The 72,089-nt window shown below is 39.2% G+C and overlaps 4 protein-coding genes and 2 non-coding genes across 7 annotated transcripts; 4 read left to right on the top strand and 2 right to left on the bottom strand.

The window, feature by feature from the left end:
- Positions 1 to 14,050: 14,050 nt before the first annotated feature.
- LOC141593821 (small nucleolar RNA R71) lies at positions 14,051 to 14,157 on the bottom strand. Its single transcript, XR_012521882.1, has one exon. It is a non-coding gene; the product is annotated as a small nucleolar RNA R71 (small nucleolar RNA).
- A 10,911-nt stretch (positions 14,158 to 25,068) lies between these two features.
- Positions 25,069 to 34,254, top strand: LOC141591786 (uncharacterized). Of its 2 annotated transcripts, XR_012520982.1 has the most exons (16): positions 25,069 to 25,524; positions 27,220 to 27,292; positions 27,400 to 27,421; positions 27,520 to 27,598; positions 27,722 to 27,754; positions 28,224 to 28,372; positions 28,504 to 28,660; positions 29,050 to 29,290; positions 29,451 to 29,692; positions 30,304 to 30,567; positions 31,043 to 31,153; positions 31,713 to 31,937; positions 32,432 to 32,635; positions 33,214 to 33,390; positions 33,488 to 33,927; positions 34,029 to 34,254. XR_012520982.1 is itself a non-coding variant. In XM_074412246.1 (15 exons), the coding sequence occupies exons 1-15, from the start codon at positions 25,189 to 25,191 to the stop codon at positions 33,692 to 33,694; spliced, it is 2,520 nt and encodes an 839-aa protein (XP_074268347.1). In that variant the 5' UTR covers positions 25,069 to 25,188; the 3' UTR covers positions 33,695 to 34,020. The 2 variants fall into 2 exon arrangements, 1 of the variants encoding a protein (XP_074268347.1); XM_074412246.1 differs by lacking the exon at positions 34,029 to 34,254 and having other exon boundaries at positions 33,488 to 34,020.
- A 2,029-nt stretch (positions 34,255 to 36,283) lies between these two features.
- On the top strand, positions 36,284 to 39,387 carry LOC141590901 (F-box/LRR-repeat protein At4g14103-like). The gene is made up of 4 exons (XM_074411414.1): positions 36,284 to 36,371; positions 37,629 to 38,704; positions 38,920 to 39,079; positions 39,323 to 39,387. Exons 1-3 carry the CDS (start codon positions 36,353 to 36,355, stop codon positions 39,004 to 39,006), a joined length of 1,182 nt encoding a protein of 393 aa, XP_074267515.1. The 5' UTR covers positions 36,284 to 36,352; the 3' UTR covers positions 39,007 to 39,079; positions 39,323 to 39,387.
- Positions 39,388 to 41,908: 2,521 nt separating this feature from the next.
- On the top strand, positions 41,909 to 47,731 carry LOC141591785 (zinc finger CCCH domain-containing protein 58-like). The gene is made up of 8 exons (XM_074412245.1): positions 41,909 to 41,984; positions 42,051 to 42,132; positions 42,605 to 42,747; positions 43,492 to 43,557; positions 43,649 to 43,768; positions 44,066 to 44,356; positions 44,620 to 44,910; positions 47,051 to 47,731. Exons 2-8 carry the CDS (start codon positions 42,057 to 42,059, stop codon positions 47,372 to 47,374), a joined length of 1,311 nt encoding a protein of 436 aa, XP_074268346.1. The 5' UTR covers positions 41,909 to 41,984; positions 42,051 to 42,056; the 3' UTR covers positions 47,375 to 47,731.
- Positions 47,732 to 55,627: 7,896 nt separating this feature from the next.
- LOC141593897 (small nucleolar RNA R71) lies at positions 55,628 to 55,734 on the top strand. Its single transcript, XR_012521952.1, has one exon. It is a non-coding gene; the product is annotated as a small nucleolar RNA R71 (small nucleolar RNA).
- Positions 55,735 to 66,547: 10,813 nt separating this feature from the next.
- On the bottom strand, positions 66,548 to 66,934 carry LOC141589743 (uncharacterized). The gene has a single exon (XM_074410369.1). It carries the CDS (start codon positions 66,932 to 66,934, stop codon positions 66,548 to 66,550), a length of 387 nt encoding a protein of 128 aa, XP_074266470.1.
- Between the last annotated feature and the right edge of the window lie 5,155 nt (positions 66,935 to 72,089).

Here is a 72,089-nt window from a genome sequence, read left to right as displayed (position 1 = left end):
TCGCTTTCTCCTCCACATACTTCTTCAATTGTTCATCCCATTTTGCCTGCATTAATTCAAAAACTAATCAATACCCAATTGAAAATCAACAAAACCTATTTCAAAATCAAATTACCCACAAAAAAAAATCGATCAAAATTGAACCTTGTAGCTAGTTTCAAGGCGGTGCATGACATAAAACCCTAACATTCCGCCTGCAATTGTACCGACGATTATACGGGTGTATCCCCATCTTTGTGATCGAACTGTTTTTAATTCCATGTTACTGTTGAGCAATTACAGAAATATAATTAGGGTTTGTGATTGTCGATCGCCGGGATATTTTCCGACGAGATAAAACGAAGGGGTTTGGGGGGTCTTGTTGAAGGTCTCTGAGACTAATTTTTGTGGGTTGTAAATGTCAAACCCAAGCTTAGGCGGTTACCCACTTGGCCACTTATTTCAACTATTCCAATTTTATTTTATTTTTTTCAAAATTACTTTTCCAACTAAGGATTTTACTCTTTCACTTCAACTTACCTTTTTGAGAAAATTGTTGATTACAACCTTTTAAAAATTATTTTTTGAAAATTACAGCCTTATATAATTTTTTTTGTAAATTACATCCAAAATATTACTTTTCTTCTAAAATTGCACCAACTTGAGGATTCCGGTGAATTTTGATGATGTTTTATCGATATACCCTTTATTATTTGAGAGCCTACTTACCCAAATTTCTTACCTCTCCTTAACACAAACCAATTAATCACCCCAAACAACATCAAAACATCATCAAAATTCACCGGAATCCTCAAGTTGGTGCAATTTTAGAAGAAAAGTAATATTTTGGATGTAATTTACAAAAAAATTATATAAGGCTGTAATTTTCAAAAAGTGATTTTTAAAGGGCTGTAATCAACAATTTTCTCTACCTTTTTTTTTTTTTTTTTACAAAAGAGGGACTAGGCTCTCAAAGAAAATTAGTTATTTGCTATTTTACGGGGAATAGCAACCCCAAATATGTCATCGCGAAGGATGGGACGCAACTCATTTAACAGTATATCTAAATGTGTAGGAACTAGTATTGGTGCCCGGCTTCGCCCGGGCTACCTCTACTTACCATTAATTTTTTTTTTTCATTAAATAAAATTACTTAAAGTTGCATAACCCATAAATTTATCATTAATATATTTTTTATAACATATCCTAAAATTACGATGAAATAAATTTTGAGACAAATTCACTACTCCCGCTATTAACATTTTACTCTTATTAATGAAACAATAGTAATAACATTTCACTACTTGCCCGTAATCATTGTTACTTTCACTACTCCCGCCGTAATTATTGTTACTGTCACTACTGCCGCATTAATATTGATAATTTCACTACTCCCGCCGTAATTATTGTTACTTTCACTATTGTCGCATTAATATTGATTATTTCACTACTCCCATTGTTGTTTCTACCACTCTCACTAATCTCGTTGATAATATTGTTACTTTTACTATTCAAATGAGTGATTACTATCATATAACTATATCCAATGTTACTACAGTTATTTTCTTTACGACGAAATTACTTTTACTACTTAGGCATGCAATTTTAAGGGGATTATATATATTTATATAAATATATTACATATATGCATTAAATCAAATCAAAAGAATTATATATGCAATATTATATATTATGGAATCTAACTTGAATTATTTATAACCTACTTATTATATTTTTGTATGTTAAATAATTAACATCTGTATACATCTAATAAACTATAAAGTTTAATTCATAGATTTTAAATTTAATACTCCCTCCAATTCGTTATATTGTTCCCATTTGCTTTTGGCACGATACTTAAGAAATACTATTAAAAATGAATAAAGGACATTGGTGGGGTTGATGTTAGGAGAGAGAGATGAATTAATAGGAGTTAAATAATGAGTTGTGGGGCCAAAACATTAAGAAAAGTAATAAAATAGGAGTAAAAAAGTTATGTGGGGTTTGATTATAGGAGAGAGAAATGAATAAAATAGAGAAAAAAGTTACCAAAAAAGGAAAGGGGAACATTACTTGAATAATCCGTTTTGGGAAATAGGGAACATTATAGCGAATTGGAGGGAGTATATAATTTTATGATGATAATAATTAATATCATAAGTGTGCATGTTTATACTAATTAATTATTTTATTTTAAGAAAATTGACCATCTTAATTAATTGTTTTATTTTAAGGAAATTGACCATGTTTAGGAAAATTACCAAGCTTCTATATAATTTAATTTTAGGAAAAATTACAAATAACCACCCCGTATTTGCGTATTTTTACAAATAACCACCATGTATTTGCACTTTTACAAATAACCCCCAAACTTTCATCTAAACTCCCCAATTACCACCGTATATTTGCCCCGACTCTTATTTTTCTTATTTCCCGACTCGTTAAGTAACATTTTACATAAAATGCCCATAATACCCTTCCCTCCATTTCTCCCAAACATACCATTGTCTTTCTAAAAATCATCAGCATACTCTCAAACTTATGAACCATAAATTTCCAAATTGTTAATCCCTAATTAATTCATAGAATCCATCAATCAATCAATCAGGCGACAAAGACGATAATTTGCGGATTATCAACGGAAAACTCCTTGGAATTGGACATATGAAGTATAAACAAAGGGTAGAGTAAACTTTTATGTAGACACTTGGTAAGAACAACAGTAGTCTCCTGCACTTTGTTAATAGATACAAAGTGTTTACCTTTTCATGAATTAAACACAAAATCGCGAAATTATCAACGAAAAATCCTTGGATTTGGGCATATTAGCCGAATCAGCATCAACAATAGATGATGTTTCGAGTGCATTTGCGAATACATCTGTTTTTACAACGGAAGAGCTAAGTTTAGAATCAAATGGAGAGGGAGAAATTGATGATGAGCAGCTTAGATTATTAGGTTTTATCGTTGAATTGTTGGTTAAATCAATTGGATTTTAGCTAATGATTGATGGATCTTTGTGAATTAATTAGGGATTATCAATTTGGGGATTTAGGGTTTATAAGTTTGGGAGTATGCTGATGATTTTTACAAAATACATTGGTATGTTTGGGAGTAATAGAGGGAAGGGTATTATGGGCATTTTACGTAAAATGTTATTTAACGAGTCGGGAAATAAGAAAAACAAGTGTCGGGGCAAATATACGGTGGTGATTGGGGAGTTTAGATGAAAGTTTGGGGGTTATTTGTAAAAATGCAAATACATGGTGGTTATTTGTAAAAATGCGCAAATACGGGGTGGTTATTTGTAATTTTTCCTTAATTTTAACCCAAACTATATAATATTTGCATTAAGATTCCTTAATCGGGTCCATCACACGGTGCTATTGATTTAAAACTATATAGTATAATTAATTTGTATAACTTTCTTTAATTACATTGAAGTCCCTTGGTTTCTGGATTTAATATATAGTATTGATAGTACTAGCATCTACTCCCCGATTTGCTAACAAATCCGTCACTCTATTTGCCTCTCTATAAGTATGCTCCCGCTTGACCGTCCGGTGCTCCTCCCTAATCAAATCTTGACATCTTTTGACGATAAATTTCAGACTATTGTTCATCAACTGATCCTCTTTAACCATGTTGACACACGGAGAAGTATCCATATGAATAATCAGCCTCCGTATCCTAAGCGATTTTGCTCATTCCAACCCAGTAGGGAGAGCTAGTAGCTCAGCTTTCATTGACGAACATATCCCACAAGACAAATAGAAAGCATTAACGAAATTACCCGTTTCATCTCTGAAAATTCCGCCACCACCTGCTAAACCTGGATTTCCTTTAGAAGCTCCGTCTATATTTAGTAAAATCCAACCATGAGGTGGAGGAAGCCATCTAATAAATATCTCCACATTCGAAGGTCAAATAAAGTTGCGGAATAAAAATATCAAATCGATCAAAAGCTTTCTTACTTGTTTCAAACTGGCGGTATAAAAACGCCCTTGGCTTAGTCGGATTCTCGAACTTTATTATTAACTTTACATCGATCAAAAGCTTTCTTACTTGAACTTTATTATTAACTTTACATCTAATACCCTTTCAATATTTACAACAAAAAAAAAAAAAAAAAAATTGCACCACCCTCCCGCCGCGGTTCCCTACGCACTATTAATTCAAACATTTGTCAGAAGTCAACTTTATAATGCTATTTATGTTGGTCATTGAAATTTTTATGAACGAACATAAATGTTAAAACAATAACTCTCTTATAGGACCGTCCTATACTATAGGACGAGCCCAATAGGATAAATTAGCCCAGCAAGATAAACTATGACTCTGTTTGGTAAAACTAACTGAAAAGGCAGCTGAAAATGGAAAATTAAAGCTAACTGAAGCCTGGAAAGCTAACTGATAAGGTAACTGAAAATTAGAAACTAATAAGATAGATGATTATATATAAAAAAATGTTTGACAAACTAAGAGGGTGTTTGGTAAACATCGGATTGCCAAAAATTTACCATATTTGGGACTTTTAGCATATTTGACCAATAAATATGCTATTTGGGGGTGTTTGGTAAACAACGCATTGGGATAATAGATTGTGGCTGAATCTACTATTTTTCAATATGCTGCTTCCCTCAACATATTTTATGAGTAGATTGGAAAAAAAAAATTCCCCCTTTTACCCTTAGAAAAATATAACTTTACATTTATTCCAGAGTTTATTCATAGTTCTTGTTTGTCATTTAACAAAGGATTGAGATAATCTACTAATTACCAAACACCTTTAATGAAATATGCTAATCGAATTTGCTAGTCAAATCTGCCAACAAAATCTGCTAATTATAATCTGTCCCGGGTGTAATTACAGAGCAGATTTGTTACCACGTAAGCTTGTAGAATGATGACTTTGCTTGACTCTTCCTTTCGGCCTCTCCTGAAACAATGAACAAACTGAGGGCTCGGCTTGACACCGAGCGAACTCACTCCAACGCTCAAGTCAGTAAACTTAAAGGGATTAAGTTGTGTGTTACTTGGCACAAGGAATATTGTAGAGAGATAAGGGAGTTTATACCAGATTAGCGTGTTTAACTGATTATTTTCGGATCCTTTCCTCAATGAGGGTTGAGGAGTATTTATAGACTTTCACCTTTTGTCACGTAGTGGCCAAGTGGCCAAGTGACAGAGCAGGTGGAAAGACTGTTCTACCCTCGGCCGAGGGACCCATGGCAGGCCGGCGGGCCTGGCTGACTCCATGCCGAGGGGTCTTGGATGTGAGTACGTGGATGTGTATCCCGGCTGGCTAGTTGCCTAGCCGAGACCCAAGTGACAGCCGATGACGCGCTTGTTAGGCTGTCCAAGGTGTTGACTTGATTTGTGGATATCTTTGACCTTGCTCAATATGTTGACTCGGTCGTGGTGCGAATATGCCCCATCAATTTGCCCCAGCGTAGTCTATGCCGTGGTATGGACCTTCGATGAGTGTTGAGCGTATTCTCGCGTAAGTAAAAATTTCTTCCCGGCTTCTTCTTCCTCGGCTTGGTTCTCCGCTCGGGCCGTATCAGTATCCCCCTCCACATGGATGTGTAAAGGGCATCAAATGTGGAAAAGAAAATGGCGCCGGCCGAGACCGAGGTTGTGAGTGCCGTGTGCTTTTGATTGCCCCAGTAGGTCTTTGCTAAGCTCGGTTGAACGGCGGGCCGTTTGGCAAGTAGATACCAAGGATCGTGTTGAAGAAGATACGTCGATTGGCATTCTGTCAAGGAGCGTGTTGAAGAAGTTTTGTAACTGTTTGTCGATTGACATTCCATGGCTGCATGCTTGACACGTGGCTCGGCGTTGATTGGTTGACGCTTCCTGGGCTTTGCTCTGATTGGTCGGATTGAGTGGGCTTTGCTCTATAAATAGGGCAGTTAGCCCCTCATTTTGGCCTTCCAAATTTTATTTTCTCAAAAAAATTCCTCTCGTTTAGTTTTTCTTTCGTAGAGTTCCTTTCTCTTTCTAATTTCTCGAAGCGTTACACGGTGTAACATTTCCTTCCAAGGTAATCAAACAAATTCTTCAATCTTTTTTCTTGTTAAATATTCGTTGTCATGTCTTATGCTGATGCCGGACCTAGTAATCCTGCGCCGGGGGGTTCCCCGTCGCGCCCTGATGAAGAGGAGGCACTGGCCGCCATCCCGATAAGGTCCGGGGGCCCTAGGTCTCCTTCTCCTGAGGTTGATCCCAAATTTCTGGAGGGTTTCGAGGATGATGATGATGGTGATGATGACGGTGATGATGTTGATGATGATGGTGATGATGAGGAAAGGACTCATTCCGATGAGGAGAGGCCGCATCTCTTGGATCACGGCGACGCCTGTAAGATCGGTCCTGATCGTGCTTGGACGAACAAGTTCGCCAGTTGTTCTGGTTCTAAACTTTTCGAACATCATTTCTCCTTCGGCAGGGAGTATAGGATTGTTACTCCTAAAGAGGGTCAGGCCGTCTGTTGCCCTCCCCCGGGTTGTATCGGCGTATATATCAGACACCTGGAGTATGGGCTCCGGTTTCCTCTGAATGACTACGTCGTTGCCATTATTAAAGCGATGAACGTTGCCGTGACCCAAGTGCATCCGTTGGCCATCAGGACGATTATTGGTTTTGTATGGTTGTGTCTTTTCAAAGGGGAGGCCCCAACGGTGAACCTCTTCCGCCGGCTCCACCATCTCAAACCAACTACCCTAGGCGGCCATGGATGGTATAGCATACAAACCGAGCCGGGCTTCGTCACCGTGACCAAGCTGGCGTCTTGCAAGGACTCGAGGGGGCAGTGGGTGTACGTTGAGGTTCCTGGAGGATTATCCGCTTGCCTCGGTCCTTCCCAAAGACAGCGTCAATTTGCGGTGCGAGAGCAAAGGGGAGCATGATAAATACGTCTCCCGGAGTAAGCTTAAGATGGATGCCAAAAGGGTCCCTCTTAATGAGGACGAAAAACGGGCAATGAGGCTGTTTGAGGCCGAGAGGGATGGGACGCCGAAGGGATGGATGCTCCCGACGCAGATCGTTCTTCAGGATGAGCTGCTCTGCCACGTCGGCCTCATACCGGCCCTCGAACGGGGTGAGTGGGGTCGGTGTGAGGCCCATCTTTGCTTTTTATGCTTCTGTTTTTTAACTTGTGTCATTTCTTTTGCTTAACTCCTGCTTTGTCTCTTTTGCAGACCGATTTGGCCCAGAACTGCCTGCCGAGACCCGCAAGAGGTTAGGACTTGACAAGGACGGGAAAGTCGTTGATTTGCATCCTAAGGCCGCGATACGTGATCGCAGACCGGCCCAAAACGACCTTATGGATCAGCAGATGAAGGTTTTGGATGCGGGGGCGGCTCAGAGGAAGATCGCCGGTAACATGCCGCGCCGAAAGCCAAGAGCAACGTCTACGGCGGCGACGGCGTCAACTTCAGTTCAACCTTCAATCCCTGCAGTCCAAAAGGAGAAGGTGGTGGTCGTTGTTGATGTCGATGAGGAGGTCACCGTTGCAGAGGAATCTCCTCTCTTACGTAAGAGAAAAGAGACAGCGTCTGCTGTCGCCACGTATCGCTACCGAGGCCGGCAAAGAAATGGGTCCTCCAACCAAGAAGGCCAAGCCTGGTACAGATCTAACCTGTAGCTCATATTTAGCTGGTTCATTAGGCGTTCCTGATGACAGACTCTCTGGCATGTCAATGAATGTTGACATGGATGCTTTGTCCGGATTTTTTGTAGATCAACCGCCGCCGTCTACCGGTCCCTCTGAATGGCGATTAGAGAAGCGGCCTGTGCAGACGGGTGATAAGAATGCCGCCGTCGTCTCCTCCTCCCCAAAGCCTTCCCCTGCCCAGATTAGGAAGATGCTGGCGAAGTGGGCTGACGTGGCCGGTGCTCACATTATGGAGCAAGAAAAGCTCATGGCTGAGGCGGCTCCTGCGCTTGAACGGCTTAGGTCTGAGCTTGATGCTTCTAAGCAAGAGGCCGAGAAGGCGAAGAATGACTTACAGGCCGCCGAAAATGATTTCCTCGCTGAGCGAAAGCTCAGGGAGGAGGCTGAGAAGGCGGTCCTAGCCGAGAGGGCCAAGGTTGAGGCTGCGGAGGCTGACGCCGCTAAGCTGCGGGAGGAGCGGGACAAGCTTCAGCCTGCTTTCGACTTTGCTGTTGAGAAGAGGGAAGAATGGAAGTCTCTATATCTGGCTCAGTCGAAGGCGCATCGGAACACGAGGGCCATCCTCGACCAGAGGGAGAAGGACATTGAGACGCTCCAAACTGACGTCATCCCTAACATGTGCGCCCAATACCGGGACCGAGGCCGAGGAAGCTACCAGGGAGGTAATCGAGAGCTCTTTCCCCGACGGCTCCTTCCCGTGGCGAAAATTCGACCAGTGCTTGATGATAAGGTGGTCGCTGCGGATGAAAAGGTCATGAGGAGGCAGAGGCGAAGAAAGCCGCCGAGGAGGGCTGCGAAGAAGGCGGCCCATGCTTTGAGGTGAAGGCGGCCAGGGAGGAAGCTGAGAGGGCAAAGGCAGCTGAAGCTGCCAAGTCGGCTTCTGGGTCGCCCACTGATGGTGATGTCGTTCACTGGCGATGGCGAGCAGAAACAGGCATAGGGAGACGGGCGGTCGTCACCAGATTCACCCGGCATCTCGGATAGCTTCAGCTGTTCGGGGGCCAACTATTGAGCCTTTCCTCCCTGCCATCTTTTGGCACTTAATGTCTTATGTCTGTAACCTTTTGCTGTACCATCCTCTTTTTTGAACTTTGGTAGGTAGTGTTTAGGCTATCCCTATGGGGACGGTCGTCGACTTCTTTCTTTGTATTACCTGTGAACATTTTTAATAAGAGTTGGTTTATTTTGCCTCCGGCTTGGCCGAGGTCTTTATCTCATTTTCATCTGAGTTGTCTTCTTACGTTATTAATTGAGCGCTTCTTTTCTGTTTCTACCATCGGCCTAGCCGGGGCAGTTTAGAATGCGTAACTCAACTGTACTTAACGTTTTTAAACATGTTGGCGTGTCGGTCGCTTCCTCCTTCACTCTCGGTCTGGCCGAGGTGTCAGATTTGCGCTTCCCAACCGTCGTTGTGAACATGTTAGCGTATCGGTCGTTGTGTCCCCGTCACTCTCGGTCTGGCCGAGGCAATCGGGGTTACGGCGCGGCGACAAATAAGTCAGATATCAGTAGACGTGTTGATCGCTTCCTCTTTCACTCTCGGCCTGGCCGAGGCGTCCGATTTGCGTTTCTCAACCATACTTATACGTTCCTAAGCATGTTGGATCAACTGCTGTGGGGCAAGTCGCGTTTCCCTCGTCACTCCTGGCTTTGGCCGAGGCGATCGAGGTACGTTTTGACTGCTGTTGAAAATATCTTGGTATGACTATGGGAGGGACACTTCATTTTGATAGAAAACTTGGAACATTCTTTATTAGATATAATCAAGCGTTGGGGTGCCCACAATGGTCTCGGACACCTCCGCCGCTATACGAAGTATTTTCTAAGATTTTCGGTGTTCCAGTGGCTCATTAGAGGCACTCCCTCCATGTCTGTCAGCCGGTAAGTACCCGGCCTCATTTCTTCAACCACTTTGTAGGGTCCTTCCCAGTTGGCCGTCATTTTGCCATGGATGTTTCCTTTGTTGGTGGCGGCCGACTTTTTTATGACTAGGTCTCCTACTCTTAAGTCCCTTTTGTGGACCCTTCGGTTGTAGGCTCTTCTCATTCTGTTTTGGTAAATGGCTAAGTTGAGCCGTGCCGTGTCTCGACTTTCTTCGACCAGGTCTAGGGAGGCTTTCAGGCCTTCCTCATTTTCGACTGGGTTAAAGGTTTGTGTTCGAATGTCGTCACCGCCGCTTCATTGGTAGGACGGCTTGGACCCATAGACAAGGTGGAATGATCGTATCCTTTGCTTCTTTCTCCGTGGTTCTAAGAGACCACAGGACGCGGTAGTTCATCGCCCGCCTTCCCTTTAGATCTTCAACCTTCTTTTTTAGCCCGTTTAGGATTGTTTTATTAGTCCGCCTCCGCCGCCCGTTGCTCTCGAGGGTGGCGGAGACGGAGGAGTATGCAAACTTGATACCGAGCTCTTCTAGCCGCTCATCACCGTGTCACCCAAAACTCTCGGCCGTGGTCAAATACCATGACTTGGGGTAACCCAAAACGAGTTATGACGTTCTCCCAAATCACCTTTCTTACGGCCGCCGTGGTCTTGGCAGGTACTGCGACGGCTTCGACCCATTTGGTGAAGTAGTCAACGGCGACGATCAGGTACTTCCTTCCTCCGGAGGCCGTCGAAAATGGCCCTAGTAAATCCATCCCCCACTGTGCAAATGGTAGGGGGCTAAGTACTGGCTGCAAGTCTCGGGAAGGTGCATGTATCACCGGAGCATGCATCTGATAATTCTTGCACTTCTTGGTCTTAGTTCTGGAATTTTCAAGCATGGTAGGCCAGAAGTAGCCGGCTCGGAGAGCTTTGTGGGCTAGCGTTCTTGCCCCCATGTGATGTCCACAGACGCCTTCGTGAATCTCTGTCAGTATGAGATCCGCGTCGGCTAGGCCGACACATTTCAAAAGTGGCCTTATCACAGACCTTCTGTATAGTTCTCCTTCGAACACCAAGTATCTTGCGGCGATCCTCTTCATCTTCTGAGAGAGACTGCGGTCCTCCGGTAACTCTTTTGTTAGCTTGTATTTCATTATCGGAGTCATCCACGTCGTCTCGGCTTCTATGTCGCCCACCATGCCGACGGTCTCAGTAATGCTTTTAGCATTCCCGATATCTACCAAAGACGGTTGGTGACATTCTTGATGGTTGAATCGGCGGTTTGAGAGAGCGTCGGCTCGGTTGTTCTCGGACACAGGGACGCATTGGATTTGAAAAGATTTCAATTTTGCAGTGTTAGCTTTTACTCTTTCCAGGTATCTTACCATCCCATCGTCTCGAGCCTCATACTCTCCTCTGATTTGGTTAGTCACCAATAGTGAGTCCGTCTTCAACACAATGTGTTCCGCCCCGACTCTAGCTAGCTCGACTCCGGCTATCACCGCCTCGTATTCGGATTCGTTGTTTGAGGCCGAGAAGGTAAATTTCAAGGCATACTCAAACTCGTCCCCGTTTGGGCTGATGATAAGGATGGCGGCTCTGAGTACATTTCTTAGTAGAGGACCCGTCGGTATATACTTCCCATACGCCGGGCCGCGATTCTTCTTGATATGTGCACTCGGCCGAAGTCCGCAAGTGCCTCGCCCCTTTATCGAGGGCCTCGGCTTTGTATTGAATGCCGAAGTCGATAGCTCTACGCCCATTTGATGAGCCTGCTGGATTGTTCAAATTTTTCCAATGTTTTCTCCAATGGTTGGTCGGTTAAGACCGTCACGGGATGCGCGTCGAAGTAAGGTTTCGGTTTCCTTGCGGAAACGACGACAAAGAAAGGCCGCTTTTTCAATCGCCGGGTAATTTCTCTCGGCGGGTAGCAGTGTATGGTGACAAAGTAGATTGGGTGTTGCTTTGCTTGTCTTCTTCTCTCGATGATTACTGACCGACCGTGGCCGAGGTAATCGCTATGTATAGATATAGCGTCTCCCCCAAAGATTGGCCCGGACGGGGTCGGGAGAGTTTGAAGATGAGCTTTCGCCGCCTCGAAAGTCGTGCTCTGTTCCTCCCCCCAGCTGAAGTCTTTATTCCCCTTCAACACTTTGAAGAATGGGGTGCTCTTGTCGGCTGACCGAGAGATGAAACGGGCGAGAGCCGCCATCCTCCCGGTCAACATCATAACCTCTTTTCGATTCCTCGGCTCCGGTAGGTCCAGTATTGCTTGAACTTTCTCTGGATTGGCATCAATTCCCCTGGCGCTGACAAGCACGCCGAGGAACTTAATTACCTGCCCGGACACCGAAGTTGCATTTCATTGGGTTAAGCTTCATCTTGTATTTCCTTAGTGAACAAAATGTTTCGCTCAAGTCGGCCAAGTGCTCGCTGTCAGACTTGCTTTTTACAATAGCATCGTCGACGTAAGCCTCGATGTTTCGCCCTTTTTAATCTTGAAACACTTTGTCCACCAGCCTAGTGTAAGTTGCGCCAGCGTTTTTCAAACCGAACGGCATCATTTTATACATGTATGTGCCGTGTATGGTGATGAATGCGCACTTAGGCATGTCTTCTTCGGCCATGAATACCGATGGTACCACGAAAAGGCGTCGAAAGCGTGCTCAACATAGTGTAGCCTGCCGTTGCGTCTATTAAACTATCTATTCGAGGCAAGGGATAGCAATCTTTAGGGCATGCTTTATTAAGATTTGTAAAATCAACACACATCCTCCACCCCCCCTGATGACTTCTTAACCATTACAACATTTGCTAGCCACTCAGGATAAGTACAAGGCATGATAAAGCCCGCCTCTAATAGTTTGTCTACCTCGGCCTTGATGGCCTCATCTTTCTCGGCCGAGGAGTTCCTCATCTTCTGCTTGACAGGGCGAGCGTTGGAGAGTACGTTCAGCTTGTGAACGATCACCTCTCGGCTCACGCCTGGCATCTCTGCGGCTGAGTACGCGAAGACGTCTTTGCTCTTTCTCAGCAGGTCCAAGAGGTCGGCTCTGAATTTTGGCTCCCAGTGCCGACACCGACGCGATTACGGTGCGTCCTGGGTCAATTTCTATTTGTTCGGTCTCGACCCCCTCGACCATGCTGACGTTGTTGGTGCTCATCGGATCACCCTCCTGTCGTAAGGATGGGCTCTTCCCCTTCTCTGACTTCTTCGCCACTTTGAGGGATTGCATGTTACACCCTCTGGCAGATATTTGGACATTGACAATTTCGTCCCTCTCGTCCTTTGAGACGAGCTTTTGCGCCTCCCCCCGGTCCGAGACATACATCAATGTCAGGGCCCGGATGGACATTACAGCATCGGCCTCGCTCAAAGTGACCCGGCCTATTAGAACATTGTAGGCAGACGTACCATCAATGACCACGAACTCGGACCAAACGTTCTTGGCCGCATCGGCTTGGCCAAACATCACCGGCAGTTTGATTGACCCCAGGGGGACTAGGCCGACCCCAGAGAAGCTGTGTAGTGGGTTAGTGCAGGGGCTTAGGTCCTCAATTTTCAGACCGAGATTGAGGAAGCATTCCCTGAACATGATGTTCGTGTAGGCGCCTGTATCAATTAGGCACCTCTTAACCAAGTGGTTGGATATGTCCAGGTGGACCACTAGCGGGTCGCTGTGCGGGGCTACGACTCCTTCGTAGTCTTTCTTTCCGATGGTTAAATCGGGGACGGTGGAAGCGGGGATTGTTGTGGTGAGCTGATAAGTATAATTTTAGTGTCATTCTACCCCATATTTAATCCTTTTATTCGACTCGATTTTGTGTGCTTATATGATTAATTAGCTCATTATTTACTAATTTATAATAAGTAGTCGTACTAGTTAAATATAATTAATAACTATTAGTTTTATTATAATAATTGTGAATAAATGTTATTTTGTTGGAATTTTGATATTGCTATTTGCCGTGTAACTTTATAGGTACAAATCACGAGGAACGAGACGGAAAAGCAAGACAAATTGAAGAGTATGTGACGGGTCTAAGTAGCAAAAGAACAAATTGGAGTTTGTTGATCAAAGTCAAGGTGTATCATTGACCCCTTGACCTTTGACTCAACCCTGTCATCACTCATCACCAAACACCTTCACCAACACCAAATTCATTCACCTGTTCATCACCTTCATTCGTTCCATTATCATTCACCATTACCACCACAAACCCGACAACCCGACTCATTCACTACAGTCAGTCCAGCTGCTCCCTCTGCCTCACCTCTGACCCGCGACAACCACCGAGCTCAGCCAATGGCTCCCTCATGCTCACCTCCGGAAGTTTAACTGGAAGGTTTCAATGATGAAAAAGAATGGGGTGTCCGAGGACACCTTGAGAATGATGTTGTTTCCGTTTTCATTGACGGGCAAGGCGGACCGATGGTTGAACATTCACCCACCGGATACTTTCACTACTTGGGATGCCTTGGCTAAATCATTCATGGCCAAATATTACCCTTCCTCAAAGACCGCGATGCTCCGTAATGAGATTCATACATTTCAACAAGAGGATGGGGAGTCTTTGGGTGAAGCTTGGGACCGTTATCAAGACTTGATAGCAAGTTGCCCCCACCATGGAATACCGGAATGGTACATCACTCAAACATTCTTCCAAACTTTGTTACCGAGGACTAAGGAGATGGTAAATGCCTCCGCGGGGGGAGGATTTGATCACTTGAGTGATAAAGAGGGCACGGCATTGATCAAGAAAATGGTAGATTCGGAAGCAAACTATGGTTCTAGAGGAAACATGCTAAGAAGGAATGAGAAATTTCCTAAGGAAAACTCCTCCAACTCCGAGACAAATGCCAAGCTCGACTTACTCACAAAACAATTTGAGAAGTTTCAAAGAAATCAAGTGCACCAAGCCGCAACCTCACATGGGGCACCCATGGAGGAAGTGGCTCAAGTCTCAAGTTGTGAACTTTGTGGAGGAAGTGGTCACACATATGACTTGTGTGCCAACAATTACAACAACTTTGATGGGAACAATGTGCAAGAGGTAAATGCTTTCCAAGCATTTAACAATTTTTCCAACCGTCCACCTAGACCCTCATTCAACAACAACCAAGGATCCAACCAAAACTTTGCCAACCAATCTCAAGCATACCAAGATTATAGGGGTAACCAAGGGAACCAAGGTAATCAAAACTTTTACCAAGGAAACCAAGGAAACCAAGCTAACCAAGGGTTTGGCCAAGGATTCAATCAATGGAATAACAACAATGGGTTCAATCAAGGATACAACAATAATCAAAGGTACAACCAAGGGCAAAATCAAGGGTCCAATCAAGGGTACCAAGGGAACAACCAAAATTCCAACTTTAAAGATCAAGGATATGGCTTTTCTCTTCCAATTTCCAACCAACCTTTCAACCAAGAGCCACCACCCCAAGCAAGCAATACCATGGGAGATGATAAATATGAAAACTTGGTGAAGTTGATAGGGGATTTGGCAAGTAATACCCAACAACAAATCAAGAGTCTTGAAGCTAAGGTGGCTTCCCAAGCTCTCATGAGTTCTCAAAAACCACCGGGTGTGTTTCTAAGACAAGGGCAAAATCCAAGGGACCCTATGAAGTCAAAGGAAGTTAATGCTATCATGGTTGGAGTTGAAGAGGAAAAAGAAGAATCATTTGATTTGCCAAGTCAAGAGAAGTTATCTTACACTACTCCATTTTCCATGGCTATGGAAACATTCCAAGAAGTTGACCATGAGCCCGAAAAAGAGAGCATAGAAGACTATGTGCTTGAGCAAATAATGACAATTCATGGTACAAGCTTGGATGTTGAAGTTGACCCGGGTAAGGGAAAGATGATTATGACTTCACCAACCACTATGAGTGAAGAATTTGTGCTTGAAGAAATTGTGAAATCACCAAATGTGATGGTAGAAGTTGAGAAGAGCCCGGAAGAAGAAGAGGTGGTCATGATGGAAGAACACTCTTTGGCCAAGCAAGAAGAAGTCATTTCTAGAAGAGTGGACATTAGTAGCCATGAGGTTGATGCCTCAAGTGAGAAGTGCAATGTGGTCAAATCTAAAGAAATCCCCATCAAACTTGATGACCCCGGGAGTTTCTCAATTCCATGTACCATTGGTGACCAAAAGGTGGATAGTGCTTTGTGTGACTTAGGGGCAAGTGTGAGTGTCATACCACTTGCCCTTGTGAAGAGGTTGAATATTTCAAGCCTAACCCACACTTCCATTACAATAAAACTTGCCGATGGAACAATCAAATCTCCAAATGGGATTCTCAAGGATATCATAGTTCAAGTTGGTAAGCTTTCAATTCCTACCGATTTTGTTGTATTGGACATCCCTATGGGAAGACGCTCTCGTGTCATTCTTGGTAGGCCATTCTTGGCCACGGGAGGAGCCGTCATAAATGTCAAAGAGGGACAATTGTCATTCAAAATTGGGAAGGAAAAAGTTGAATTCAAGCTACCACGTGCTTCAAAGAAAACTGTGGTTCAAAACATGTTTGCCGTGGAAACATTAGAACTCCATGAGAATGAAGATGAGAACATGGAGCTCTTAATTTCTTGTGAGCCAAAAGTTGATGATGAGCCACCGGATAAGTTCCTTGAAAAAGAAGTGAATGTTAAAGATAAGTGTGGGGAAATGGGCAAGACTTGGGAAACCGAGTTCAATTCTAGCACCAATGCCACTCCAAAATCAAAACCGGGAATTGAAAAGAAGAAGCCAAAAAGATGGAGGAAGAGATCGAAAGGAAAAAGGGTATGTGACCCTAATGTTGACAAAGAGACTAAGGAAAAGCTTGAAGAAGAAATGAACCGAAAGTGGCAAGAAGTTCAAGATGCCATGAGTAAGTTGCATACTTTGATGATGAAGAACAAGGGTTCATGTGTTGTTGATCCTTGTATTGAAAGTGGAAGGTTGGTGGGATCTCGGGATATTGATCCCGGTTGAATGAAGTCTTTGAATGAAGAGGTTTGGTGGAGTCACTTAAGAACCACCGCAATGTACATATTCTCTTTCTCTTTAATTAAGTTTTTACCGCATTTTGCATTTAGTGACATGATCCGATAAGGAGCTAATCTAAATTAGCTCTCTTTGCATTCATATAGTATAGCTTGCATCGTATTTCAATATTGCATATAGGTTAGATCATGCATTGCATGCTTATTTGAAAACCACTAAAAATTTGAAAAATCAAAAATCACCAAAAACATGTATTTCATTTCCGAATTTCCTCCACACATTTATTTCCATTGAGAATATGTAAATAAATAAGTGTGGGGAGGAAATTCCATCATTTTAAAAATCCAAAAACATGTTATTTATTTTCAAATATTCAAAAAAATCCAAAAACATGTTCTTTAATTTCGAAAAAATCAAAAACCACCAAAAATATGTTGTTTATTTTTCCTATTCTCTCCCTATACTTTGTTCCATTGAGGACAATGTAAATTTCAAGTGTGGGGAGGGAAATATCCACTTTGTGAATATTGTCTATATTTGTTCATATCATTATATACTTGTAAATTTAAAAAAAATTAAGAAAATGCCTAAAAATCGAAAAAAAATCAAAAATTCCAAAAATATTGCATTGTATATATATGTTTGTCTAACCTTTGGCATGGCGCATTGACCACTTAAGGCAAAAGGAGCTAGAAGAACGCTTGGTATAATCCTTCCTATCCCTTACTCCTTTTACTATTCTTTCTTTTTGGTATCTTGGATATTTTGAAGGAGAATGGGAATTTTGTTGCCTTGGGTGTCTCCTTGGGAGACCGTTTGGATTGTTGGTGTTGATGTGCTGCTAGGATTAGCCAACTTGTTGCACGTTTCATTTCATGTTTGTTTAATTTCCGCGTGCATTATGTCTTGTATATATTTGTTTGTGCTTAATTTGCGTTTGCATTGAGTTTGTGAATACATGTTTTTGAAAAATGTGGTCTAGGGAGGGATTATGATACCCCAATGATGATTTATGTCTTGACCGTGCCTTCCCCCTCCCCATGGCTCACACCCGTGTCACATGGTTAGCATATGGAAAAAGGGCATGTCCACCAAGTTTTGGCCGCCTTGTGAGACCGAGAGGACCGTAGGCTAGATCTAGACCTCGACCTAACTACTCAAATGTGAGGATTAGAGCCTCCTAGGGTCGGTGCATTCATACCCGACCCCCATTTAGGATTGTGAGTAGGTCTCCTCGCAGGACGTGTTATGTCTAGACGCATAAGTGTGTCATTCCGTCCTTAGGCCATGATTTGCATTTCATTTTTTGTGCACGAGTTATGAAATAAACTTATTTTCACATGCATATGAACCTCACATAGCCAAATTGCCTTACTTTGTCCCTTCCATTATTTCCCTTTTTGATTCACCCCCTTTGAGCCTCAACCTATTCATTTGGCAAACTCACTAAAATAGCTACATCCCATAACCACCCTTCCTTGATCAAGAATTGGTCGGTTTTGTAGTAGTGTTGTAGGAGGTGATTTGGGTCATAGTGGTGGATAGTATACATATCCACTTGGGTCGGAACTTGGTATGCATTTGGCATTGTATATAATTAAGAGGTTTTGAAAAAGAAATGAAAAACAAAATAGAAAAGTGAAAAAGTTGTGAAAAATTCAAAAAAAAAAGAGTTGGTTGTTTTGTATATATTTGTGTTAAAAGAAGAAAAAGGCAAGCAACACCCCTCCTCATCATTAAACGGGGTAGAAAGAGTCGTTGCTAATAAAGGGGCAAATTGATGTTTTTCCAAAATGAGTCGGGTTTACACAATTTTTGCATGACTTGGGAAACCGGGTTTTTGTTAGGGTGTAGACGTTACCATTTGTTGAAATAAGAGGAGTATTTTCAAATTTTTTCCAATTTGAGTTGGGTTTATGCAATTTTTGCATAGTTTTGGTGATCCATTCTATGTTAGGGCATAGACGTGTCTCAAGTGTTGCAATAAGGAAAGGGATGTGATGTGTCGATAATTCTTGATTTGAACTCCACATATCCAAACGGTGCTTGCACCAATCCCGTTCCGTCCTACTCCTTAGCCCCATTACAACCCTTATTTCATGGCTTGCGCATTGTTACATTTTGCATCTCATTTGGACGTAGGACGGTCTTACACATTAGATTGCGGGCACGTTCTCACGAGTCGCAGTAGGAGAGTGTTTGGGCTACTTTTTGTACAAAAAAAACACCCGGTCTTTAAATGAGTGACGAGTGAAATCCGTGAGGTTGTCGATGGTCTAAGTCCCCTTAGCCATGGGTCTCTTTTGGTTGAATCTTGCGCGTGTCGTGTCATTCTTGGAGGACTAGCCTTGCTTCCCCTTTTCCCGCCTTAGAATGTGTTTCTTTGGCTTTTGTGAACATATTTGGGTTGCTTGTGCCACGTTTAGGGAGTTGGCACCTCGTTGAGGTTTTGAGACGGTTTCACCTAACCTAGACCTTTCAATTTTGAAGCAAAACGGCCGCTTAGATGAGGAAAGCGGTTTGACTTTTTGATTGATGCATCTTATGATTGATTACGTGCTTAAATGTTGGATGTGTCAAAAGTTTTCCGCAAGCCCCCACTTGCCTTGCATCGGAATGCATACCTCATTGTGTTTCGGTGTGAGTTGAAGGGACGGAGAAGGCCCGTTAATTGTCTTTCATCGGATATTATTAGCTTATCTAGTCTTCTATATTAAGGGTCTTAGTCTATTTAATGAGTTTACTCGAGGACGAGTAAGATTTAAGTGTGGGGAGATTTGATAAGTATAATTTTAGTGTCATTCTACCCCATATTTAATCCTTTTATTCGACTCGATTTTGTGTGCTTATATGATTAATTAGCTCATTATTTACTAATTTATAATAAGTAGTCGTACTAGTTAAATGTAATTAATAGCTATTAGTTTTATTATAATAATTGTGAATAAATGTTATTTTGTTGGAATTTTGATATTGCTATTTGCCGTGTAACTTTATAGGTACAAATCACGAGGAACGAGACGGAAAAGCAAGACAAATTGAAGAGTATGTGACGGGTCTAAGTAGCAAAAGAACAAATTGGAGTTTGTTGATCAAAGTCAAGGTGTATCATTGACCCCTTGACCTTTGACTCAACCCTGTCATCACTCATCACCAAACACCTTCACCAACACCAAATTCATTCACCTGTTCATCACCTTCATTCGTTCCATTATCATTCACCATTACCACCACAAACCCGACAACCCGACTCATTCACTACAGTCAGTCCAGCTGCTCCCTCTGCCTCACCTCTGACCCGCGACAACCACTGAGCTCAGCCAATGGCTCGTTTCAAGCTTCAATCAAGTGATAAGAATGGAGAAGGGAAGAAGAGAAGTCGGGTCAATGCTAGCTCAGGCCAAACCCGAGTCCAATTCGTCATCAATTCTAATTACCTGCTCCGTCCTCCAAATACCAACAACAGCAGCTTCCCCTGTCTTCACAACCACGGCAGCAGCAAACCCAACACCATTCATTCACCAAACACGACAAACCACTACCACTTCACCATCTTCATTCATCTTCACCACCATCAATGTCGACATCACCACGACAACAAACAATTTTTCACCATTATCAACCCAGCATAACACCACCATTCACGCACCAATTCCGGAACCGAGTCCGCCACTTTCACAACCACCACGCATCTCCATCATCATAATTCATCTCCGTCCACCATTAACCTTCATTATCAACCTCACATCACCATTAACAACCCCCATTACCACCATCAAATTCACGCATCTCTGGACTCGGATCGAAATTGAGCTAATATGAGCTTTTGTTACCCCTGCCGGTACCCCGGCAGTCGACCCCCCCACCGGTAGCCACACACACTACAAATTTGCTCCTTTTTGTGAAGGTCTCGCTACCGGTCAGAGCCACCGGCAGCCGGCCTACCGGCACGCAACACCACAATCAACATTCTCGCATCAAATTGTGCTCTATGCCGGTTGCCCGGCAGCCGACAGGCCGGCATAGACTACACCCCATTTAATTCAACCCCTTTCTTCAAGCTACGCGCTGCCGGCACCTCGCACCGACCGTCGGCGCCCCGGCAGGACACCCCCTTGCTGCGATTTCCGTTTATCGTCGTTTGCCCCTTTTCCCTTTTCTTTCTTTTGATTGTTTTGTTTTTTCTCTTTTGGAGTTAAGGAGTCGTGTGTCTTTAGGCTTATGAAGAGGATTATTATTATTATTATTATTATTAGATTATTAGTGTCATTATTAGTAGTAGTAATTAGTATATTAGTAGAAGTAGTATAAAAATAACACTACCATTAGTTTTACAACACAAGACACTACCCTTAGAATTAGATAGAAAATTAGATTAGTCCATTATTCTCTCTCAATATTGTAGAACCCTAATATTTACTTTCTCATTTTCATTCAATAAAATTTGCAAACTTTCTTTAATTATTAGTTTAATTCTTCCTCTGTTTATGCAAGTTCTTCATCTCTCATTAGTATACAATTAGTATTTTGGGTTGTATTTGAAGATTAGAAGAAATTCATTCTTCCATTATTATCCAAGATTGTTACTTTCCTCTTTGTTGGTACAATTCTCATCTTTTGTTTACATTATTTTCATTTGTTTACATTTCTTATGTTGTTTAATTGTTATTCATCAAAAGTATTAGTCTTTATCATGTTTACAATGTTTACTTGTATATTGTTGGAAATTGTTGGTAATTTCTCACCCATGAACATGAGTGAGTAGTCTTATCTAAGGTCATAGGGGGAATTTGGGTAATTAAGGGGATGAATTTGGGTTGTTAACCTTTTGAATTGGGTGATTATGTGGTTTCTACTCTTAATGCATTTGAAGTGTTTGTGGAAATGCCTCAATGAAAATTGGACATTTCATTTACATGTTTGGCTTACCTTGGTGCATTGTGCTATTAGATAGTTTTAGAAGTGCTTATAGATGAGTTTTAATGAAAGTTAGAACATCTCTTTGATGCATTCGATCCGTCTTGGTGCTCATGCTATTGGGTAGTCTCTATGCTTAATTTGTAGCTAGTTCATCTCGATCAAGTGACAACTTATTGAGGAGCTTAAGGTGACTAAGAAATTAGTCTTAAACCCTTAACCACCATTATTACCCTTTTCTTGTTAGACCTTGTTTCTCCCCCTAATTGCCCTTTGTGAACCCAAAGACCTTAGCCTTCCATCAATTGAATACAATCTCATTTAGTTTAAATTTTATACCTTGTTGCATCTTAGTTTTAGATAAATCAACTTTACTTTTGTTTGACTAGACTAAAGACTTAAACAAACCAAGTATCTAACCCCCGCCATCTTCGTGTTCGACACCCGAATAAATACTACTTTTATTTGGTTTTATAAATTGTTTTTGGTACCGGAAGTGACGGCAAAACCCGGTCATCATGAGCACAAAGTTGATGGCTTGGTAAAGCTCATTTAGGTGTCGTTTGTGCCCATTAGCCGATCCTCCGTTCTCGTTTCCTCCGATAACCACCTGGATCACTCCCATCCTCCTCGGAATACGATTTCTGTTCGCCCCGTCGGAGCTCGTTTCGGGGCCCCGCCTACGTACTTGCCGAGGGTCCCCTTCCTGGATCGCTCCTCGATGGCGTTCTTCGAGATCCGACGATCGCCGGTCTTATGGCCGGGCTGGCCGTGGTAATCGCAAAATTGCCTTGCGTCGCCCTCCGCCCTCGTCTTAGGGGGTCTTGCCCACTTCTGCCCTTCATTCTTGCTCAGGGCATAGACCTCGGCCGGTGATTTGACCAGGGGGTGAGACCGTGATACCTCTTCCGGGTGTATGGTCCCGAACTCTCCCGGCGCCCGCCGAACTCATTTCTGTTAGATCTTTCGGCCGTGACCGACATCGTCACGGCGACCTTCGTCGATATTCTCCCGGCGGCTCCTCCTTTCCCGGTGCCCGGCTTCACCGTGGCCTACCCGGTCTTGTGGTAATCCTCCACCTTTACGGCTTGTCCGCCATCTTTCTCGGCGGAGTCCGGGTTGAGGACCTCGCACTTGATCGGCTCATTTTGAGCTCGCCTTTCGGGAGGCCTTTTATCGGTCGCGAAGGCGCCGATTCGGTGTTCGGCTCGCGGATCTGCTGAGCTTTTGCATCGAACCTCTTCACATAGCTTCGTAGAGACTCGTCCTCCCCCGTCGGATAGTGAGCGGTCCGATGTCTCCACGGCCCTTCTCCCCGTTGCGGCGTCTTGGGCTATGAAGTTATCCCTTAGGTCGGCATAGCAAAGATACTCGAACCGTTAGCGACCCCTTGTACCAACTCTGGGCCATCCCATGCAGGGTTGTTGGGAAGACTCGGCACCATACCTCATCAGGTTGTTCCCATACCGACATGTAAGACTCGAAAGCCTCGGCGTGGTCGGTAGGGTCACCGTCCCCTTTGTATGATAGGGACGGCGGCTTCGCTTTGGTTTGGTCGGACGGAGACTCCGAGGGACATAGGCACGAGGGGGATCGGCCGACCGTGTGTCGAATGACACGCGGCGATCGGCTCCTCGCAACCCTTGTCCGCTTCTCTCCCCGTGGCGGGAAGGGCTTCTTGTTGTCCGACTTTGGAGAGTCGGACTTCTTTCTTCATTTTTTCGGGGGTGGCCTCGTTGTTGCCGCGGCGACGCCGTCCTCCCGCGAGGTGGGAAGGACTTTGTCCGCCACCGACACCACGGGCACCGCCGGCGTCCTTGCATGCTCAGCTCCTTGTATTGCTCCGGTCAAGTTGATCGGAGTCACTTTATGGGCCCGATCACTGCGGGTGTCTTTGCCGCCACCGTCGTTGCGGCGGGGTGATCGACGTATTACCCATCGTGTCCAGGAATAGCTTCGGTTTGGCTCGCATCGACCACGTGTCCCATGACAAAGGATGGCGTGGCGTGACGGCGATGTTTGCGGTAGTATAGGCATCCGTCGCCGGTTGAATTACTCGGCGGCGGTGGGGGATCGCCCGATCTCGAAATATGGGACATGTCATCCTGGTAGAATTCAGTTTCTACACTTATAAGCTCTGGCTGTTTTGACATTTTCTTAGCTTGTGAGGTGGGGCTTTTTTTTTTTTTTTTTTTTTTTTAAGGGATTTGACTAGCTTCTAGTACTTCCCCACAGACGGCGCCAATTGTTCCGGGTGTAATTCCAGAGCAGATTTGTTACCACGTAAGCTTGTAGAATGATGGCTTTGCTTGACTCTTCCTTTCGGCCTCTCCTGAAACAATGAACAAACTGAGGGCTCGGCTTGACACCGAGCGAACTCACTCCAACGCTCAAGTCAGTAAACTTAAAGGGATTAAGTTGTGTGTTACTTGGCACAAGGAATATTGTAGAGAGATAAGGGAGTTTATACCAGATTAGCGTGTTTAACTGATTATTTTCGGATCCTTTCCCCAATGAGGGTTGAGGAGTATTTATAGACTTTCACCTTTTGTCACGTAGTGGCCAAGTGGCCAAGTGACAGAGCGGTGGAAAGATCGCTCTACCTACCCTCCGAGGGACCCATGGCGGGCGGCGGGCCTAGCCGACTCCATGCCGAGGGGTCTTGGATGTGAGTACGCGGATGTGTATCCCTACTGGCTAATTGCCTAGCCGAGACCCAGTAATGACAGCCGACCGGGTCGTCGGTTAAGGTCATCCCAAGTGTTGACTTCTTTGTGGATATCTTTGACCTTGCTCAATATGTTGACTCGGTCAGCGGGTGCAGAATATGCCCCATCATAATCTTCTTTCACAATTTGCTTCTGGCAATATTAATCCGTTGTTTACCAAACAAGGCCTAACTGAAAAGGTAATTGATTTTGATGAAATGACGTAAAAAGATATGATAATTATTTAATAGTATAGATTTAAGAGAGAGAAAAGAAAAATCAAATCAGGTACCTGAAATCTCAAATGCTACTGCAGGTAGCATTTCATTTCAGGTAGTTTATTTGGTTAAATAAGCTACTTGGCAAACGCTTACAAAAAAATAAAATACCTTAAATTTTGGTCAAATAAGTTACTTTCACAAAATCAGATACATGAAATGTATTGCCAAACAGACCTTAAAGCTATACAATAAAGCGAAAGTCACATCTCTTGAACTCTTTTTCAACCTCCATGGACCACTGCTCCACCACTTGCAGAATCGTCGCTCCCATTAGCCACCACCTATACAACGACCAACCCAACCACTGGCGTCGATCTCCAAAACCAGGTTGAGGTGGAATCTAGTGGTTAAAATTTTCGAATTAGTATGTACCAAAAAAAAAAAATCCGAATTTGTAAAATTCGAGAAATATGTCCGTAAGGGTGGAGTTTAATGGTTAAAATTTGGGTGAAATTTCATAAGACCCAAGTTCAAGCCTTTCTAAAACCAATATGATGGAGTATTTATGACCCGAGTCAATGCCTTTTAGGCTACGAGCTTGTCACTCTTGGGTGGCTTACCTAGTATACATATATCCGATGATTTACCCAGTGCACACCAAAAATACCTGCGATTACTTGATGCGAGTTCCCTTGTCACCCAAAAAAAATGAGAGATTTTTTCAACTTTTTTTTTCTCCCACATATTCAAGGAGTATCCAAGAGTCGAACTACAAACCTTCCACATGTCAACCAACAATGGCTAACTTTTAACAATCTTCCACATGTCTTCTTCCTTCATCTCCTTTCTCCAACCTTCTTCATCTTCATCATCATCCATGCGCACTCGATTCTCTTCCTCTCTCCACCGTTTTTTCTCCTCTCATCACTCCCACAACTTTCTTCTTCCCAAACTACCCTCCATTAGAAAACCACCACCCTTGTATTTTTCTCAATTACCAACCTTTTCTTTACCCTTTAGTGTAATTTCTCCTCGACCCATTTCGTCAAACAAGGTTTTTTCAATGGCGGCTCATTCTTCTTCTTCCTCAAGTAGTTCTCATACTAATCGGTTGGCTTCTGAGCATAGTCCTTACCTTCTTCAGCATGCTCATAATCCAGTATGTCTTACACTTTCGTTTGTTAGTAGATTAATTTTATTGGGTTTGCCCTTTTGTTTACTCTTTCCGTCTCAATTATTTATTTACCTTTGATTAAAATACCCGTCTCAAAGAATAAGAAACGTAAACAAATGATTGGGACAATTGGACAATACAGTATTGTCTTAGTAACTTTGCAAGTGTATTGGATAATGTGGTATATCTGCTGAGTTTGTGCTTAGATGTAAGCTGGAATTAGGGTTTACGATTGTGACTTGTACTCCCTCCGTCCCATTCATTTGTTTACCTTTTATATTCTTCGTGAGGAGTATTTTAATCAAAGGTAAACAAATGATTGGGGTTCAGGAGTAATTGATTAGTCCTATTTGCTAACCATGGTCGAAATGAGGTAAAATTGGGCTTAGTTCAAGCTAATGTTCTAACTAGTAGCTCGAATCGGCTCTTTGTTGGGAGAAGCTTCCCAAGGGTGTGAAGAGACATTTGATATCCAAATATAATATGAATGAACTAGTCTTGAATCTTGTTAGTGGGCGGTGGATGTTTTGGATCAGTACATTTATGCTGCTGATGACGACATATTACTAAAGGACAAGTGGACCAAATTGAGTGTGAATGATCAAATTGCTCATCAAGTCCTTTCTTAAACTAGAAAGGATAACAATTGACTAAGACACCAAAAAATGGAATAGGACAACAAATGACCGGGACAGAGGAGTAGTATTTATTTTAGAAGGTAGGGTTTGGAAGGTAGACTGCTTGACATTCCATTCCCACTTAGAGCTTGTGCAGGATGGGAGTAATTGTCGTACTAGGTGACTAGGGTAATAGTGATCAAATGACTTAGAAAATGGAGGAAAGTAATTGTAGTGGAAGGTGGAAATGGTGAAGGGTTCAGTTATGTTTAGCGTTGATTGTTTGTTGGTGATCATTATTGTCCTTCTCTAACGGGAGAAGTAATACGGAGTATTCTACTTTGTGTTGTAATGACATAGGTTATTGAGCTTTTATTGGTTCAATGTTGTCATACTTTTAGGAATAGTTGGTCTAAATACCCTTTCAGTTCTTTTAGTTGATCGCTAATCTAAGGCAGGAACAACATATACGCGACTGTTACTAGCTTTTGCAACATGTTAGCTATTATTATAATCTGTAACATGTTAACTTTTTTGGAATATTACCTTATTACTGTAGAGTTTAGACATTAACATGTGCGTTTGTTGGATTCAAGTGTTCATCATTATTGTTTGAGTGATTACATCTATGTTGCAAATGGCCCTTATCAGTTTATGCGTTCATCATTATTGTTTGAGTGATTATATCTATGTCACATTGGTTTAAGTTCAATATGAGCGCATATATGGACAACTCTAATTATGTTTTATATATACCCTCAACACTGAACTTTACATAAATCTTTCAAAATATTTTTTACCGATTAGGTTGCTGTACACGAAAATATAAAAAAATATGATGATGCTAAACAAGCAGCTAGCTTTATTGCCTCTTAGCCTTTGCTACTTGTCCTAGTGCTGGACCGATGGGCACATGCTTCTAAGTACTGATTCGTATGGTATTCGCACGCCCCGGTGATCAAATTCTTGGTGGAAATCATCAACTTCATAGAAATTTTTCTTTTACGAGTGTATACATGAATTTTAGTAGCTGCATAATTGATGGTGTATTTGGTGATGTTAGGTTAACTGGTATCCGTGGGGCGAGGAAGCATTTCAGGAAGCTAAGAGAAGAGATGTGCCCATTTTCTTATCAAGTATAATTCCTTCTTTGAAGCGGTCTATTATTCCTTGATTCTTTGTGGTTTTATGGTATTATTTAATTGATGAATAATCATTTGCTTGGCATTTCTTTTGGATGAAGTCGGCTACAGCACCTGCCACTGGTTAGATTTCCCCAATCCATCTTCTTTATTAAAAAATTCCGATAGTTTCTCACTTCTTTTTGTTGAACTAAAATTCACATGTGCTCTCTCATTCATAGGTGTCATGTTATGGAAGTGGAGTCATTTGAGAGTGAGGAGGTCGCCAAGTTGCTAAATGATTGGTTTGTCAGTGTCAAGGTCAGTTTATTGCTGTTCTCTGAGGGCATCTATTTTTTATTTACAGTGTTTCTTAATTTTGAGGACGAGTAAAGCAGGGATTTTAATATATTTCTAGTTTCTCTAACAGCGTTTCTTTAACAGGTGGACAGGGAGGAGAGACCAGATGTTGACAAGGTATCCCTTATTGACTGACCGAATCTTCTAAGGAGCCGCTTGGCTCTAACTGTTTAATAATAAATTCTTTTAAGAGGCGAACTTGATATTGTATCCTGTAAGATAACAATATATACCATGGGGTTTGCCTTAAATTTTCTCATTTTTGTTAGTTATTATGCACGGGCATTGAAGTATGATGTAGTATATAAAAATGGCTCACAATACTGACTGACAGTAACAGTCTCCGTTTCATGCATCATATCAGTTGGTTGCCACAAAAAATCCTTATGCATTATCCATAAATAATCTCTATATGATTTCAACTCATGAAGAGGGTTGTGTGCATCTGTTACCCTCCATAGATTTTAGCTTATAGGCATTGGGGTCAGGTTGCTGTGTTCGTATGCCTTGGTTTGTTGTGTTTATACTATATTTTTCTATCTAATTGGTTGAGGAAGTGCTTTTAAAAGTTTTGTCTTGCCTCCAGGTTTACATGACTTATGTTCAGGCATTATATGGTGGCGGAGGTTGGCCCTTGAGCGTATTCTTGTCGCCTGATCTTAAGCCACTAATGGGTGGAACTTACTTTCCACCAGATGACCAGTATGGAAGACCTGGTTTTAAAACTGTGCTGAGGTAAATATAGCACTGAAGTAGTCTGAATATATCTGGCACCTCTTCTTTTTAGAGTATTGAATGACTATGTTATCAAGTGTTTGCATCCATTTTCCGTTACCTATACTATAGCTGCTTTCTTTTTGTCTCAGAAAAGTCAAAGAGGCTTGGGATAGTAAAAAGGACGTGCTTATAAAAAGTGGAGCCTATGCCATTGAACAACTATCTGAAGCTTTATCGACTAAAGCTAGTTTGGATAAACTACCTGATGGTTTATCACAGGAATCATTATCCCGGTGTGCAGATGAAGTATGTACTATGTCGTACGGCCATCCCTTTTAAATTGTCTCCTGTTGGATTATTTGGTAGACCAGACATATCTAAATTAGTAAAGATGAGCCCAAAATCAAGGGGGGTTATATTCGCTAACCGTTGATCATCTGAGTTAGGTTTCAACTGTGTAAGATGTGTAATATTCACTTTGTCATTATTGTAGGTGGTGCTAATATAGGAGATACATGATTACTGTTTTTCCTTGTATATTTGAGAGAAAAAAAAAAAAAAATCTGAAAACTACATTGCTTTTGGTTTCTTCTATTTTGCAGATGAAAACATCTAGCAAATAGAAGTTGGATCTTCTTATTTTTATCATTATATTTTGTCTGATTTATATTTACATAAAATATATTGTTTTGTAGTTTTCAGAAAGATATGATCCAGTGAATGGTGGGTTTGGTTCTGCTCCGAAATTCCCGAGGCCTGTAGAGATCCAAGTGATGCTTTATCATTCCAAAAAATTGGAAGAAAGTGGAAAATCTGGTCAAGCGAATGAAAGATTTCAGATGGTGAAGTTCACTTTGCAATGCATGGCTAGAGGGGGTGTTCATGACCACATTGGAGGTGGATTTCACAGATATAGCGTGGACGAGTACTGGCATGGTTAGATTTGCAATCTACTTGCCTTGTTGGAAACATTGTTAAAATATATTGATATTTATTAAAAAAAAATTAGTCGATCTTCCATTTTATCTTTGAATTATAAATTTTCCCCGGTTCTATGAGCCCATGAGTAACTTACGGATACATTTTTTTGTTTCAGTTCCACATTTTGAGAAAATGTTGTATGATCAAGGGCAATTGGTCAATGTTTATTTGGATGCTTTTGCAATTACAAAAGACAGCCAATACTCGAGTGTTGCAAGGGATATTCTCGATTACTTGAGAAGAGACATGATTGGGCCAGCTGGAGAAATATTTTCGGCAGAGGATGCGGATAGCGCAGACGCGGACGATGCAGCACGGAAGAAGGAAGGGGCTTTTTATGTTTGGACTTCCAAGGAGGTAAGTGAAGTTGTTGACATTATGTGTTAGTGTATTTGAGTTGACTTATGTTTAAGTCAACAGAGAGCCAACTTTAGTGACAGTGACGAAGTGTGTAGTGCTTGTTCTCCTGGAGTAGTGTTTAGTTAGGAACATGGTATCAGATCTCAGTATGACACTTGATTAGTTGGTCATCGTGGTCTCTGTCTGTGGCTGTACTATGAATGCGGCCAAGACCCCAAATCTTTTGGGATTAAGGCTCTGATGTTGTTGTTGTTGTTGTTGTATGATTGGGGTAACCCCGAAGCCTTGATAATTTAGTGTCATGGCCCAAATTTAATACGATGGTTAAAAGGCATTAAGATATCCGTCTTGAGCTTGTGTCTGCGTGTTATGTTCTATTAGTGACTTTACTTTTGAGCAGATCAATGTATGTAGTCTGTGTAGAAATGTTGGTATTTCCCAGAAAAAGGCTTTTGATGTTTTGGGAGTCTAAAATAGACGGAGAGGATATGAAATTGTTTGATGGTGTAGTCCTATTGTGTTTGGTTAAGTTGTATGCGAGCTTCAACTTCAGCCTACTCGTTTCAGCCCTTTCTTCTGTCTTCTTGAACAAAGTTTCATGTTTTTAGATTGATGACATCCTCGGAGAGCATGCTACCTTATTCAAGGAACACTACTATGTAAAAAACTCTGGGAATTGTGACCTATCAGAAATGAGTGATCCACACAATGAGTTCAAGGGCAAAAATGTCCTTATACAGAGGAGCAGTACCGAAGCATTGGCAAAGAAGCTAGGTGTTCAAGTTGAGGAGTACATCGAGATTCTCGGAACATGTAGAAGAAAGCTTTTTGATATGAGGCTGAAACGTCCCCGGCCGCATCTTGATGACAAGGTATAGCCTCGCTGGTTCAAACTGTTTGGTTGCTACACTGCAGTCAGTTCATCTACTTAAGTATTAGTGTGTGAATTATATTTATTGCTCTTATGAGACTTCGATTTCCATTTCCAATGGAGGAAATTATGAATTAGTAAGCATTTGATGTAATTCTCCGTGCAATCTTCCTTATGATTCACTGCACACCGACTCTCCCTATTGTTAACTCGGGGTTAGGGATGAGGTTGTGTACTTGCATATATTCACCCACATTGCTAGCCATTGATGTATGTGAGTCATAATCTAAAGAATAACTTCTTTTGATTTTTGTTTGACCCACGAGTAAATCTGTAAGTCACAGCTATAATTATTTGACTCACGAATCTTCCAAGTGATAATAGGTGTGTGGTGCTTAGTTTTGAACTTTTTTTGGGAAACATGTAGAGTTTGTAAGTTTAAAGGTTGATCAAGGTTTTTTTTGTTGATCGTGCAGGTGATTGTGGGTTGGAATGGACTTGTAATTTCATCTTTTGCTAGAGCGTCCCAAATTCTCAAAGGCGAACCTGATGGGCTTAAACACTATTTTCCCGTCGTTGGTACTGATGTAAGATCCATTCAGTGACATGTTAACCTTCATCTTGTTATTATTATTTAAAAAAGGTGCTCAAAAAAACATTTTGTTGATTATTGATGTGTTGTGATTTTTTGTATGCTTGCTTGTCGTAGTTAGAAATTAGGTAATTGAGTTGAGAGGCTAGTCTTTCAATGGACATGGATACTACTATACTAGCTATGATTACAACAACAACAACAACATTACCCCAGTGCCTCAATGTCTCCCGCAAATTGCGGGGTAAGGAGGGGTCGAATGTACGCAGCCTTACCCTTGTGTTAGCAACACAAAGAGGCTGTTTCCGAATGTCCGAAGTTGAAAATTGCGTCGAGAACTGCATTTAATGAGCACTACTTCACAATAGAAAGAAGCTCAGCCACTTTAGTGAGCCATTTTGATTTATTCCATCATAATCCAAAACCAAAGAGTAAGGAGACGATATTTTCCTGTACACTGGAGTCCATGATTCCATGTGCAAATGAAAAGTCGTGATATGAGTTAAGATTTTTTTCCTTTTGATTTTATATCGGGTTCTTTGTAATTTGTTCAGCCTGAAGAGTACATCGAAGTTGCTGAAAAGGCGACATCTTTTATAAGGAAGCACCTGTACGACGAGGAAACTCGCAGGCTTCAACACAGCTTCCGTAAAGGACCATCTAAAGCTCCTGGGTTTTTAGACGACTACGCCTTTCTTATATCTGCTCTGTTGGATCTTTATGAGTGTGGTGGTCGAATCAAGTGGCTTGAATGGGCTCTTGAGTTGCAAGATACTCAGGCAAGTACATTTGTAACACATAAAACTTTCAGGATCTTAGCCTACATAGAAATAACGTCGAGTGAATCGTTGAGTCTGGATTGATTCACTAGATATCCATATCCAAGTGTCAGCCATGCCATGCATTAATCTTTGGGACAGCATTTTGTTGAATCCCTACCTTTTATGAGTATACTGGTATGGGGGCACAGCTTCAGATTATAAATTTAATTAGAAATGTGAATAATAATTTTGTTTCAAGTATAGAAAGATTATGAAAGATATTAAGATTTAAAATCCGTAAAAACCGTACGTGAATGTTTCATACATTCGCCTTTTGTGCTTATATTGCAATATTGCATGCGAGCACCCCTTTTCGTCCGGACTAGTAGAAATGTCAGTTTGGAAGGTTAGGTACAAGCTTCATACACATGGTCCATACACATACCCCAAAGAGTATTGTCGACCCAAAACTGAAGAGTCAGAGTAACATAGCCTACTGCATTGTGTTCCAGGATGAAGTGTTCATGGACAAAGAAGGTGGAGGATATTTCAATACAGCGGGGGAAGACCCTTCCGTGCTATTGCGAGTAAAAGAAGACCATGATGGTGCAGAACCTTCAGGCAACTCTGTAGCTGCTATAAATCTTGTCAGATTGGCATCTATTGTTTCCGACAGCCGAGCTGATCGCTACCGGCAGAATGCTGAGCGTCTACTGGTAAATTGACCCATTATTCCTATTTACTGGTGCTCTCCTACTTAGTTTTGTTCATCCTCAAAGGTTTAGAAATGGAAGTCCTTTTCCCGAAAAAAAACATTACACGTGATTTCTGAAACACCTTCAAAAAAGTTGCGGTTAAATATGTTCAGCTTATTGTCGCAAACTTCTGTTGGGTTTATTTATTTCTTTTCTTTTTTGTGTGTGTAAATAGAGCCACAAGTGCTGCTTTGATGCTGATGATTTTTTAACCATGAGTACTGAAGCTCAACGTTAGCTTAGTCGATATGGGTAGTTGTGTGTATTAATTTTTTTTTTTTTTTTTTTTTTTTTTGCTACAAGAGATCACAAACGACAGTTGTGATGCTAGCCTAGTCTGAATGACTGAAGCTAAGACAACAGTATCACCGCTCATCAACTTTACCATAAGTGGTCGAGTATGTACAACTTTTCTGGTGCAAGGGACGCCATAAAGGCAGCTATGATACTGATGAAATTTGAACCTGGGTCATTGTGTCCATTCCTTCAATGACTTTATAAAAGTTTGTATTTTAATGATTGAAAGTTATGATTTACAGGCCAACTTTGAGAAGAGATTGAAGGATATGGGAATGGCGATACCTTTGATGTGTTGTGCTGCGGACATGCTAACCATTCCTTCAAGAAAGCAGGTTGTCCTGGTTGGCTCCAAGACTTCAGAGCAGTTCAGCAAGATGCTGGCTGCTTCTCATGCAACTTACGACCCTAATAAAACGGTATTATTGCGTGTTAAATCCTTGAAATTCCTAACTGGTTTCCGTTGCCAACTTTTTTCTCGTAAATCAGCGTCTTTATTGATGATATACGTTGTAGGTGATCCACATTGATCCGAGTGATCCCGAGGATTCAAGATTCTGGGAAACGAATAATGAAAAAATAATGCGAATGGCAAGAGGCGTGTATTCCGAGGATAAAGTTGTCGCTCTTGTTTGCCAAAACTTTACTTGCAAGCCTCCGATATCAGATCCCGCCTCTCTCAAAGCTCTTCTTTTGAATAAGAATGCAACCAAGGTGGCTTGACCCGTTTTGTGTATCAGATTAACCCATGGATTCTTATGTGAGGGTCTTACTCGCAATTAGACTATCATGGTACCGCTCCATAGAATAGGTGGTGGTTACTTCTTACAGAATTTTTTGGTAGTTTACGTTACAGGGTGAATGGGGGGGTGTAGTTTTTAACTTATACAGGCCGTCACTTGTTACTATAATATAGGGAAATTTGGATTGTAAATAAGGTATGGTTGTACACTGTCGTTACATCGCCCTTTCGTTTCAAAAGGATTTTCCTATGATTATTTTACTCGAAATGAATTTGTATAATGGAAAGTAGAGAAAATTAGGATAAAGTTACGAGGGTTAACAGGTTTCGGTGTGCAGGGAAGAAGATTATTTTGCGATCTCCTGGAAAGGAAATTTGAGATGGAGTGCCTCATAGAAGACATTTTGCGGTTTTGCCTTCCCAACAATAAAAAGTAGAACAGTAATGTAGCTTTACAAAAAAGTAGTTCATTCTGCACTTTGGTGTTAGAAGGCCAATAGGCCATATTCATACGGTTTTTATTTTTTCAAATACACTTTTCCGTTAACTTTTCATCTAGTACCGCATGGGGATTGGGGACACTTATCTCTCTTTACCAAGGAAATCTTGGGGTGCCAGATGTCGAAGTTCAAAAATTCCCCTACTACTAAGAGAATAAAAATTCTCTTTAGTTTTCCCTCCAAAAAGCATCTAGCTAAATAAGGTAATAAATAAAAAAATTTTTCATTACATTATTATCTTTAAATGAATATATTTTTATAAATAAACTCTATTTTTTAAATAAATTCATAATCATGATTTTTACATTAAAATAAAATAAAATTGATATTAAACTATAAAGTATAAGTTGCTAATTTTTTTAGTAATGCAATAATTATTACTGTAGAGAATAAATTGACACATGCTTTATTATTAGCTTCGTGAAAAGAAATATTCACTAAAAAAATTCACAACTTAAATAATTTTTTTTATTAGTTTTCCATTTCATTTATTTTGTTTCATATCAAAATACAATTGAGTGAACTGATAAATATTAATGAGGTGCAAATTTAAAAAGTATATATAAATCCTGCTATATACTAAGATAATACAACTTCTCTAAAGTCTTCCCTCCAAAGTGCTCAAACTTATGCATGGAAACAAATTAGATTTTCATTTATTAAACTAATTTTCCATTTAAAATAATCTATACATAAAAACTATATCTCCTATTATTAACTTCGTGACGAAAAAAGAATTTGTTTTAAAATAATTTGATGTAGTTAAAATATTTTCATAAAAAACACAATTCATGAAATTATTCAATTCTTTTGATTAATTTTAATATTAGTTATTTTTTATAAAAATTTGTGAGATATAAATCTAAAATCTATAACTAATACACTAAAAATTAAAAGGCCTATATTTACCGCGCATTTGCGCGGGATCTACACTAGTCAAAGTATTAATTCGTTTGTTTTTGGCAACCAAACAAGTTTATAAAATGCCAATTTATTAGATTTTCCACTCCGACGAATTGTATATGCAACCAAACGACTCTTAAATATATTGTACTTCCATTTGTATAATAGTATCGTACAAGCGTACATTTAACAAAGCTTATGTTTAAGTGGGTGAGTTCAGAAACTTTATACTCCCTCCTAGTCTGAATGTTGGTTCCCCTTACCATTTCCATGCTAGTCGGGTGTTGGTTCTCCTTTTTTTTTTCCGGTAAGTTTTGTGTGGTCCAAATTCAATTTCATGTGGAATAGAATGTTTTGTGTGATCCAAATTCATATCCTTAATTTTGGTATCCAAAAGAAAGAGAACCAACACTCAACTAGGAGGGAGTAGTATATAACTTATATTCTCTAAAAAAAAAACTTGAAAATTTTATTATAAAACTCGGATTTTATCCCGCCAATTATACTACAACTGGTAGTATAGTTTATTAATTGAGCTAGAATAGGACACATGGCACACTGTCCATAGGCTGGGTTGGCGAGCCATACCCGCAGGTCTGGAGGCAGGTCAAGGAACGGTCTAGGTTGGATTTGTTCAACCCAAGCCCAACCGTAGTTTCTGACGGGTCGACTCGGGTTAGTCACTGATAGATGAACCATCTCAGCCAGAACCTTAAGGTTATGGTTGAAATCCAACAATTGTATTCCCTCCGTACCAATCTAAAGGTAACACTTGCCTAAATTGTCCGTATCAATCTAAAGGTAACATACTATAAATTGACTGTAAATTGACAATAATATCCTTATTTCATCCTTATATTTACATAAATACCAACTTGTGCTCCACACACCAACCCAATAATACAAGGTTGCTTTCCTCTTTTGTCCCCACTTTTATCCTCTTTTCTTGGTTTCCCTAATTTTTACCATGTTATTTTTTGGATTTGTACGGAGGGAGTATTTATTTCCTATTAGTCACGTCCTCACGGGTCTGGGTAAAAATCGACCAAAGGGGCGGACCGAGTCGGCCCTAATGTTTGACAAGGGCTAATTTGGGATTATGTGATAACTTGCCATTCTCATTCTCATACTTATGAAGGCCAAACCCCTTTCTCACCCCCCAGGCCCCAACAGTCCAACACAAAACACAAATTATAAAATTCCATTGATTGATTTTATGTATAATCTGAAATAGAGATGCAAGGCGACAACCACGGTATTCCTCATTGCTTTTCTTATTCTGTCAAAATTATTTGTTTACCTCGATTAAAATATATATCCCGCACATTCCCAAGGTAAACATATAATCGAGACGGAACTTTTTTGCATCCACCCGATGGCGGACCAGAACAGTGATTTATGAATTTATCGATAAACTTGGCCGATAATTTTCTATATACGAATTAATCAGTTCTATTAAATAGATTTGTATAGCATTACAATATAATCAAAATTAAAACTGTTGTCGTATACTTTAGCAATTAGATTGTTTTGTCAATCGGTTCTAAAGCTTGTTATCGCGACTTTGTCTATTATGAATATTACGGCTCTGATACCATGATACGATAATACAAGCGTTTCGGAAATACTCGGTATTTTGTGGTATATTTCGATGATGTATGAGATCGTACAAATATAATCATGGTATCAGAACCGTATTATGACATGGAAATGAAGAACTTTATTTTAAGAATTTTATAATCATGATATCAGAGCTGTAATCATGGAAATGACCTTATATTTGTACGATCTCATAATCATGGTAGCAATAGCAATGAGCAGTTTTTGTTCTTGGGTTTGTCAGTTGTCACAAGAACTTTATTTTGGTGAGTTTGTCAAATGCTATTTTCATTTGAAACCAAGTTTGTCCCAGAAACCAAAATAAATTGACCAATGAATATATATCTTTATTTTAATTTTGTCCATTACCAATACTCTTAAGGGGGTGTTTGGTTCATTCACTAAAGGTATGAGGTATGAGTTTGGAATGAGTCAAACCCATTTCAAGTGTTTGTTTGGCGAATTTGGGGTTTCATAGGCTTTATACCCATAGCTCAAATCCATGAGGTATGGGTTTCTCATACCCAAGGAAGGGGTGGGTATGAGATTGATACCCATGTGTATCAAATTATAATAAACAAAAAATGTGAAAATATTTTTATAATTATTTGATTAAATCTTTATTTTCATATTTTGATATGTTAAAATTATTATTTAAAGTATTGCATTTTACGTATTTTACCTTTAACCATACCGCTTACAAATGAAACAAACACAAGATGGAGTTCCAACCCCATACCACCCAGGTATGATTCCTGATTCTAAACCCATAACCATGCGCGAAACAAATGCCCCCTAAGAACTTTATTTAAAGTCCTTTCATTGGAGGTAAAAGTTTCAAATTTGTGGAGGTAAAAGTTTCAAGTTTCCTAAAATTCGTAATAAATATCATCGGTGGTCGATTGTTGTTCAGGTAGCAGTGTGAAAAGAAGTATGGATTGGAATACGAAAAAGCGCTTTACAAGTAGACTTGTTTCGAAGAAGGCATGTCGCAGTGTCGATAGGTTAACTAGTTTACCGGATGAATTGGTGAGCAGAATAGTGTCTCTGCTCCCAACCAAGGATGTTGCTGCTACGCAAGTATTGTGTAAGAGTATGAGGAGACTTGCCTTCACTTGTCTAACGTCTGTAGACTTGGATGATTCCCCTCTATCTCACTGTCAACATTATCCCCATCTACCTGATCGCTTCCCTCTTTTTGTCTCCTTTGTCGATCATGTTTTGAATAATTTAACGCTGTCAGGACAGCCTCTTACCCGGTATAGACTTCATGTGGGTGGGGGCAAACGTAAAAATTCTTGTCTTTTTGGTTCTTGTTATGGACCGTGTTTCCCTGGTTTGCAACCTTCTCGTCTTAAAACATGGATTTCTTATCCGTTGGCTCACCGTGGCCTTAGGGAGCTTGACCTCTCCTTTCACGTAAGAAATCCATGTGATTGTCGGCTTCCTCACCAACTCTTCGCTTGCCATTTCTTGGAAATGTTGAAGCTTGATTCCAATCTCAAACTCGATGGTGATGAATTCTCCCTCATTTCTCTCCCTAACTTAAAACGACTTCACCTCTATTCCTTTCTCATTGTTCGGGATGATTTCCTTACTAAATTAGTTTCCGGTTGTCCTTCCCTTGAAGATCTTGAATGTGCTTATTGTGAGTGGTTCCACTCAGATCGTCTGGCCGTCTGTTCCCAGTCTCTTAGGAGATTGGTATTAATTATTAATAAATATGGACATGATGACGACAGAAACAGCGACCTTGTGGTTATTAATACCCCGAATTTGCAGTATTTTCACTATGATGACAATCTAGCATTTCACTACTCCGTCACAAATATGAATGCTCTCGTCCAAGCTAATCTGGACGTTAGGTTGCCTTTGCGATTTGACTCTGCTGGGATTTCTTATGCTGTGCTTTCTTATCGGATCCAACTTAGCCTTGTCAGACTCGTGTCTAATGTTCAGCATTTATCTCTGCTTGGTTGTTTTGTCGAGGTCTGCCCCTTGCTCTTCGTTCTGCATTTTTGATTACAATCTATTTCTTAGAGTAAGCCACTCTTGGCACTCCTTTCTACTCTTTCCGTCTCAAATCATTTATTTACCGCTCTTCGTTCTGCATTTTTGATTACATTCTATTTCTTAGAGTAACCCACTCTTGGCACTCCTTTCTACTCTTTCCGTCTCAAATCATTTATTTACCATGATTGCAGTACATATATTTTGGAGGCGAGTCGAAAGATGAACTGCCCATGTTTCACAATTTAAAAACCTTAAGAGTTGGGTTGGAATTCAAGTGAGGCGAGATTGGATAAAACGCTATTGGAGATTCTCGCCTGTTCCCCTAACTTAGAAACACTTGCTTTCCCAGAGGTTAGTGCATGAAGCCCGCCTATCATAGATTACAGTTTATTTGATGTTGGGTTTAAAAGCCATACTTATTTGAATGTTTGGAAAAAGGATGATTTAGGAGTTAGCACTCGCGCAAGATGCTATGAGGCCTATGACATAATGAATTCTAGTTAGAACTTGGCGCGTTAGCTAGCCTTAATAACATCAGGTTAATTGAATAGATGTGGCAATTGTATCGTCAAGTGTTTTCTGCGTTTATTTCAGGGATTCTTCGCGGATCTTGCTTATATTCAAGGAGGGGTAGCTGATTTGGAAAACCAGGGTTGGGATTTGGGAATCAACTGAAGCAACCCCTCTATGTTTCCAGTCTAATCTCAAACGAATCATGATACAATATTACTATGGGACGACAAGGGAGCTTAACATAATCAAATTTTTTCTGCAAAAGGCATCGATTTTGCACGAGTTGGATATATGCCTTTCGGTAAGGCATATTGTTCCGATACATTAGCTTGCAAGCACATTGACCGGGTTACCAAGGGCATCAATTTCATGTTCAATTCGAGTGTCATAGTATAATTTTATTTTCTTTTCTTGGATAATCTTAACGTGTTCTTTTCTAATTTTTGTTGTTTATATCGTATTGTTTTTGTGTAAAACCGTCTTACACTAGAATTTGCGGGTTAGTAGTAAATTGGGGTGACTGATGAGTGATGAATCAGATGGTGGTCAGTTGGAATATGACTTGTACCGTTGTACATGAAATATCATTTGTTAGCATTTGTTTTATTCATGAAAAGGGTAGTATTGTAATTTGGGAAGAAAAAGATGTCGGTTGAAGAATAAAAATTCTAAAAGTTGAAGCTCTTTAATTAATACAGAAAACAAAGAGCCTCTAAGTAAGGTAGCTTGTATTAATAAATGCCAAAGACTTTCTCACGTTTTGGCGGGTATCTTAATATGCCAACAAACTAACTAACTTCAACGCCCATAGAATTTCCCTTTTTTTTTTCTTAATTATTATAATAATTTCTCAACACTTATTATTGGTTAAAACGATTATATTCGTCGGTTCAAGTAGTGTATATGAGTGAAACAAAAGTTCAAAATCTCGGTATCGGTCGTAATTGCTGTCGTCGCGGTATAATCAGTCCTTAGTACAGCCAATGTGGGTGGATCGCAGTGAATCTCGGTGATTTTTCAGGCGATATTTTGCAACGATAGAGTGAAAATTCGATACAACTCGGCTAATATTTTGAAATATGGATGGAATAAAAATTAATTATTCGCGGACTGACAAAAAACTTGTTTTATGATATTCAAGTATATAATATGTGTTGATTAGTTTTTAAATTGGAATAATAGAATCAAGTAATAGTAGGTAGGAAGTGGGATGGGTCAAGTGCATTTGGACTTTGGGATGTCCTTTTCAACTCTTTTGTGCTTTTGCTTTACATTTAGATACTAGGCTTTACTACTTTAATTACCTCTTAACCCTTGGAAACCCACAAATTCTCATTATAGACGGACACTATCCGTCTATACGTATAGACGGATACTATTTCCTCTCACAAAATACCCATTTTGCTATAAAGTGGGAAGCACATGGGGTGCCCCACCTTGTCCCCCCTACCCATTTTATTAGAAGTCTTTACCCGTCTGTTCGCCCCACCCGTCTATACCAAGACCTATTGTTGGAAACCATGGCAAATAATTTACATGCATTTGAAGAATATCAATATTTCAATATGTTACATACATAGTTATAGTAAAAAAATATTTAAACCAGTTAAAAGTAACACAATTCGATAACCACTCCTTCAAATAATGCAAATTATACAACCCGCAAGTCGCAACCATTGGCAGATCAATGTACAAAGATCTAGGATCTCATAATACCCAAATACTAAATTTTAATATGGTTACTTTGTCCAAATACTAGCAAAACAGATGGAAGTTTATATATTATAGGAGTACCTTTTTATGTAAAAGTAGCTCCAACATCTTCATGGTACTCAAAGTGAGAACATTTCCCAAATTCGTCACTGTCATAACCACCCACCAATCGAAATAATCTATAAGTCAGTGACAGATCTTGGAGTGAATAATAAGGGAGATCGAGGTTCAGATTATTGATTTTGTGGTCAAATATTTAAGAGTGAATTATTGAGTCAAGGGAGAACGACCGATAATTTGACATTGTATTATGAAAATTCAGCTCGGTATAACTAAGGTTCTCTACTGCTTAAAGCCATAATCCAAATGTAAATTGAATTGGAATAAGCCGTACTACAATCCCGATCAAAATAACCCAATTACAAGTTCTAGTATCAAGTCAAGCTAAACTTCTTTTAGTCAATACAATAAGCCATACAACAATCCCGATCAAAATAACCCGATTATGAATTTTAGTGTCAAGTCAAGGTAACTCCTTTTAGCCAATACACTCACTACATCACTCCAACAAGCCACACACCCACTCCCACTCCCACTCCCACTCCCACTCCCATTCCCACTCCCTCACTCCTAAATTCCGTCACATTAAAAGTGAGAAATATTGTGAACCCAAAAAACAAAGAGAGAAAAAAAAAACACCCAACAACAACAAAAGAAAAAGAAAAAGAAAAAGAAAAATCCAAAAAAAAAAAACAATAAAAAAATAATATTAATAAAAGGACAAAAAAGATTACATTTTTAGCATAGTTTCACTTTCCTAGTGATCACACTTTGAAGCTTGGGGTTCTATAATAGTATTGATTCCCCCCTTAAATTTATCCAATTTTCTTCATCATTTTAATCTCTTTTTTAAAAAAAAAACATATATATATACATTCTCCTACTTTTTTTAATTTTTACCATTGCATTGTTAAATTAATTACTACCCTGTACAATCTTCATCACCATCTTTAAGTATTACCCAAAAAAGGTAAGAACTTTGTCAATTATTATCATTATTGTTATTATTATTTTACTGTTTTACTGTGATTTTAAGTGAAAAATGGAGTTGTACGGAAGGAATCAAGGGTCTGAGATTGATCATCCTGCAACCCAATGGGGTGAAACTGGACTTGAAGGTAGTAAATTTTTGTGGGTTTTTGTTATTTTTTTGTTTTGATCATTTTTTTTACTGTTTAGGGTTTACTGTTGTAATGAATTATGGTGTAAAAGTGAGTATTTCTTCATGAAATTATGTGGGTTTTTATTGGAAATGTAGGGTCCATGTGTGATTTTGTTTGTTTTTGTCTAATTTTTTTTAGATTTTTTTAATTTTGTGTTAGGTTATTTTAATTATTATTTTAGGGGGTTTATTGTTGTGATGATATTTATTCTTAATTTTTTAATTATGTAGGGTATGAATGTATGATGGGTCATTTTTAGCCTTGTATGCTAAGTATATAATCATGATCTTCAAGTATTATTTTGTGAAATTATGTGTTTCTGCTGAAAATGTAGGAGTAATTTTTCAGTTTTTTTAATGTTTTGTTTATGTTGTGGATTAGTGTTGGTGATATTTATGTTTGATTGGGTTTTGTGTGGAAAATGCAGAGTCCATGTGGAGGTTAGGTATATCCGGTCAGGAGGCGTACCCTGAGCGGCCTGGAGTATCTGATTGTGTGTATTATATGCGGACTGGGTCATGTGGGTTCGGTAGTCGTTGCCGTTACAACCATCCTCGTGACCGTGCTGCGGTCAGTTGTTTACTCTTTACCTCATTCATGTGTTCTGTTTTTGTTTGAATCACCTGCATTTTGCTTCTTGTTGTGAAATTCTTTGTTGGTGTTTTTTATTGTTTTTGATTTGGTGTGGAAATTGCATGTTTGAGCGAATGCAAGTTCTCGTACACTGAATAGGAGTCTACTTACTGGTAGATTATCAAATTCTCGAGTAATGATAATGTCTTGTTTAAAGGCTTACATTCCCTGGGTGAAGTGATAACATAATGAAGTAAAGGATATAAATAAATGACAATAGAAGCCTAAAGGGGAAGATCATCACAGTAAGCCCTGGCTTATTTCCGGCTGATGGTATATCATGTACATTGCTAGATTGCCGAGAGCGTTCCTGAAACTGTGAAGGAGTATGCGTTTGAACTGGAAGGTTGTTTGATGGGAGAATATGAACAAATGAACGAGAAATATGGTTTGTCACTCTTCAATGGGCAATGGTTTATAAGAAAGGGTGTATTAATATCGACAGACTTAGATATCTTTCTAAACTTATAAAGACTGTGTTGGTAGTACCTGAAACTTTGACTGACGAGGATTGTTGTGATACAAGCTCAGCCCAATGATGGAATAAAGTAAAACAGCTCATTAAGGTGTTCTTGCTTTTGGTTTTGTGAAGTAGCAGTCGGCCCAATTTCAGTCCATTCAAATCTTGGTGTGGCTGTTTCCAGGCATAACAATGACAATTGGGTTTTTCTTGTTGTCTAGGTTGTTGTGGCATCTAGATTAGTTGGAGGAGAATACCCAGAACGTCCAGGCGAACTTTCATGTCAAGTGAGTTTTTGGTGATCTGCAATTTGTGACGTGCAGTACAGAGATTAAGTGCTTCACTCTGTTTGTTTACTTGTATCACCCCCTTGTGCAGTACTATTTGAAGACGGGAACTTGTAAATTTGGTGCAACTTGCAAGTTCAATCATCCAAGAAATGCTGGTGGATCGCTAACTGATGCACCCCTAAACTATCACGGTCTCCCGTTACGACCGGTTCAAACTAAACTCTTACATCCATTTATGTTTTTGACAAATGAAGAAGTCTCTTGTAATTTGTAAAGCGGTGTCACACAAAGATGTTGTAAGGTTGCATGTTAATTGCCAAATACCCCTGTATAAGAAACTTGTAGTAACTATTTTCATAGCAGACTCTTGGATAAATACCACACATTTTTACAATAATAATTATGTGAAACCGCCTTACATAAGTATTTGTGCTAGCCAATAGACTTGCTTAATTTTATGTGATTCAGGTCTCTTTTTCAATTATATGTCTGTCTTCTCGAACAGGGTGAGAAAGAATGCTCCTATTATTTGAGTACGGGGCAGTGCAAATTTGGGAGAACTTGTAAATTCCATCATCCTCAACCAGCTGGCATGCCAATGCCAGCAGCTGCACCTCCATTTTATCCAACAGTGCAGCCTCCTTCTCTTCCTATAACTGAACAAGCTTCCGGGTCGTCTACTAGCTATAGAGCAACAAGGCCTCCTCTTGTACCTGGTTCTTTCGTTCCAGGGTCTTACGGCCCCATGCTTCTTTCTCCAGGGGTTGTTCCCATGCCTGGTTGGGGTTCATACTCAGTAAGTAGTCTTCGCTTCTTAAGTTATATTTGACAGTCTCATATTAGACAGTCTCATATTAATATTATCATGATACTATTACTAACCCATATAAGAAGTCAAATGGGGTAGTTATATTATTTAGCGGGTTCATGGGTAGGGTTCATGTTAAAAGGCTTGGTCTCTCATCACATTAACACGAGTCTGTCTTTCTAAGAAATCAGTTGAATTTTGTAGCAGGAGTTGAAAATCTTCTGATAATTTATTGTCCTATTTGAATGCAGGGGTCTGTACAGCCTGCTTTATCTCCTGGTGCTCAAACTGCTGGAGCTTCGGTATATGGAGTAACCCCTAGACATGCTTTACCAGGATCTTATCCTAATTTACCAACTTCTATAGGGCAGTCTGCGAGTAGTGTTAAAGAACTTAGCTTTCCAGAGAGACCAGGTGAACCTGAGTGTCAATACTACTTGAAAACAGGTAGTTGTAAGTTTGGCGCCTCTTGTAGATTTCATCATCCACCAGACAGAGCTGCAGCTTGTTTCCTTGGTCCACTCGGCCTACCTCTTCGTCCTGTAAGTCTTATCTTCCACTTTTGTATCTCTTTCCCACAGTTCAACATCCAATAAAGGGACTTGATCTAGGTTAAGAGGGCCGCCCCTACCCTCACTTCTGCTTTTGGCATTGTGATATTCGAATTTTAACTGCTAGCAGTTTGCACGGATTCTTTTCATACTGCTACTAAGATACCCCTGATAAGGTTGTATTAAAGCCTTATCTGGGTATGCATGGTTTGTGGTCACATCTATCTCATGCTTTGTATGTTTGACGAAGACCTACTATTTGGATCATGTTGGAATATAGTAAAATGCCACACTAAATTGGTTGTGCTTCATTTTATTTTGAAGCAGGATGAATCTCGAACACAATTTTCATTATAGGTCATTCAGAAGTAGCCTCTCTATGTCGTGAATACATTGGCTATTTCTTATGAAAACTCGTTAACTTCTGCAACAGCTCTTGTTTGATGTCCATTTAACAATGGAGTCCATGAGTGCTAGTGTTAGTTTGATGACTGTAATCTAAGTAGTCATTTCGGAAAATGCTCAGTAAGATTCGCTTACACCTTGCATTGGGGGTGAATTTGGTAGAAAGCGGGAAGGGGGGATAGTTTCTCCATTGGTTAGTAGGCATGTTTACCTAGGGGAATGATGGGGGCTAAAAGGTTCAATTTTCTTTCCATCCTAAGAAAAAAAACTGAGTATGAAAAATTTTGAAGGCAGAGATGCCCGCTAGTCTTTTACAGAGTACAGACTCTACATGTGAAGCGAACATAATATCCTCCCATAAGCCTTAAAATGGATTTGTTATTGTTGTGTGTCATGAACGTTTTTGGTGCATTATTTGCAATATTATGGATAGCAGATTAGCAGTATTGCACTGATCTTGGGTTTAGGAGGATCCCAACGTATGTAAGCCGGTGGGATTGGATGCACAAAAAACATACTACAAATACGTGAAACAAAAGTTCACGAAGTAGCTATCCGGAGTATTTTACTGATGTGTAGAAAAGTGTGCATCTTGTGATATACTCCATACATGTTCAATTCTCTCTTCAATTTGTTTGTGTTCCTTCGACAATCTCACACTCGGATGATTTGTTTGACCCTAACTTTAGAGAACTTGGTTTCTGGTACACTTTGTCAAAGTAGATGTACCTAATTTGAAACTCGTAGTTGTCCTTCGTTCCATTTCATTGGTCAGCTTGTTGCACATAAGCCACCCTTAGGGTGTGTTTGGATAGCAAAAGTGGAGGGAAAGGGAGGGGAGGGGGAAGGAGGGAAGGGAAAGGGAAAGAAGGGAAGGGGAGGGGGAATGGAGTGTGGTTGTTTGGATACAATTTCCTTCCAAATCTTGCCTATTGTGGAGAGATTTTGATTAGGCTTGGAGGAGGGAAAATGGATCCCTCCAAATCTCTCCCCCTCCATTTCCCTCCACCCTTATTTACTATCCAAACAAGGGATTTTAAATCCTCTACTCTCCCTCCCTTTCTTTTCCCTCTAAATCTCTCAATCTAAACATACCCTTAATCCTAGATAGATTCCAGTAAATAACAACAGTTCCATGTTTTGTGTGATGTCTTCTTAATTGAATGAGTTGTAGGACAAACCTAACTTGAATGTATTCATAATGCAACAACATTGCTCCATTATTTCAAACACTTCTGCCTAGGAATGGTAGGGGGTTCGAATGTACGCAGCATTGCGCCTCAAATATATTACTTAGATTTAGATATGGTTAGAAGCATTCGACACGAGTGCATGTCCAAGTGTGGCTAATATATGAAATATTCTCATGTTTTGGTTCGAATTGAAGTGTCATAGTGTCTAAATGTCGGATATTGAGAAGTTGCTGATTGACAATGTTTTTCTATGGTTGCCATTCTGACGGATCCCAAGACACGCTATTTTTATGGTTCGATATAATGATAAAATAAACCAAAATGGCTCGCTGAACTGTATGTGCTTTTTTATTGTAATTAGCGGTCATTCGTTGCAAATTCCTTATGAAATTTTTATCACGAGTCATCTGAAAACCACCTCTTTTTATTCTTAGCTCAAAGGTTAGGCCACATATATCGGTATACCTCGAGACACTGTGTAGTTGTGTTGTTGTATTGCTATACTTTGTGCTGATTACCATCGATTTTTACAGGGAACCCAACCGTGCACCTTCTATATGCAAAATGGGTATTGCAAATTTGGCACGACATGTAAGTTTGATCATCCAGTTGGTATGATGAACTACAGTCCGTCAGCATCATCTCTTGCTGAGATGCCGGTTTCTCCCTACTTGGGTGGGTCCATGTCAGCTATTTTGCCTTCTCCATCTCCATCATCCATGTCACTCCGACCAGAGTATTCCATACCGTCACAATCTGGCAACGGCTCTATTGGTTCAACGTCTACACTGACACCTTCCATTAGTGACCATCGGACTGGTGGTCAAAGTACAGTACTATTAGCTTCCGGACATTGAAGCCTGCTTATGTGATGTTAATACCATGTAAGTCAACTGTACAAAGTGAACTCCATTGGTATCACTTTTCGTGTACTCAGTATCTCGCAACTTGGGTATCTGTATACTTTCTCGTCTTTCTGTTAATAGTAAGTAGCTATATATGCTTAGAATTGCACAATGGAAATTAAGCTGTGGAAGAATACTGCAGTATGGATTTTTACCATTGGTAAATAATGAAGGGACGGAGTTTTATGATTCTGTGCCGCAGTTCCGGTGGAATTAGTATGTACCGGTGAAGGTGTAAAGCCTGCTTTTCTTTTGCTTGTGGAATAAAGTAACTATGGCTCCCTGAACCGGTTGCGCAATTGCTTTGTATTTTGTTATGGAGTATTAATGTGATCAGTTTGTAACTGAAATAGTAAAATTACAAAAATGGTCGTGTTTGAATATAAGATAAATTCCGTAAAGAATTGATTGAGACGAAAATAATATTGAAAAAGTTAATCTAAATAGTAAACCTTTGTAATCTTTTTGGCAAAACACTTGTCTTGTCTAAATAGTAACCTCGGAAATCAAATCCCCCCTTATATAAAAGTGCAGGGGGAGTTAAGAGTGTGCCCCCCTTATATATAAAAGTGTGCAAGGGGAGTTAAGAGTGCATTTTTTGGCATTGGTAGGATGAATAGTTCAACATTTCTTGTCTTTTTGCGGTCTTGTCTTTTTGTGGTGTAATTGGGCCTAACTTGTTGGCCTTGCATATTGTTTTACAATAGCCTTTCATATTGTTTGACAATCCACAAACATTTAGCTTTGTTTTTTGGGCCTGACATGTCTCTTACCGAGGTGCTTTATTGGCAGCGCATGCTTCGGCGTGACTTTCCGTATGCTGTATTGTTATGGTTCGCTATAATGACACCTTTTCCTTCCGCCGTTCTTTTTCCCTGCGCATTGTTGCATACAACTGAAGTAATATTGCATTGTTGCCGTTTATTTGATGACTTAATTAAAATTGAATTAAGAATCTTTTATTGTATATGCGAAGGCCCTGTTCTTTTGGACTTAATTTCAGTTCTAATAAGTCCAGTTCAGTTTAGTTCAGTTTAGTTGAGCTCCATTCAGTTCAGTTCATATTAGTTTATTTCAACATTAATATTATTATTCTTATTTTATATTCTTATTGATATTATTATTATTATTATTTTTATTTTTATTATTATTATTATTATTAATGTATTTACTATTATTATTACTATTATTATATTATTTTTATATTTATTATATTACTATTATATTTATTAATAATTAATTCGTATTGTTTATATTAATATATTTATATTTAATATATTTGATTATTATTATTATTATTATCATTATTATTATATTATATTTATTATTTTATTATTTTATTCGTTATTATTAATATTATTCATAACATATTTATTATTATTATTATTATTATTATTATTATTATTATATTTAATATTTAATATTATTATATTAATAAGTTATTATATTATACGGAGTATTTATTATTTTATTAACATATTCATTATTATTAATATTATTCATCACATATTTATTATTATTATATTTAATATTATTATATTAATAAGTTATTACAGTATATTAGACCTATTATTATTATTATTATTTATTTATTAGTTATTATTATATTATATTATTATTCATAATGACATCATTTATATTACTAATATATTATTATTATTATTATTATTATTATTATTATTATTATTATTATTATTATTATTATTATTATTACTACTACTACTATATTTATTGTTATATTACTATTTTATTTTTTATATATCTTATTAGATTATTATTATTATTATTATTATTATTATTATATTATATTAATATATTATTATTCTTAATGAATAATATTATAATATTTATTATTATTATTGGTATTATTGTTATTATAATATTATTTATTATTGGTATTATTATTAGTATAATCTTTTTATTATTATTATTATTATTATTTCAGTTCAGTTCAATTCAGATCAGTTCAGCTCCATTAAGTTCAGTTCAGTTCAGTTCTGACAATTTCAGTCCAAAAGAACAGAGCCAAAGAGTAAGACGAGGTAGAGGGTGAGTAAGGTGCAATGGGGTGGGGGTAAGAAGTGTTGAGAAGAGAAGAGCGATTAGTATGAGAAAGAGGGGGAAGAGGAGGAGTGATGTTACGTTATTTCACAAGCTACAACATAGTACTAATGTCGTATGTAATCCATATAATTGTGTTATTTGACATTTAATCATCTAAGTAAAAGACGTAGTTATATTCGAATATTCATGCTCTTAACAAAGTTAAATACGAATTATTTATGAATAGCTGTAATTTTTTTTGCAATCGATTCAACCATCAAAATATTATAACAACAGTAGTTTCAATTTGATCAACACTCAACATGTACACACAGTGACACAACCGAACCAAATAAAGATACACTAATTAATATACACATAAAATGTCAAGAGACATGCCCGCAATCTAACATGGAATCCTATCCTACAAGACCATTCATGAGATACAAAAAAAGGAAAATATGCATAAAGAGAAACAAGGGTTGTAACGGGGTTAGGTGACGAGAGGAAACGGGGTTGGTGCAAGCATCATTTTGGAAAAATGTGGAGGTACACATCAAGAAGTTGCCAAAATTCCATTTCTTCCACTTTATTGCAACACATGAGTAACGTCTACACCCTAACAAAAATTGGTTTCCCGAATTTATGCAAACATTGTGCAAACCCGACTCACTTTGGAAAAACACAAAAATTATCACCTTATTGGAACCAATGAGTAACGTCTACACCCTAACAAGAAATTGGCTTGCCAAAATCAAGCAAAAATTGTGTAAACCCGACTCACTTAGGAAAAACATCAAGTGCCCATTTATTCTTGCAACGCCTTTTTCTACTCTATTGATGAAAGGAGTGTTGCTTGGCTTTTTCTCATCAAACAAAGTATAAGTAAATTTTTTTCTTTTTCCTTACATTTTTCTTCTTTTCTATTTTCTTTTCTTTTCTTTTTTTTTCCTTACATTTTTCTTCTTTTCTATTTTCTTTTCTTTTCTTTTTCAAAACCTCTTTATTCAAACTAACCAAATAAAACCATTATCCCGACTCACTCATCAACTGAGGTTCAAAACACCCTTCTTCATACAACCAACAACATGTAAGAAACTTTCTTGATAAGGGAAGGTTGTTTATGGTATGTAGCTAGTTTTGTTGATGTCAAAAGAGAGGTTCAAGCTCAAAAGGGCTTAGCAAAAGAGGACCTAGTCTAAAGGGTCGAAAAATTAGGCTTATTTGGCAATGTGAGGCTCAAAAATGAGATGCAACTAATTGTTTCAAAATATGCACATAAATGAACATCTCATGGTCTAAAAAGGAAAGGACGCCATGCTTGTGCGTCGTGATGTAACATGCCACGCAAGGAGCCTGCTCACACCTAAGTGAGACCGGGCATGGATGTACCGGTCCCAAAGAGGCTCTAAACCTCACATGAAAGTAGCTATGTCGAAATCTAGGCCTAGTCTATGGTCTTGGTCTCACATGGTGGTCAAAACTTTCCGGTCTAGCCTCATTTCCCGGGTATTTGCAAGAAAACACCCTAACAAGGAGGTCACAAGGTGCAAGCCACTAAGAGGGGAAAGACACGACCTAGACAATATCATCATAGAAGGTATCATGCTCCCTTCATAGAGCAAATTTTGTTCAAAAATTTATATACAAACTCAATGCAACAAGAAGGAAACGCAACACATATATACATGTGAAACAAATGCATGTGAGAAATGGAAATAAAATGAATGGAAAATGCAACAATTGTCTAATTCCTAGCAGCACATCACCAAAGAACCAACAGTTCCTCAAGGGGAACATCCTCGGCATCAAAATCCATCCTCCTCCAAGTATACAATAATACATAAAGGAAAAGAATAGTAATGGAGAGAGAGATAAGAACGGTTATACCAAGCGTCTTCAAGTCTCCTTTTTTCTTCAAATTTTCCTCATGTGCCTACGCCACTTATTAGACAAACATATATATATATATATATATATATATATATATATATATATATATATATATATATATATATATATATATATATATATATATATATATATATATATATATATATATATATATATATATATATATAGAATTAGGATCAAATGAGTCCACCTTCTTTAGGTGAGTCCATAAGTCCTAATCCTCACCATTAGATTTTAACAAAATCAAAGGTCAAGATTAAATCTCAAAATAGAAGCCCTATATAAAAACACTACCAAACCCTAAAATTTCATTTTACTGCCTCACAATCACATTCTTACTTCTCTCTCTTCCTCCCCACCTTCTCTCTACAACTCCGCAGCCACCACCGAGCACGTCCGCCCCCGCTCACCACCAAACACGATTGCCACTGCGCACCACCACTACCTCCTCCTCTATCCTCTTTTCTTACACTCTCACCACCACCACCTCCCCCCAGCGGGCCTCTCTGTCTCACGGACCACTACCACCACGTCCACCCACAAGTTCTCCTTCCTCTCTGCAGCACAGCCGCGCTTCTGCCGCAGCCTTCTCATTTCTTTTTTTTTTTTTTTTTTTTTCCCAGATTTGGTGTCGGTGGGTCAAGTGTGGGGCTAGTGATGGTGGTGATGTCGTGGTGGAGGTTGGTGTCAGGCCGCCGCCGCCTCCTTGTTTCTTTATTTTTTTTTTCAGATTTGATAGTGGTGGTGTCGTGTTGTCGTGATGGTGGTTGGTGGGTCAGGCTGCCGCCATCATGTTTCTCAATTTTTGTTTGGGTTTTTCAGATTTTTTGGTGGGAGGTCATGTGTGGTGATGATGTCTTGGCAACCACCAATACTAATTTGATGTCTTGGCAACCACCACTACTAACTCGGGAAAAGAGGGAGGCGTGTGCGTGGTGGTGTGGTCGGCGTTGTGGTCGTGGGGTCGCATATACTGCCGCCTGTTCATTTTTTTTTTTTTTCAATTTGTCGGGGTAAGGGTTGTTGTGGAGGGGATTTGGTGGTAATGACATATTGATATGGACCAAAGTTTCAAAGATATGAACTAAAGTTTCGTAGATATGGACTAAAGTTTCGTAGATATGCTAAAATTACATTCCTAAAATAATAAAGTTTCATAAACTAAATTCAAATTAGTATAAGTTACATTCCTAAAAAAAAATAAAGTTTCATAAATTATGATTAAAGTTACAATCGTAAAACATTAAAGTTACAACCATAAAATTAATAAATCAGCAAAAATAATTAAAATCAAAATTTTATATTAGAAAATGTCTAAAAAAAATTAAAGTGTCAATTTTTAGCATTAAAGTTTCACCTTTAAAACATTAAAGTTATATTTATAAATTAGTAAAATTAATTAAAATCAAATTTTTATATTAGAAATTGGCTAAAAAAATTAAAGTTTTAATTTTTAGCGTTAAAGTTTCACTCGTAAAACATTAAAGTTATATTTATAAATCAGTAAAATTATTACATAAATCAAAAATTTTATATTAAAAAATTGTTTAAAAAAATTAAAGTTTCAATTTTTAGCATTAAAGTTTCACTCGTAAAACATTAAAGTTATATTATATTTAAAAATCGGTAAAATTAAATAAATTCAAATTTTTATATTAAAAATTGTTTAAAAAAATTAAAGTTTCAATTTTTAGGATTAAAGTTTCACTCGTAAAACATTAAAGTTATATTTAAAAATCAGTAAAATTAAATAAATTCAAATTTTTATATTAAAAATTGTTTAAAAAAATTAAAGTTTCAATTTTTAGCATTAAAGTTTCACTCGTAAAACATTAAAGTTATTTTTAAAAATCGATTTTATATATTTAAAATAAAATTTTATAACTTAAATTTAAATTTTTATTCATAAAATAACCTTAAATATTAAAGTTATAATTGTAAAGAAATAAAGTTACACTCATATATTAAAGTTTCAGTTATAAAACATTAAAGTTTTCTTCTTAAAATTTTAAAATCTCAACCATCCATCTTAGTTGATCAATGGCTAGGATTAGGACTTAGTGGACTCACCATTTTAGGTGGACTCATTAGAACTTGCCTATATATATATATATATATATATATATATATACAATGCAATATTTTTGGAATTTTTAATTTTTTTCCGATTTTTAAGCATTTTCTTGAATTTTCTTAAATTTACAAGTATATATGTATATGTACAAATATAAACAATATTTACAAAGTGGATATCTCATCTTCATTCTCATGGAGTTCTAACGTTTCCACGACAAACATGTTTTGAATCACGGTTTTCTTTCAAGCATGTGGTAGCTTGAATTTAACTTTTTCCTCCCCAACTTTGAATGACAATAGTCCCTCTTTGACATCTATGGTAGCTCCTCCCGTGGCCAAGAATGGCCTACCAAGAATGATACGAGACCATCTTCCCATAGGAATGTCCAACACAACAAAATCGGTAGGAATTGAAGCTTACCAACTTGAACCATGATATCCTTGAGAATCCCAATTGGAGATTTGATTGTCCCGTCGGCAAGTTTGATTGTAATGGAAGTGCGGGCTAAGCTTGAAATATTTAACCTCTTTACAAGGGCAAGTGGTATGACACTCACACTTGCCCCTAAGTCACACAAAACACTATCCACCTTTTGGTCACCAATGGTACATGGAATTGAGAAACTCCCGGGGTCATCAAGTTTGACGGGGATTTATTTAGACTTGACCACATTACACTCTTCACTTGAGGCATCAAGCTCATGGCCACTAATGTCCACTCTTGTAGAAATGACTTCTTCAAGGAATTTGGAGTAATGAGGCATCTCCACCAAAGGTGGATTGGAGGTCTCCATTTTCATTATCAAGTCCATAAATTTGTCATACCTTGAAGTGTCATTTGATCCTCCTTGATTGTCCAAAGAGTGTTCTTCCACTATGATCATCTCTTCTTTTTTCGGGCTCTTCTCAACTTCTACCATCACGTTTGGTGCTTCCACAATTTCTTCAAGCACATATTCTTCACTCATAGTGGTTGGTGTAGTCATAACCATCTCTCCCTTATCCGGGCCGACTTCAATATCCAAGCTTGTACCATGAATTGTCATTATTTTCTCAAGCACATAGCCTCCCATGCTCTCTTTTTCGGGCTCATGGTCAACTTCTTGGAATGTTTCCACAGCCATGGAAAAGGGAGTAGGGTATGATAACTCCTCTTGACTTGGCAAATCAAATGACTCTTATTTTTCCTCTTCAACTCCAACCATGATAGCATTAACTTCCTTTGCCTTCATAGGGTCCCTTGGGTTTTGCCCTTGTCTTAAAAATACACCCGGTGGTTTTTGAGAACTCATGAGAGCTTGGGAAGCCACTTTAGCTTCAAGACTCTTGATTTGTTGTTGGGTATTACTTGCCAAATCCCCTATCAACTTCACTAAGTTGTCATATTTATCATCTCCCATGGTATTACTTGCTTGGGGTGGTGGCTCTTGGTTGAAAGGTTGGTTGGGAATTGGAAGAGGAAAGCCATATCCTTGATCTCTAAACTTGTACCTTTGATTATTGTTGTATCCTTGATTGTTCCAATTGTTGTTGTTCCATTGATTGAATCCTTGGCCAAACCCTTGGTTGGCTTGGTTTCCTTGGTACAAGTTTTGATTACCTTGGTTCCCATGGTTACCTCCATAATCTTGGTATGCTTGAGGTTGATTGGCAAAGCTTTGGTTGGATCCTTGGTTGTTGTTGAAAGAGGGCCTATGTGAACGGTAGGAGAAGTTGTTAAATGCTTGGAAAGCATTCACCTCTTGCACATTGTTCCCATGAAAGTTGTTGTGATGGTTATTTTCACAAACTTGATAGGTGTGACCCATCCCTCCACATGACTCACAAGTTGATCTTTGCATTACTTCTTCCATGGATGATCCATTAGATGTGGTAGCTTAGCTTACTTGGTTCACTTGCTTCTTCTTACTCAACTCTTCAAGCTTTTTGTTGAGCATATCAAGCTTAACATTAGTCTCCACATTCCCTAAAAATTTGGAAGGGTGCTTACTTCTTCTCAAGACATTCACTCTTGTGCCATAATTTGCCTAAGAGTCCACCATTTTCTTGATTAGAGTAGTGCCCTCTCATCACCCAAATGATCAAATCCCCCTCCCGCGGAGGCATTCACCATTTTTTTTTGTTCTTGGCAACAAGGTTTGGAAGAAGGTTTGGGTGACATACCAATCCGGAATCCCATGGTGAGGGCAACTAGCGATAAGGTCTTGATATCTATCCCATGCTTCACCCAAGGATTATCCATCCTCTTGTTGGAAAGTGTGGATTTTATTTCGAAGCATGACGGTCTTGGATGATGGATAGTACTTGGCCATGAATGTCTTGGCTAAAGCGTCCCAAGTTGTGAATGTGTCCGGAGGGTGAACATTCAACCATCGGTCCGCCTTAACCGTCAAGGAGAATGGGAACAACATCATCCTTAGTGTATCTTCGGACACCCCATTCTTTTTCATCATAGAGACTTTTCTCTTGAACTTTCTTAGATGAGCATGAGCATCTTCTTCAATTTGTCCTCCGAACAAGTCTTTTTCAATCAACCCCACTTGGGCGGGGTGCATCTCAAAGTTGTTGGGAGCCAAGGTGCCGAAATTAATTGGGTCACAAGCATCATTGTGGTTAGGACGGTTATGGTCACATAAAGCCATTGTTGGTGGTGGATTTGGTATATGAGGGGGTGGTGTTTGAGGTGGGCTATTTGGAAATTGGAAGTTGTGAAATGGATTTTCTATTGTAGGCTCAATTATGTTGTTTGGTTGTTGTGATGGTGTGTCTTCAATAGTAGGTTGGGTGGATAAATTTGCTTGGTTTGAAGTGGCTTGAGTGGAGGTTCTAACTCTTGCAATAGTCCTTTTCCTTAATGCTCGAAAAAACCTTTCGGGGTCGAAGTCAAAGAGCAAAGCTTGATGGTTCCTCCTAGGCATGCACTTGACAAACCGTAAGACTCCTAGTGCTTTTACACACTAGGGTAAGGCAACAATCACACACTCTACAAGAAACACACAACTACTAAAGCAAACAACAAGTAGCTAAGACTAAGCCTAAGACTCTAACTAACTAAGTATAACCTAACGCCATCCCCAGCAACGGCGTCATTTTGATGATATCAAAAATGTATTATGTATGTAGTGTCGTGTTTCTTATCACCAACAAAATTTGTAACCCAATTTAGTAGTATAAATCGGGGTCGAACCACAAGGATGGAGAGGTTTCTACTTAGTTTAATGCGAGTCTAGTCTAGTCGGGAAAATGAAGGGAGTTGATTCAAATTTAAACTACTAGATATAAACTAAGACAAGCGATTGAGATGAAGTGTAAACGATTGATTTAAAGACTAGGGCTTTTGGGTTCATCTAAATGGGTTAAGGACAAACATGGTGATTTAATGGGTCAATGGTAAGGGTTACCCTAGGAGAAACAATCAATGTCTTGACCTTCCTAAAGATGACACCTAACTTTCATTAAGCATCAACACTTCTCCTAAACATACAACAAGACCCTCCATAAACTTTCATTCATAGGGGAATTAAGCAAATAATGAAGAAAGGCGTGTGCTTTCACTCATACAATTCATCAAACACCTTGTGTGCATGGATAAGAAGGCTAAACAACTCACCAAAGAATCAAATATTAATCATCCAATCATACCCATTAAACCCATTTAGACTCCCCCTAAATCCTAGGAGGATTTCTACTCACACATATTTTTTTTGGGGAAAATGTAAGTTTTCTCATTAACATCATAATCTCCTTACAAGCAATTTTAAGGCAAAGTCCTCGGCCTTTTTATCCTTAGTTACTCCTAATTACATTCAGCAAATCTAGTATATTTACATTAATGCAATTAATCTTACAATTCTTCAGTCTAGTTTTAACATCATACTTAACCTGATCAACCAGCTTCTCGGGTCTTAACATAATCTGCTCAATTCTACACTTATTTCGACACATCCAGATATGATATAACAATGAGGCAAGGATGATGCCTAGGACTTTCTTCTGGGTAAGCGTTCTGAGGCGCAATTTTGTCAGGGGGAGCTGAAAAGAGCACCAATCAGAGATCAAACTGCAACATCTAGCACTGTAAGTACATAAGAAAAATAGGTGATCGTGGTCATCTGGCAGAAGTCTACACATGTAGCACCTGTTCTGTTGTGTAATGCTCATGTTCATCAATCTGTCTTGCGTGAGAAGTCCTTGTTGTGCAATATTCCAACAAATGAATCTATGTTTTGGAAAGATCCATCTGTTAAGATGCCAAGGATACCAAGCCACATTATCAGTATCAAGGAGCAGCCAATTATACCCAAGACTGATGGAAAATGTGACATTCTGAGACCAAATGCAATCCTTCATTATTCCTAATTTGACAGACTTTACGCCATGCCCAGCTAGAATTTGAGGGAGGTTCATAATCTTTCCAAACTGCACCTTTGATAAAAAATATGGCATGGACCCACTTCACCCATAGGTGATCTTCCTTCTTCTCAATCCACCATACATATTTAGCTATGGCAGCACAATTCCATAAATGGAGATCCTTGATGCCTAAGCTGTGGGAAATAATCTGTATACTTCCCTTAAACTAGAAGGATTATAACGAATTTAACAATGATGATCAATGGTCATAAACAAAATACATAAACAAAGTATAAGGATTTAGAATTAACTTTCGGTCCTAGCAAAATTGGCCTAAGAACAATATCAAAATTGATATTCGCCTATTAGTTGCACCCAAGACGATATGAGATATGCCCCTTGATTATGCTAGAAATCGATCTAAAATTTTCTGTAAAATTTAGTTGTTTTTGTGTTTTTCTGATGAGAGAGAGGAGGCAAGGTCAAGAAAAAGCATTAGGGTAGAAATAATTCTCTCCCTTTCTTTTTATACAGACCGAAATTTGGAGTCAATTAGGAAAGAAAAATACTTCCTAATTTTCGGCCAAACTGTCCGAAATAAGGAGTATCTCCTCCTTATTTTTGGTCTTTCCAAAAATATATAATATGTGTTGAATTGTCATCTAGTGAGGATCGAACCCAAGACCTCTTGGTTTGTGTACCCTCACTATTACCACTATGACACATTCATCTTGTTGATATTAAATATAACTGATTATATTTAATTACGAATTAACAGATTAATTCGTCCAAGCTAACATTATATACATTTAATTAAATATAACTTATTATATTTAATTTACGAATTGACAGTTAATTCGTCTCAACTAATATTATTTAATTTTCATTAAATAATTATCTCATCAACACATTGACTAACTTTTTAGTCATATTGAGCATCAATGTGATTATATTTCTATGACCACATTTCTCAAACACGTCCTATAGGTGTGACCTTTAGGGACCAGTTGATCACCGCCATCTGTATGATAATAACGTCAAACTTTCTAGCAAGCCAACCGTTATTAGGTGAACGTTAATCAACTGATTAAATATACGAAGTATACCCTTGTGAACCTGTAAGAGATTTACAAATGTTATCACACTAATTTGTGGAGGACACAAGCTCCAACAAACTCCCACTTGTCCTCACAAGTGTATGTGCGATAACCGATTCTCATATCCTATAAAATTTCTCCCACTCAATGTAAAACAATTTGCAAATCCGAATTCACAAAGGTCGTATTTTACAAGCGATAAATAAATCAACATTCGAGCATGGCCATGCATTTCAGTTACAACTCCTCGAGTGGCCCTGAGAAATAACTATACCTGATAAGGGTTGGATATTTTCCTCAACTCGAATCCTGCAGATGTAAGCACGATGAAATGACCCGAAAAAATCTACTTAGCCTCCGATTCTGACGGATCGTGAGAAAGAAACCAAAGTCACCCAAAAACTGCCTTAATCTCAAGAGACAGTCGATAGTCAAAAGAATCGACTCTAGGAACACAATGGATGTCCTATCCACGACCTGGCACCAAATGTTATTAAACATTTAGGACTCCATTACGTTGTCACAAAAATTTGTCCTACGAGGTATCGTCATAATCTCGTATCCGTGATCGATCAGTCAACCGTTTGACTTATGGCTCGTTGAACCCACCATCAATCGACTGCACAATATAATAGCCGGAGTTATCAGCTCACATTGGCGATTACGGACCAAAACAAATATAATGTAATTCAGTTCACTTTGTGGCGTTCAATGTTGTCAGTACAATCCACATGAAAAACAAAATATTATATAACCGATGAAGTTATAAATAGTATATGAAAAAGATAACGTATCAAAGTCATAATCAACTACTATAACTCAGGTATACGTTTAATTCTCATGGAAATAACGTGCCCTCAATGCTTATCATATTTCAATGGCTCAGTAGTAGAATCTGCTACAACTTCCTGTTTGGAACTATTCCAACTGACCGCAACACCATTAAGAGTAAGAACGAATCTAGGCTGAGAGTTCTAATCATCTCGATCCGTTTGGAAGCTGGCATCTGCGTAACCGATTGCGCATAGCTTAGTATCGCCTCCATAAGTCAATACCCAATCCTTAGTCCTCCGTAGATACTTGAGGATATTTTTGACTGCTATCCAGTATGTTTCACCTGGAGTCTTTTGGTACCGACTCGTCATACTCAATGCATATGCCACGTCTGGACGTGTGCATATCATGGCATACATGATCGATCCTATTGCAGATGCATAAGGAACACGACTCATGCGCTCAATCCCTTCAGGCGTCATGGGTGACTGAGACTTGCTCAACTGCATCCCGGTCGTCATAGGAAGGTTTCCCTTCTTGGAGTTGGTCATGCTGAACCTCTCAAGAACCTTATCCAAGTAAGACTCCTGACTAAGTGATAACGTCCGTCGTGATCTATCTCGGTAGATACGGATTCCCAAAACACGCTGTGCCTCACCCAGATCTTTCATCTGGAAATGGTTCTTCAACCATTCTTTAACCGAAGAAAGGAGAGGAATGTCATTCCCAATCAAGAGTATGTCATCGACATACAAATACAATCTTGCTCCCACTCGACTTGATATATAAGCATGGTTCTTCGACCGATCGAGTGAAACCATACTCTTTTATCACTTGGTCGAAAACGATGATTCCAACTCCGAGAAGCTTGCTTAAGTCCATAAATGGAATGCTTAAGCTTGCATACTTTCTTAGGATGCTCAGGATCTATGAAACCTTCGGGTTGCACCATGTACAACTCTTCCTCCAAATAACCGTTTAAGAAGGCGGTTTTCACATCCATTTGCCAAATCTCATAATCATGAAATGCGGCAATCGCTAAGATTATCCGAATGGAACGTAGCATGACTACAGGTGCAAAAATCTCATCATAATGCAATCCTTGCACTTGAGTGAAACCTTTTGCCACAAGTCGTGCCTTATAGATATCTCTCAAGGTTGCGCGTCTACGTAACGCTTTATTTTGTAAAGCCATTTGCACTGTAGAGGTTTTACCTTATTAGGTAAATCAACTAGATCCCATACGTTATTCTCATACATGGAGTCCATCTCGAATTGCATGGCTTCAAGCCATAGCTTTGAGTCGGAACAAGCCATAGCACCTTTATAGGTTGCGGGTTCATTACTTTCTAGAAGTAAAACGTCATTCTCCTCGACCATACCAATGTATCTGTCCGGAGGATGAGAGTCTCTACCCGACTTCCTAGGTTCCTCAGGAATATTAACCGTATCATCAGTTGGAGGTACAGCTTCCTCCATCTGTTCCTCGGTTGTTGGTTCTGGAATCTCCGATAGCTCGAAGGTTCTATTACTCGACTTGTTCTCGAGAAATTCTTTCTCTAAGAACGTCGCACTAGCCGCAACAAAAACTCAATGTTCGGTAGGCGAATAGAAGTAATGACCAAATGTTCCTTTTGGATAACCTATAAAGTATGTCTTGACCGATCGCGGGCCGAGCTTATCCTCGTGTCTCCACTTGACATAAGCCTCGCAGCCCCAAACCCGAATAAAGGACAAGTTAGGTACCGTTCCCTTCCACATTTCTTATGGAGTCTTGTCGACAGCTTTAGACGGACTTCGGTTAAGTATAAGAGCAAACACAAAGAGCATAACCCCATAATGAATCGGGCACTACGGTGTGACTCATCATGGATCGAACCATATCAAGTAAGGTTCGATTTCTCCGTTCGGACACACCATTCAATTGAGGTGTTCCAGGTGGAGTTAACGCAAAATGATTCCACGATCTTTCGGTGTTGATCAAACTCATTTGAAAGATATTCGCCACCCCGATCTGAACGGAGTGCTTTAACCTTTCTACCCGGTTGGTTCTACCTATTCTCGTATTCCTTGAATTTCTCAAAGAACTCACTTTTATGCTTCATTAAGTAGACATATCCGTATCTACTCAAATCGTCCGTGAAAGTGATAAAATATCTATAGCCATCTCTAGCGGTAATTGACATAGGTCCACATACGTCCGTATGTATGAGTCCTAATAGGTCACTAGCGCGCATTCCAACACCTTTGAAGGAAATTCGAGTCATCTTGCCAATGAGACATGATTCACACGTGCCATATGTAGAAAAATCGAATGCGGGAATAGTCCCATTATCGACGAGTTTCTTCACGCGTTTCTCATTTATGTGTCCCATTCGACAATGCCATAGATAGGTTTGATCTTTGTCACCAACCTTTAATTTCTTATTATTCATGTGTAATATTTCCGTGGTTTGATCTAAGATATAAATTCCATTCATGGAAACTGCTTTACCATAAATCATTTCATTGAAAGAGAAAATACAACTATTATCCTTTATTGAAAATGTAAAACCGTCTTTAGCAAGTACGGAAAACAAAATAATGTTCTTAGACAAAGTGGGTACATAGTAACAGTTATTTAAAAATAACTCAAAACCACTAGGAGTTGGATTACATATGTTCCCTTCGAGGCAACAAAGAACTCGTGCTCCATTCCCCGACTCGCAGTCCACATCACCTTTTTCGAGAGGTATGATGTTCTTTAGGCCCCGCAAATGATTACACAGATGAGAACCACAACCAAGTATCTACTACCCAAGTTCAAACTTGCATGGTTAATCTCAATCATATGAATATAAGATGACATACCAACAAACGACGCGGCTGCCCTTGATGTCCTCACGGTAGACGGGATAGTTCCTCCTCCAATGTCCAGTCTTGTGACAATGGTGGCACTCTATGTCACCGCCCTTGCTCTTTGCCTTGCCCTGTGAGCCACTAGTCTCACCAGGTGCACTCTTACCGTTTCCTGGCTTCTTAAACTTTGGCTTACCTACAGCTAGGTCGCCATGAGCCTTGCCCTTACCTTTACCTTTGTAAATCGTGAGAACATCCTGCTTCACGCTCCCACTCAATTTCATATCCTTCTCGGTCTGTACGAGGAGGGAGTGTAGCTCATGAGGACTCTTTTTCAAGTCATTCATATAGTAGTTCGCCCTGAAAAGGGCAAAACCATCGTGAAGAGAATGAAGCATTCGGTCAATGACAATGCTCTCACTGATTTTACAATTCGATGCCTCCACTTCTCGACATTCTCAATCATGTGAAGAATGTGTGGGCTAACCGGTTGGCCCTTCTGGAGTTTCGCATCAAAGAAGCGACAGGTATGCTCATATGTAACGATTCTCGGTGCCTTTGAGAACTCGTTAGTGAGCGTGGTGAAAATCTTGTTTGCACCTTGGGCAATGAAGCGTCTCTGCAAATTGGTTTCCATTGCAAAGATGAGTACGTTCTTTATCGCACCCGCTTCCATAACGAAGTCACTATAAGCGAATGACTCGTCGGCTCCTGCATTTGGGCCTGGGTTGACCGGTATTGGCTCAGTTAAATACCTGAGCTTACCGTCAGCAATGGCAGCATTCCGTAGTGCCGCCTCCCAGTCCGCAAAGTTGGACCCATCATTCTTCAGTCGCGTGGACTGATTCATTTGGTCCATGAACACTTTTAGCCAGGATGAACGATCTAGTGTGGCACTAGGCATTGGGATTGCGTTATTTCCAGCCATTTGTTGTAACAGTAAAATTAACGTGTTCTACACTGCGAAAAGAAAATTGAATAATAAGCCTATGCATCGATTTGATTTTTAAGTCTAATGCAATACTGTTATAACGCGAAGACTCAAAACATTTATACAATTGACCTCCCTCAAGAATTATATAAATGACCCCAAGACTCAATTCTCTGTAAATTGATAAGCTAACCTTTTAGCTAATTCTACCGTTAGAATTCTTGGTCGATAAATTTCTCTAAATTCTATCTATAGTCCATCATAATCACGAGAAACTCTTCGGACTATGATGTTGAGGTAAACTAAGTCAACACAACTACTTACCCAACGTAGAAGGGGTCATATTAGGCCTACCGACGAAGAAGGGATTCATAGATGCTTGCCCTTATAAAGACTAATCTCAATTTCCGTTTTAGAGGAAGATCCCATCAACTTTATATTAATTCATTTTAAGTGAACTATAATCTAGCATGCGAGAATGAATAAACTAAGGTGATGGCTTAAAGATTGTGACATCTGTATATCCATGAAAACTAACATACAACCTATATGAGTCAATTTTCATGCATTTTAGTAGTAGGTGGTTTGGTTTTAGGCGGAATATGATGCATAAATTAACATGTGAATGAAAAGCAATAAGAATGAAAAAAACGTAAAAACAGTAAAAGTCCTAGTGTGGCCTATCCTATCAAAATGAACAATAAATACAAGTTTGGAATCCATCCTTGGACCCGAGAAGCTTGTCTTGATGTTCCATCTTGATCCATGTAGCGGGAGTGAGCTCCAATCTTCATCTTTAGTCTTCTTTGAAATTACAATAATTAAAATTACATAATTGACCTATTTATTACATTCTAATTTCAAAACCCAAAACTAAAATAAAGGAGATTCGAGATCTCATAATTACATTAAAATCATGTTTCCTTCATTACGAAAACATAATTTGACTAAGGCCACACTAAGTATTACAAATTAAACCCGATTGCAAAATTAAATACGTAAATAAAATTCATTCATTCGATTCATTCAACAAAATTAAGAGCATCAACTAAAAATAAATTAAACATACATGACACAATTCCTTAATTATGTTGATTAATTTATCCAAACCACCTATTTAAATTAAATTAAGTGACAATTCCGCAATTTATCACATTAATTTCATTCTTAATCCATATTAAACTTGTAACATGAATTCTATCCGTCAAAATTTTAAACTGCTTTAAAATAACTCGGTATCTTTAAATTGTGAACCGATTCACAATAACTAATTGGCCAAAATAAAAATAAAAAACAAAATCCAATTTTTCTTCCTTTTGGGTCTCGGCAAAAAGGAAAACAATTTTTTTTTTTTTTTTAAACTCAGCTCACGGCTGAAAAAAAAAAAACAGCCAATAACTTTTTTTTTTTCGGAAATAAGGCAAAAACAAGGAAAGAAAAACTTTCCTTTTCTTTTTCTTTTAGATTCGGCAATTAAAAAAAACCATAACAACCCAAAAACAGTTTTTTTTTTTTTTTTTTTTTTTTTTTTTTTTTTGAACACTGTTCACGGTGAACAGTACCGAACAGGAAAAAAAATTCAACGGCAAAAAAAAATTAAAACAGCCGTCACAAAAAAAACTTGCGGCAAGAATTGCCCTAAAACAAAATCGATGAAGAAAATGTTTACAGTTGCCATATAGAACATGATTTAGCAAATGAATTAATGAACATGATTAATCTTATATGCCAAAACTATATAGCAAAAACAAGTTCTTGTATCATCGACATGATTATTCCATTAACAATTTAATTTAATCCGAATTAAATCAAGGTATCTACAAATTCATTTTATTATCATCTTAACATATTAAAACAATAATTTATATAAATCAAATGGAAATAAATCATCAACAAAAAACAGGCCGGAAAAAAAAATTTCTCACGGCACAAAAAAAAATCAGCCGAAAACCCTAATTTCTTTTTTTTTTTTTTTCCGAAATCCCCATTGTTTACATACAAATTTACGAAAATCATCAAAATCAAAATTCGTGGCCTATGCTCTGATACCACTTGTGGGAAATAATCTGTATACTTCCCTTAAACTAGAAGGATTATAACGAATTTAACAATGATGATCAATGGTCATAAACAAAATACATAAACAAAGTATAAGGATTTAGAATTAACCTTCGGTCCTAGCAAAATTGGCCTAAGAACAATATCAAAATTGATATTCGCCTATTAGTTGCACCCAAGACGATATGAGATATGCCCCTTGATTATGCTAGAAATCGATCTAAAATTTTCTGTAAAATTTAGTTGTTTTTGTGTTTTTCTGATGAGAGAGAGGAGGCAAGGTCAAGAAAAAGCATTAGGGTAGAAATAATTCTCTCCCTTTCTTTTTATACAGACCGAAATTTGGAGTCAATTGGAAAGAAAAATACTTCCTAATTTTCGGCCAAACTGACCGAAATAAGGAGTATCTCCTCCTTATTTTTGGTCTTTCCAAAAATATATAATATGTGTTGAATTGTCATCTAGTGAAAATCGAACCCAAGACCTCTTGGTTTGTGTACCCTTATTATTACCACTATGACACATTCATCTTGTTGATATTAAATATAACTGATTATATTTAATTACGAATTAACAGATTAATTCGTCCAAGCTAACATTATATACATTTAATTAAATATAACTTATTATATTTAATTTACGAATTGACAGTTAATTCGTCTCAACTAATATTATTTAATTTTCATTAAATAATTATCTCATCAACACATTGACTAACTTTTTAGTCATATTGGACATCAATGTGATTATATTTCTATGACCACATTTCTCAAACACGTCCTATAGGTGTGACCTTTAGGGACCAGTTGATCACCGCCATCTGTATGATAATAACGTCAAACTTTCTAGCAAGCCAACCGTTATTAGGTAAACGTTAATCAACTGATTAAATATACGAAGTATACCCTTGTGAACCTGTAAGAGATTTAAAAATGTTATCACACTAATTTGTGGAGGACACAAGCTCCAACATAAGCCCCCTTTTTCTCAGCTTTGCAAATATTTTCCCAAGCCACCAAAGCAGGTCTGCTGCCAGCTTCTCTAATGCCAAAGATAGTCCCTACATATGGCTTCAATACGCTTGATCATCATTTTGGGGAGGATAAAAATACGAGCCCAATAACTGAGAGTGCTAAGTACTGATTGAATGAGCACCACCCTCCCAGCATAAGAAATCTGTTTGGAGCCCAAGCCCCTTATTCTATCAACCACTTTGTCCACTAAACAATTGCAGTCCATTACTGAGAGTCTCTTGGGAGAAACACTTACTCCAAGATATCTAAATGGAACATTTCCTCTGCACATGCCAGTAGCTCTCTCAACTTCCTTCACCAACCCTTCATCTACACCATTATAATAGAAGTTTGATTTGCCTCTATTCAACTGAAGGCCTGAAGCTTTGGAGAAAAAGTTAAATGCATTCACCATTAATTTAATTGAGGCTCTATCACCTTTACAGAACAGGATCAAGTCATCTGCAAAACACAAATGAGAAATCCCAATCCTTTTGCATAGGGGATGAACCTGAACTTTTCATGTTTCTCAACAGTCATTAGAATTCTGCTAAGGTATTCAAGGCAAAGGGTAAAGAAGAGAGGGGAGAGGGGGTCCCCCTGTCTAAGACCCCTTTGCCCCTTAAAGAATCCAAACACCTCATCATTTAGAGCAATTGAGTAAGAAGGGGTACTTACACATTGCATAATTAGTATCACCATCTTTTCAGGGAAACCCATAGCTTTCAGCATCTCTACCACAAAAGACCATTCAATGGAATCGTATGCTTTTTGCATATCCAACTTCATCAGCATTCTGGGGGAGCAAGCCTTTCTTTTGTATAACCTGATCAGGTCTTGGCATATTAAAATATTCCCAACTATATCCCTACCTTTGATGAAAGCACTTTGGGAAGGGCTAATAACAGCAAGTAGGATGGCACTTAGTCTATTGCATATAACCTTGGAGATGAACTTGTAGATAGTGTTGCAGCAGGCAATTGGCCTGAACTGCAACACACTGTCAGGTAGAGCAATCCTGGGCACCAAAGTTATAACAGTGTTATTGCACTGTTTCAGAAGTTTACCACTCTTGAAGATAGACTGTATGGCCTCAATCACCTCCTGGCCCACAATGCTCCAGCTATCTTTGAAGAATTGACTGCTGAAACCATCAGGGCCAGGTGCTTTAGTACCAGGGATAGCAAACATTGCATCCTTGATTTCAGCAGCAGTAACAGGAGCCATCAACATCTCAGAATGGGAATCAGTTAAGCAATTGCCTTGCCTTGCCTCACCACATTTACCTTGACATGATCCACTGGCTTGGAGGTACCCAAAAGTGAAAAGTAATACTCCTCAAAGGCAGCTTTTATGTCATCATATTGGGTGCACAGCTTACCCTTCAAGTCCCTCACTTGATACACCTTGTTATGAGCTCTTCTCTTTTTGATACTTGCATGGAAAAAGGAGGTATTTTCACACCCCCCCTCTTTTAGCCAAGCTTCCTTTGATTTTTGCCTCAGAAACTCAAGCCTAGCTTTTGAAAGGAAATCTAGATCTTTAGAGCAAGCTTTCTCAGCATTAAAAAGATCCTCATTTAGAGGATCCTCTCTAAGTTTAGTCTAGAAATGCTGCAGGAACAACTCAGTAATTCTGGTTAGGTTTTCAATATCACTGAATTGGTCAGCATTCAGTTTCCTAAGTTCTTTCTTCATGCCCGTGAGCTTAGAGACAACTTGAAACATAGGTTTCCCCTGAACATTCTTCTCCCATCCCCTGGTTACAGCATCCATAAACCCTTCAGACATGGACCACATGTTAAAGTATTTAAAAGGAGCCTTGCTCCTCTCCCTAGTCTCCTCAAATTGTACAAGACATGGGCAGTGGTCGAATAACCCCTCAGGTAAGAAATTGGCATAACTTGTAGGGAAGGTAGCTATCCAATCCTCATTATGAAACACCCTATCAATTTTGCTATTGTAGATACCTCATTTCTGCACCTCCCGCAAACCACCCGGTGATGATTGGGCCTCATGTTTGATACACGGAACGATTTGTGACAGTTCGTAAGATTATCGTCAAGTGATTGCTCAAATATTAAATGTCTACCTCTTAGTTGTCATCTACGTCCCGAAACGGTCGTTTTGGCAGTAATTAGAGTACATTCGGAGTCCGGGTCAAAAACCGTCTCCATTTTCTGATAACCGCTAAATCCCGAGTCAGAATGTTCTGGAATGTTCCGGATATTTCTATTCCATATTTTATAAATTTTATCTTTTGGCAAATAATATCCCGTAATATTCATAAGATAATCGGATTATTTTCGTCCTACCATAACTCAAACGCGGAAATCTTTCTTCAGCAGGAGGAAACCTCCTCGGAATAGACGCAACCCAGTCTTTGCGCCTCTTCCAAGAGACGCATGGGCTGCCGCGCCTTTTCCCAGGCCCTTCTTTCCATGTCTTACGTATCTTTTTCATATCTTTCCGAGATTCACTTCCAAAGAGTCCGAAACCCTAATTCCTTCACGTGATTAGTATAAATAGGAGCCTTCGCTCCTCATATTTCTCACGCGAGTGTCCGCCCTTCTCTTCTCCCTTTGCATTCTAGACTTTGTTCTTACTTACTGGCGCCTACGTGCTTGAACTTTCGACCACGTAAGCTCGGATCTTTCCGGGTACCAGCCTCTCCGTTGCATGACCGACCAATTTGACCAACTACACTCAATCAACTTAAATTAATCAATCGTTTTCCTCTTACGAGGGCACTCTCTTTGCATTCGCGTCGAGCACTCACTAATCGATATCTTAGTTCTTCTCGTTCCGTCAACATGTAAGTCTGAGGGTGTATAATCCTTATTTATTTATTATATTTTACTTTTCGTATCATCAATTGTAAGGTTTACGTCGAAAATACCATTAAAATCGATTTCCAAAACCCTTTGTTAAAATCTGTTTTTGCGGATTTCCAGTAAATAACCGTCGAGAAAGGACGCAGAATCGCTGCGCCTCTTGAAGGAGCGCAGCTCTGCCGCGCCTCTTCGTGAGGCTGCCGCAGTTCCTGCTTCCTTTCTTCTTCGTTTGTCCTCTGTAATTCGTATTCAAAATCTTTCTTTGTTTGTTTCGTCTGTTAATTCTTCGTTGTAATAGTATATAATTCACATGTATATCTTCATCATCATCGTTAGCATGTTTAATTCATAAATCCGACTTAAATCCTAAATAATCCAATATTTACGGGTTTTCGTCATTAAATTCAAACCCGGATTTTAGAGATTCAATTTGTTCATATTGAGTTTCTGGAATTCATCATTGATACAGTTTAATCTGTTTATCCGCATGTTCGTCACATATTCGTTGTATATCCGTCGTATTTAGTCTAATTGACTTATTTCAATAGAGGACTCATTAATATTTTCATCGTGATTTCATGTAAATAATCCGTTTCCGATTCATCCTATTCATGTTTATCGCTCTTATGATCATCATTCACATGTAATTAACCTATTAATCACTTCCATCCGAGTAAATATTATCAATCAATCATTAAATTCACCAATCGACATTAACGATTTGCAGTTCCGGCTTCACAGCCAGAACTCACCCTTGGAACAGACGCAAAGAATCGCCGCGCCTCTTCCGAGGGCGCGATCTGCTGCGCTGTTCGAGATGAGTTCTGTCCCTGAACTCCGTTTCTGCCTTGACCTAGTTTGTTTAGCTTACGTATTAACTAACTATTATCCGTAATATCACTTCTGTTCTATTCGTAATTCTTTCTTTTATTCTTTTTCTCAAATTATCCGTTTTAAAGGTATTTTCGACATAAATCGCCCATTCCAATGTAATTATTGTAATTTTCATTATTGTAATGCATAGTTATTGTATTTCTTTTATCATTTGTATGTTTTCACATGTAAATGAGCATTAAATCCTATTTCGACCCAATTGTTTGCTAAATCATGTGTCAACCGACTTAGTCTAATTCTCACATGCTAGGATTAAAACTTGGATGTTGCATTGCATGCATATAGCCGACGATATATCGAGTATAAATAACTTCCCTAATCATTAGTAGAGGCCGCTATCGAGGCGGGCGGGATTAGGTGTTCGATCAAAAGAGCTTCCTAATACGTACCCTCACCCCTTACTCCAGATCTCCGTGAGCACCCGTGTTCATTGGCATCCACGAGAGTCATTCTAGACATAGAATGCTAAGGGTAACGATTGCTTAGTGTTCATGTCTTTACTTTGTGTCTTGACATGACACGAGGTATTCGAACGGTTCCAATTTCCCATAAAAATTGGTGGCGACTCCATAAATGCAAACGCTTGTTTTTCCGACCTTCACCAAGCGCCCCGTGGGCGGCCCGCTGTCCACGTTTGGCGACTCATGGGGAAGATACACTTACGTGTAGCCAAGGGTGAAACTCGAACAAGGTTAGGGAATAGTTTGTACAAGACAATTGTCGGTTTTCATAACTCGGTCTTCCTAGACCGTTTTATTCGGCCTTCCTAGGCCCAACCCAACCCATTCGACCAATCGTCCCGTCTAAACGGTCCTAATTCTTATTTGGGCCTAAGGATGGATAGCGATTGACGTCATCCATACCATGATGCTTACTCTTGTTTGTATCAAGGGCCTTCACTACTTGAGGAAATGGACTAGGAATCGGCCTTACTCTTGTTTGGCACGAGCCTCTCCACAGACTTCGGGTTTGATGGTTCGGTATGGCAACCCACCCTTTAAACCAAAACCCTTTTAAATGCACTCAGCATCCCGTTATAATGCTTGTATAAATATGTAAACCTTACGTGATCACCATTTCTAAACAAATCATGACGAATTTTCAAAAAAATCAAAACCCAATTTCAAAACAAAAATTCGAAAAAGGCCTTCAATTAGCGCAAAATCCGGTCAAAACTCTGTCCGTTTGTCGTGTCAAAATTCGGGCCACAAGCCCATTTCAAAACCTCACTTCGAGTCCACTCCTACAACTACACTACAGTTGACTAGGACACACATTTTCAAAGACCTTGTCTTTCTTCAAAACTCACTCAACACAAGTGGCACACACCCACTTCACGAGTCAAAACTTTTCCTCTTTTAGCAAGTGTGATAGAATGGTCGATCGTGTTTTGATTCGTCGCCGATCTCTTATTCAGTTTCCAAGATGCCCGGATCAAGTGATGAAACGAATCTCCAACAAATTCAAGATAGTAATGATCGAATCCTAGCCGCGCTAGCCCAAATGCAAGTTACCCAAAACCAAACCTATGACCGCCTTGAACTCATCGAAGGCCGTATCTTTGATGTAGAGGGAAGGTTGCCTCCCCTTAAAAGTGAAGTACTACGTTACTCCGATGACGAGTCTAGGGATGAGAATCCTATCATAGGGACAACTGCAGCTGAGAAAAGACTCCAATACCTAGAGGAGCAATTGATGTACCTTAAGGGGGATGATATTTATAGGGAAAACAATCGCAAGTATGAAGCCGTCAATTCCAAATTGCCAACTAACTTTAGCATGACGGATATCCCTAAGTTCAAAGGACATGAGAACCCTTTGAACCACATCCGTGCCTTCAAGG

This window comes from Silene latifolia, chromosome 7, assembly GCF_048544455.1.
Source record: "Silene latifolia isolate original U9 population chromosome 7, ASM4854445v1, whole genome shotgun sequence".
NCBI classification, from domain to species: Eukaryota; Viridiplantae; Streptophyta; class Magnoliopsida; order Caryophyllales; family Caryophyllaceae; genus Silene; species Silene latifolia.
This window is presented reverse-complemented; position numbering and strand designations above follow the sequence as displayed.

Coding starts and splice junctions, on each gene's coding strand:
- LOC141591786 (XM_074412246.1), top strand. CDS start 25,189: ATGTCTTCTTCCTTCATCTCCTTTCTCCAACCTTCTTCATCTTCATCA. Junction 29,291..29,450: donor CGTGGACGAGTACTGGCATG/GTTAGATTTGCA, acceptor TTTTTGTTTCAG/TTCCACATTTTGAGAAAATG. Junction 32,636..33,213: donor AGAATGCTGAGCGTCTACTG/GTAAATTGACCC, acceptor TATGATTTACAG/GCCAACTTTGAGAAGAGATT.
- LOC141590901 (XM_074411414.1), top strand. Junction 38,705..38,919: donor TGCTTGGTTGTTTTGTCGAG/GTCTGCCCCTTG, acceptor CCATGATTGCAG/TACATATATTTTGGAGGCGA.
- LOC141591785 (XM_074412245.1), top strand. CDS start 42,057: ATGGAGTTGTACGGAAGGAATCAAGGGTCTGAGATTGATCATCCTGCA. Junction 42,133..42,604: donor GGGTGAAACTGGACTTGAAG/GTAGTAAATTTT, acceptor TGGAAAATGCAG/AGTCCATGTGGAGGTTAGGT. Junction 43,769..44,065: donor ACGGTCTCCCGTTACGACCG/GTTCAAACTAAA, acceptor CTTCTCGAACAG/GGTGAGAAAGAATGCTCCTA.
- LOC141589743 (XM_074410369.1), bottom strand. CDS start 66,934: ATGGTGAATGCATTTAACTTTTTCTCCAAAGCTTCAGGCCTTCAGTTG.